Source organism: Trachypithecus francoisi, unplaced genomic scaffold (genome assembly GCF_009764315.1).
Source record: "Trachypithecus francoisi isolate TF-2019V2 unplaced genomic scaffold, Tfra_2.0 Lachesis_group16, whole genome shotgun sequence".
Classification (NCBI taxonomy): domain Eukaryota; kingdom Metazoa; phylum Chordata; class Mammalia; order Primates; family Cercopithecidae; genus Trachypithecus; species Trachypithecus francoisi.
The window spans coordinates 23,301,146-23,373,234 of NW_022681461.1; the positions used below are offsets into that span (position 1 = coordinate 23,301,146).

Genomic DNA, 72,089 nt, shown 5'->3' on the forward strand with positions numbered 1-72,089 from the left:
ATCTTCCTCCATCCCTTTATTTTGAGCCTATGTATGTCTCTGCATGTGAGATGGGTCTCCTGAATACAGCAGACTGATGGGTCTTGACTCTTTATCCAGTTTGCCAGTCTGTGTCTTTTAATTGGAGCATTTAGTCCATTAACATTTAAGGTTAATATTGTTATGTGTGAACTTGATCCTGCCATTATGATATTAACTGGTTATTTTGCTCGTTATTTGATGCAGTTTCTTCCTAGCCTCGATGGTCTTTACATTTTGGCATGTTTTTGCAATGGCTGGTACCAGTTGTTCCTTTCCATGTTTAGGGCTTCCTTCAGGGTCTCTTGTAAGGCAGGCCTGGTGGTGACAAAATCTCTAAGCATTTGCTTATCTGTAAAGGATTTTATTTCTCCTTCACTTATGAAACTTAGTTTGGCTGGATATGAAATTCTGGGTTGAAAATTCTTTTCTTTAAGAATGTTGAATATTGGCCCCACTCTCTTCTGGCTTGTAGAGTTTCTGCCGAGAGATCTGCTGTTAGTCTGATGGGCTTCCCTTTGTGGGTAACCCGACCTTTCTCTCTGGCTGCCCTTAAGATTTTTTCCTTCATTTCAACTTTGGTGAATCTGGCAATTATGTGTCTTGGAATTGCTCTTCTCGAGGAATATCTTTGTGGCGTTCTCTGTATTTCCTGAATTTGAATGTTGGCCTGCCCTACTAGGTTGGGGAAGTTCTCCTGGATGATATCCTGAAGAGTGTTTTCCAACTTGGTTCCATTTTCCCCCTCACTTTCAGGCACCCCAATCAGACGTAGATTTGGTCTTTTTACATAATCCCATACTTCTAGCAGGCTTTGTTCATTTCTTTTTCTTCTTTTGTCTTTTGGTTTCTCTTCTCGCTTCATTTCATTCATTTGATCCTCAATCGCTGATACTCTTTCTTCCAGTTGATCAAGTCAGTTACTGAAGCTTGTGGATTTGTCACGTATTTCTTGTGTCATGGTTTTCATCTCTGTCATTTCATTTATGACCTTCTCTGCATTAATTATTCTAGCTATCAATTCTTCCACTCTTTTTTCAAGATTTTTAGTTTCTTTGCGCTGGGTACGTCATTCCTCCTTTAGCTCTGAGAAGTTTGATGGACTGAAGCCTTCTTCTCTCATCTCGTCAAAGTCATTCTCTGACCAGCTTTGATCCATTGCTGGCAATGAGCTGCGCTCCTTTGCAGGGGGAGATGCGCTCTTTTTTTTTGAATTTCCAGCTTTTCTGCCCTGCTTCTTCCCCATCTTTGTGGTTTTATCTGGCTCTGGTCTTTGATGATGGTGACGTACTGATGGGGTTTTGGTATAGGTGTTCTTCCTGTTTGGTAGTTTTCCTTCTAATAGTCAGGACTCTCAGCTGTAGGTCTGTTGGAGATTACTGGAGGTCCACTCCAGACCTGTTTGCCTGGGTATCAGCAGCAGAGTTTGCAGAAGATAGAATATTGCTGAACAGTGAGTGTACCTGTCTGATTCTTACTTTGGAAGCTTCCTCTCAGGGGTGTACTCCACCCTGTGAGGTGTGGGGTGTCAGACTGCCCCTAGTGGGGGATGTCTCCCAGTTAGGCTACTCAGGGGTCAGGGACCCACTTGAGCAGGCAGTCTGTCCGTTCTCAGATCTCAACCTCCGTGTTGGGAGATCCACTGCTCTCTTCAAAGCTGTCAGACAGAATCATTCGGGTCTGCACAGGCCTCTGCTGCTTGCCCTGTTGTTTTTTAGCTGTGCCCTGTGCCCAGAGGTGGAGTCTACAGAGACAGGCAGGTTTCCTTGAGCTGCTGTGAGCTCCACCCAGTTCGAGCTTCCCAGCGGCTTTGTTTACCTATTTAAGCCTCAGCAATGGTGGGCGCCCCTCCCCCAGCCTCGCTGTTGCCATTTTGGTTAGATCGCAGACTGCTGTGCTAGCAATGAGGGAGGCTCTGTGGCCATGGGACCCTCCCGGCCAGGTGTGGGTATAATCTCCTGGTGTGCTCGTTTGCTTAAAGTGCAGTATTGGGATGGGAATTACCCGATTTTCCAGGTGTTGTGTGTCTCAGTTCACCTAGCTAGGAAAAGGGATTCCCTTCCCCCTTGCGCTTCCCAGGTGAGGCAATGCCTCGCCCTGCTTCAGCTCTCACTGATCGGGCTGCAGCAGCTGACCAGCACCGATTGTCCGGCACTCCCCAGTGAGATGACCTCAGTACCTCAGTTGAAAATGCAGAAATCACCGGTCTTCTGTGTCGCTCGCGCGGGGAGTTGGAGACTGGAGCTGTTCCTATTCGGCCATTTTGCTCCGCCCCTCCAGAACATCCTTCTTATATCATGCTGGGTTCCCACTGTCCCAGAATTTCCACTAGGGAATGGGTCAGATTGGAAGCAAAGACCTGAACTGAATGGGCAGATAGTAGCATTTTCTTCGCTTTCTATGCTAACAATTACATTAAATAAGTTGAGATTTCAGCTCTGGGTTAGGTTTGCTTATGCAGTCCTCTTTTGGCAGCAATCAATTTGTAGAATTTTCCTACTAAAAAGGTTGATCTCTCAAGAAGCAAGTCATAGTGGACTGATGTTTATCATTTGTGCCTGTTAACAAACATTTATCAGTTGTTGGCTATAATCAGGCTGTAGCTAAATTTTGGTTGACAACAAGAGTTATGAAGCCTAAAGTATTAGGGAAACTGTTGAAAAAAATCAATTAAATAATTGTCTATTTTAAAACCATTATGTTTTAAGTTGTAAACCTCTGCTCATGCTTCAGCCAATTTGTAGATATTATTTCAGTAATCAGCAGCCCAGCTTGTTAAAATAATTAAATGTCAGTATTTCCTTCCTTCTCTATTGTATTACTTTCAGTTCTAAGTTTCAAATGAGTGTTTACGTTTTCAAATGATGAACATAAAAGCCAACTACATTAGTACCCAAGGATGATGTTTTTATTTGCCATTGTTTTATTTCAACTGTAATTAAATGAAAGTAATATTTTAATATTTTACTCACAGATATTATTGGTTATACTGGGAGCACAACAGAGTAAGTATTTAAAATTTTCGTTCAAATGTTAAGTCTAGGCCTTGGAAAAGAGCTATTAAAATATTAATACTATTTTCTTTTCCTTAAATGTTAATCTCTCTGATTTCAAGGCGTATTCTCCTACACCATTTCATAAGACAAATGATGAATGAATAGATTTTAGTAAATTAAAAACTAAAAAACTGATTTAATAATCAACTTATCTCAAAAACCACAAAGTATGTGAAAACTTTCATTATTATTCACATTTAAGAGAATGCAAATACATGAAAGAAAAGACTTAGAGGGAGTATTGAGCAAGGTAAAGTCTAATAGATGTAGGTAAAAGTTGTGTTGGGTTTTCACAGAGGTTTTATTTTGGAAAGAAAAGAGAACAGAAGAAAAATAATTATCTGTTGATAAGATATTATTTTTAAAACCCACTTTCATGATTTTTTGTTTGTATATTCCCTATTGCTGGCTGCCTTAGAAATATTTTGTTCTCTGATGTCAATAGTGAAGGTTTCAAAATTACTAAAGATTTTCTTTTCATACTCCAAAAATAAAAGAAAAAACATTTTTCCTCCTTTGATCCAAAGTAACTGAGCCCAAATCCTCAACCAACAAGACCTGTTTCATTAACCTTTACATTTCAGCTGAGAACAACAGTACACTTATATGCTAGAGTGCTTGCTCCTTAATAATCTCTAAACTAAAACAGTCACTATTTAAAATTTAGTGTAGTTGGCCAGGCGTGGTGGCTCATGCCTGTAATCCCAGCACTTTGGGAGGCCGAGGCAGGCAGATCACCTGAGGTTGGGAGTTTGAGACCAGCCTGACAAACATGGAGAAATCCCAGGTCTACTAAAAATACAAAAAATTAGCCGGACGTGGTGGTGCATGCCTATAATCCCAGCTACTTCGGAGGCTGAGGCAGGAGAACTGCTTGAACCCAGGAGACGGAGGTTTCGGTGAGCCAAGATCATGCCATTGCACTAGGCAACAAGAGCAAAACTGTCTCAAAAAAAAAAAATAGTTCAGTTATAATTACAATTTTTAGTTGTTTTTGTTAGATTTAAAGTAAACTCTGGCCGTATCTAACAGGTCTATAGTTCAATCTTGGGTTCACAGGTGAAACTATTCATATGAAACTTAGCCTTCGCATAGTTTCTGTTTCGTTTGGTTTCAGTGTTTTCAAAGTACATTTGATTCTGCAGTTTTGAGCTACAGCTATTGAGCCAACTATCTCCAAAGCCATCCTAATCTCTTCCCCCATTAATACTAAAATGTGTGCTTGTTGAGGGATAAGATAATGTCTATGCCATTTTTGTTTGCCTGATGCTGGAGTAGCAAATAAGTTTCATCTCTGTGTCAACTGCAACTAGATTGCTAGTAAATGCCTGCAGTGATGTATTCAAAAGCAATCTGAGGCTGTATGATGTAAGTGGAAAAGATAACTGTGTTTGATTAGCAATGTCTGCCATGGGCATAGGAAGAAAGAATAGCTCTAAAACTACGTATTTGTTATTCCTGTACCTGGTCTTAAGCAGGTGCCTGGAAGAGATTGGTGCTTTATAAATGTTTGGTATATAGATGAATGAACTTCAGTTTTATATGGACAACCATTTTATGCAGCAAGAAAACTCAGAAGTTCCTTTTAGTCCTAACCTTGAAAGTTTCCCTGTTACTCAGTGCAAAAACTGCCCCCTAGTTTTGTCAGATAAAATCAATGGTTCCTGGACCTCACCCAGACTAAACTTCCAAAATGTCAATCTATATAATTTACTTCTCACCAAAGTTACGTATTTGTCTTTGAGTGCTACTTGCGTTTCCTATGTATTTGAGTAAATAATATATGTAATCTAGTCACTTTACTTTTGTTGTTTCTATGCTCATGCTTGACCCTGGACTAATTATGAAGTAGGCTAAGCATGTTCTCTGTGATCTGAAGCTTATCTCTACAATTTATTTTCTTCCTCTGCATGGCCCTTTCCATAATACCAAAACCTGCTTTCAGGAAAAGGTCTGCTATAATATGATGCAATGCTTTTAAGATAATATGTTAACCTTCATAGGAACATTTTGAAAATGCCTTTTCTATTTATTTACTTATTTTCTTGATACAGTGTCTCACTCTGTTGCCCAGACTGGAGTACAGTGGCACAGTCATAGCTCACTGAAGCCTTGACCTACTGGGCTCATGGTGGTAATTGCTCCTCAGCTTTCTGAGTAGCTGGGACCACAGGTGTGCACCACCATGCCCCGCTAATTTATTATTATTGTCGTTGTTATTTGTATAGATGAGGCTCCCTATGTCTCCCAGGCTAGTTTCAAACTCCTGGGGTCCAGGGATCTTCCCATCTCAGTCTCCTGAAACATTTAGATTACAGGTGTGAGCCACCGCTCCTAACTCTAATTCTTGAGTAAAAGTCTTCGTCTTCCTCCTTTACATATATTCTTTACAATTTCCTTAGACTCCATAATCTTTCATAATTAAGACAGTACTCATACATTTCTTTCAGTACAGTATCAATAAAAGATTTATAAAAAAAAGCAAACAAACAAATAGGACATCAAAAAATCTTGATCTAAATGCCTGATGATAATCTAAAAGGGATATTCTTTTTGTCGATTAATAACACCTAAACACTTAGTTCAAAATATAAATAGTCATGTTATTTATTCTTTCTAATGATTGCCCAAAATGCAAATAATAAAATCTACTTTATAAGCTGCATTAGAATGAAACACATATACATATGGTTTAGCAGAAATACAGTGCCTTGACTCTAATGGACACTCAATCAATGATAGGTGCTATTACGACTTGTGCTAACTCTTATCTGTATCTCTAACATGTTTTCCCTTCACTGCTATGCCTATGAAAATGTCTCCTATTACTCCATCAAACCTTGAATATGTGTTGTGGTAAGGGAAGCATGAACATGACTATTTGAGAGGGTCCAATAAATCAACATCTATTTTTCTCAACCAAGTGTTTTATAAGGACTGAGGACAAATAACAAGTGATTGATTTGAATTTTACACAGTTTTCCTGACTGCATGATTTTTTGTGTGTCTGTGTGTGTGTGACCATGGTATACTTTTCAAGCAGAAGATAATGTTTTAAAAAATGTGGTTGAAAGGAAAAGAGACAAAACAATAAATCTGTAAATCTAAAATGGTCCTCTAAGTAACCTGGCTGTATAAATCCACAATGATCCTCTGAATAATGAGAAATGGCTCTATAAATGCTTATAAGCATATGCCATTAATCTGTTTTGTTTCCCCATTTATTTTATAAGCTGCTTGAAAAGATGTTTATAACTTCATAGTGCCTAGTGTAATGGAATACACATCATGAAATTTAGTAACTATTTTCTGAAGAAATAGAGCAAACTCTCTACCAAATTTTGTGTTGCTTTTTCATAATATAGTTTTATCACTGGCATATGGCTACCTGCTGGGGACTACACTTCTCATCTTCCTTTGCAACTTGGTAAGGACACGTGACTACTTCTCACGATAGAATGTGAGTGGAAATGATGATGATGCTTCAGGGTAACAGTGGTAAAGAAGGGAGTGTGTTTGCTTCATGCTCTTTTTCTGAGGACTCCACTGAGGGATGTGGAGACGGTAGCACAAGTCCCTTACCACTACAAGCACTTATACTGAACTGTAATGGGGAAACAAATTCCTATGAGTTAACATGCTAAAAATTTGGGGCTTGTTACCATGGCAAGCAGTTGCCTAGTAGTAAGCTCATTTTTCATTTGTATGCCCTAGCATTCCCTAAGCTCGCAGCAAATTTGAGTTGCTTTCAACATCAAGCCTAATTCATAACTACACTGCTAACTTTGATTTTTACTTTTGTCTCAAATTTCATCCAAACTATCTAAATTCTGACATCTTAATTACCTAAAGTTTTGACATGCCACATGTGAACAAATTCAGTGGAATATTAGTTATGCTGATGGTTGAAGATCTTCCTTTTGGCAGATCAAGACAGGCTGAAGCATGACCATCACGATATTGTTATACTTATTCTTGTCAAGCCTTTCTTCAGATTGTTGCTTGGAGTCATTGTATTTTTGATATTTTGGTATACAACTACTTTGTGACCGATCATGACAGACAAAAGCCTGCTGCGTGAATTAGAAAAATTACTGCCTTCTGTTTTTCTACAGATACTCTCTGTAATAATAAAGCCACGATATTTATCAAACATGCCTGAATGAAAAACAAAACAAAACCAAACATTGAAAACAGAAGTTTTTGTTTGGATGGTGAAAAGAACTAAAAGAAATCAAAGAGTAAATGACTTCAAATTGGTATCTTTCAACTATAATTTTACTAAGTTGCTCTTTGGAGCATTTGTATGTCATATTTTTCAAACATATTTTTTCTTTATAATGATAAAATGACAGTTATTTAGCCTTTCTCAAATCTAAATTGTTCTGTGGGAAAATACAATTGTCCATCACTGGACATGTTATGAGAAAGGCCCAGAACAATAAGTTTACTTTATTTTTAAACATGCTGCACCTTTGTGATGTTGCAAATAAAAATCATCTTCCAAACCTGCTCTGACAACTTTCATAATATCTTTAAATTTTAAATTAAAAAATGTCAAATTATGCTATGTGCATAATTAAAATGTTTTAAATCTTTTCATCCTTTTATATGAAGGTATTTTTAACCATTTGCTATCCATCATATATCAATCATAAGCAGAAACTCTCTGAAAACAACATTAATTCTAGGGACTAAAATAATTATTATGATGACTGTCACTTTAATTTAGAGCATAATGATAATATACGGTGTGAGAGGGAAGAAGATCCAACTTTCTGGATTTAGGCAGACCTAGTTTGAGTACTTGCCATTAACTAGTAACATGACTTTGAGAAAGTTATCTAAACTTTTGGAATCAATTTTCTTACCAGTAAAAGAATGGATTAAAAATAATACATATAAAGAATCCTGGCATATATTAGGTGCTCAATCATAATCACAATCAGCTCTTTTAGCCTTTAATTACATCTATATGTCTTGTCATGTGAGAGAAATATAAATATGATATATATATATTTTTAGTACTTTAGAGTCAGAAACCTGTGATGTTAGAAAGAACTTTGTATCAGTCAGCTCTTTACACAATAATGCTACGTAACAAACCACCTCAAAATGCTGTGATTGGCAACAATGGAAATTTATTATCATGCTCTGAAGTCTGCAGGTCCATGGGCATATCTGATGTAGAGTAGGTTCATCTGCTTTAGATGGCAAAGTAAGTTGGGCTCAGCTCCAGGCTGTGCATTCAGTGGGTTCAAGTCTGTTAAATGTGTCTTTGATCTGGGGCCCAGTTGGAAGGACCAGCATCTACTTGGGATGAACTCTTCTTGTGCAAATCGGCAGGTGGAAGAAGGCTGCCAAACCATGCAAGCACATCTGCTAATTCTTCACTCTAAAGCAAGTGATAAGCTCAAGTGAAATGGGCAAGTATACTCATGATGGGTTTAGAGGAAAGTGGATATTTGTAGCACACTCAAAGCATCACCACTATTTCGGAGTATAGGGGGTAAAGGCAAGAATGAAAGCAGTTTAAGTCACCAGAATAGAAGAACCAAAAAGAGGGTGTTGCTAGACTTTAGTCATATTGCAGAAGAAACTGAATGAGATGAGGAATAGAAGGAAGGAGAAAGAGGAAAGAAAAGGACAAGGCAGTTCTGAGTTTTGAAATACAACAATGCTAAAGAGACAGACACTCAAAAGGGAAATGCTTTTAAAAGTAGCAGTTAGTTCTGAAAAATGGCGTGTGTATTTATCTGTCATGACAAGTAGAGACAGGCAGAGTACACTTATTCAAATGGGCCATGTGGGTTCAATATTCAGACTTATTCAGGTGTACACTAGTTATTCTTGCACTATCTCTGGAAAAGATATATTGTTCATGTAATAAAATATATAACAAATTGAAAGCCAAGAAAATGATTAGTTTACATGAAATAAACTCTTTCCACAAAATGTTAAACCCGTTTTGGCAATACTTATTAACACAAAACAGATGTGCTTATGTCTAATGACTCTATTAATTAAAACTGATATATCAGAGTACTCATTCTTTAATTAATTATGAGCCTTAGTTTCATTACTGTGAATACTGAGAAGTGTTTTCCTAAAAACATTACTTTGAAAATATTTATTAATTTAGGCTTTTTATAAGCTCGGATTGTTTCTCCTAAGGAGACTAGATTAATGTAATTTTATAACAAAAAACTACAATTAATTTTCATTTAAGTGTTCAATCAAAAATTGTCTAGTCACTGAAAATAAAAAGATGAATTTAAAATGAGAATGCCTGCCCTGAAGAAGCACAGAGAAAAAATATAATTGATAATTTTATACAACATGTTAGAAGCTGTAATTGGAGAATGTACAAAATATGCAAACCATTTGTAGTACATGGGACGTGAAAGTATCATCAGTGTGGTAGTGTTTGGGTTGAGTTGGAAGGACAGGAAGAATTTGGCTCTGTGAATCGTTAGTAGGAAGATTTCTGATGGAAGGAGCAGTGTGTGCAAGGGCAAAGAGACATACAGATGGGATAGTGATGGTGGAAAATGAATAATCCAGGAAGGCTGGTGTATCTATTTTGCAGGGAAGTGGTAGGAGACAAAGTTGGAAGCATAGTTTGGAGTCAGAATTAATAGAGGCATTCATTAGGCCGTCTGCCTTTCCTACAGCTCTTCTCTGTCAGTTCCACCAAGATGACTAACCACTTTCAGTCGCACAAAAATGTTGAAAACTGTTTCCACTGGGAGCTTGAATTGAGCACACAGATAGGGAATCTTGGGACAGCCATTTGCTGCCCTAAACCTGAAAAGTCAGCAAAGTTAATCTTCTGAGATGGCATGACACAGATATAGTGAGAAATGGGGACAAAAACCAATGTGGCGTCAGGGAAAAGGAAAAAAAAAATGAAACAAAAGCCCAAAAAACAAAATGGAGGGTATCTGTCTTGGTTATAATGCTTCTCAGACTCTTATCCTGGGAGCCTGTGAGACCAGAGGCACTTTTGGCCTTGAGCCCCTAGAGAGTCCCCTTTGGTTTAAGTTAACCCACCTTTTGCTAGATTCAATCAAAATGTCTTTTTAAGTCAATTTCAAACTTTAGCCTTTGACAGGTGAGTGGCTGGAAAAGATTTACATTTTATAATTGTAATAATAATATAATAACAACAGTGATGATAGTTCACATTTAGCGCCTACTGGGCTAACACAGTGCCATGTGAACACATTTTACAGGTATTAACTTATGGAATTCTTTGAACAATCTGGTAAATTAGATATTATTTTCAAATGTCATTTACAGATGGGTGAACTAAACTGAAATATGAAATAAGCCAATCTAACCTAAGGTTTGTGTGCCAATCATCAGCACCACCTATTAGAAAGACTAATGTATTGGTTATGAAGACTGGTGAGTCAGCTGGTAGGCTGTTGTAACCCCAAAAGTCACAGGCCAGCATGGACTGAATAGTAAAACAGGGTAATGGCAGTAGGGGTTGTAGAAAGGTAACTAATTTAAGAGCTATTTAGGACAGAGAACAACAGGACTAGGACAAAGCAGGAGGGAGAAAGGTAGTCAAGGATTTGCCCCAGATTTCTGACTAGAGTAAGACATACATAGTGGTGCTAGATCATGTCCCGAAGGAATGTGCATGTTATTGGAGGCTGGGAAGTCTCTGGGACACTGACTTTGGGATTGTGATATTTCCACATCTGAGACCGAGCTCCTAATGTCGTCCACTGGCCTGTCTCCCTCCTGACTTCCTCAGTCTTTCCTCCCTCAACTGCAGCCCCGGGCCCTGGGTATATTATAGACTATAGATCTAGATCAATCTATTGGTCTCTTCATTTTTTTTCCTTTCTTCTTTTCCTCCTCCGCTTTCTCCCTCCTTCCTTCCTTCCTTTCCATCCATCCACCCGCATGTATATTCTCTTGAACTTGCTATCTTTCCTTCCCCACAGATATATAGATATTTCAAAGTCAAAAATATGTGGAGTGATACTCCATCCTACCCACGTTCGGTTCTTCTGTTTTGTCATCCCTCATTGAGGCAGTGAATGGAGAACAGTGTTCTAACTGAAGGTGGAATGACCAACAGGAAAGAGGAACTAGTGAAAACAAGTAACATAAGGGATAATAATTATGCTCACTCACTCTGAATTATTTCAATAGCCTTCTGAGTGCTTTCCAGTCCTTCCTTAATAAAGTCAAAACTGTTTTGAACACCAGGAAGTTGGTGGGGGTTTGGAGCCTGACGGCCCCTGCATGTGTTTCTTCCTGAGCCTCATTTCCTGAGGCTTCATCACCTTCACTCATCTTTAACTCAGCTCCCCATCTCATACTCAGCTCTTGCACTATCCAGCTTGTGCCTTGAGCCAACATTGCCTTCACTCCCTGATGTACTGTCTTACCTTTCAGTCTATGTTTAACATTTGCTCTCTCTTCTTTTGTAATATATCTTATTCATGTTTCTGGCTTCTACCCTGCTGGACCCTACTCTGTAGCTAAAATATAACAAAGACTTCCGTGAAGTTATCTGTTCATTTGCACTGCCCATACCTTTCATTCCATATTTATGGTGCAGGGCAAATATTTAGTATGGCTGCAAATAGGATTTGGTTAATACAAGGTTCTGGCTCTTAGACAGTTTCAAATGATTGTCCCAGTCCTGACTCCCTGTAATCAAAAAATGATTCTTCTTTCTTTTCCCGTAGCATCCAACTAGGGTTACCAACCATCCTGATTTGCTTAGGACTGTCCTGGATTAAGCACTGAGCATCCTACACCCCTGGCTTCTCAGTCTCAGGCATACTGGGATGGCTGGTCCCCTACATCCCCACGTGATCTTACCTATCCCTCATTTTCCCTTTTCAAGATCCCAAAGCCTAATTAAGGTACTTACTTCTTACTTTTCCCCCTCACTCTGGATTTTATTTCAATAGACTTATCACTGATTTTCAGTCATTCCAAATTAAAATCTAGACTGCCTTTGAACACCGGATTGATTTTCCTACAAGCCTTTTTTGGTAATGTCACTATTTTGTTCAAATACTTCCAACGCCTCCCTTTCACCCATTGAATAAAACTTAAATGCCTTAGGCTGATATTTCATGCCCCGCCCCCGCATAACCTTTCACCAGCTGACCTTTCTCCCTTTGCTTTGGTAACTCAGGAGTCACTTAGTATCTTTTAGAACTTTGTAGGCCTTATAATAAACAACTGTACTGTTTTTGTTAACTGTGACTTGGATTACTGAAGTGACTCAGTACAGATTTTTAGATAATAAAATCTGTATAAAACAATATTTTTTGTATATCAATTCACATTTCTCTCCTTCCTATTGCTTGGCTGAATTAGAGTAGCTCTTAAAAACAAATTAATTTCTTTATATGACAAGTTCAACTTAGCACAAATGTTAAGGCACATCCACTAGGAAAAGAAACCGTAAAATAATCTGGAATTTAACAATTTTTAAAATAAGCCATAATTATTTTTCTAGTTATTTTCACTGACAAAAACTAATCCTGCTTTAAAAATTATTATATTGTTATTTTAAAGAGGGTTCAATTACTAATTACAACTTCTCTAATTTTGTGTTATTGTTCCTTTGATAGCGAAAAAAAGACTCGCTTTATTTATGTGGCTTCATAGACATTTTTTAATGTCCTAAAGAAAATATCAGCAGACCATGAAAACAATGTCCTCTACACCTCCCTTTTCTATGACTGAAAGGAAGTCTGTTGATGACTTTCTTCATGAGGAAGAATAACTTAGAGTTTTCTTCATTTATTCTAGGTTTCTGTTTTTTTCTTCCCCTGGGATTTTCAGACTGTTTCTTCTCCTCATCTTTAGTTTTATTGATGGGTGTACTTTTGCCTGCTGAGGGGCCTGGGGCATCTCTATTTATAACCCTCCTAGCCCAGTCTGAACCCTGAGGGTTCTGCTTGCTCCTGCACGGCTGCTCTCCTCCTTGTCAAGATTTTGGTGTAAGTCCAGTATTGTCCTTCAAAGCAGGCAAGTGGCTATTAATGATGTTCTGTGCTTGCTAATATACATATGGCCATCCATCATCTCTTCGTCCTTTCGTTACTCAGATGCCAACAATCCAAGGCCAGTCTCTGCTGTGGATTTCCCTCTATTTTAAATGCATTTATCATTAAGAACAAAAATTATGTACACATTTTTTGCTTTAGTATGAATTCACTGTTTTAAAATATTCTTAGGTTGGCATTGTGGTTCAAGTGAAAATGTCTTTGAGTTATATATTATTTCACTTTTAAACTCTGCTTTGTTAGAGTAAAAGTGTGTGTCAACTACCCACTCTTTCTTACTTCCTCCACTGATAACAATCTATGAAGTCCTAGGACTAAACATCACACGCTGACCTGTAATAAGGGCTTTGGAGTCTGTGATGATATTACAACATGACCACAAACATTTTGATTCCACTTATGCTATCAAGACATAAGTTCTAGGTCTTCTCTCCTTGAATCTAGGTAGGCTTGTGAATTTTGGCAAATAAAGAATGGCAAAAACGACATTATGCAACTGTAAAGGCTAGGTCATAAAAGATTAGATGGCTTTTGTCTTATTTGCTGGAATACTTACTCTTGGAGTCCTTAGCTACTATGCTGTAAGTCTGACTATCCTGAGGAAGCCATGATTTGAGGAAGCTCAAGCTATGTGAAAAGGCTACATGTGGTCATTCCAATTGTCAGTCCCTGCTCCGTATCAGATACCAAGCATGTGAATGAATAAGTCTCTAGATTATTCTAGCTTTAGACATTTAAGTATTTCTAGCTGAATTACTAGGCATGTTGATGCAGAGATAAGCCATCCCTCTAAAGCCTATTCAATTTTCTGACCTATAGATTCATGTTACTCCACTAAGTTTTAGGGCATTTTTCTTTTTTTAACTGCAGTGTGTCTCAGAGTCAGATGTAATGAGATTATTTAATTTCCAATTTTCAGTTTCCTCACCTGTAAACAGAGAATAGTAATGATAATTCTGTATTGGCCTTTTTTTTTTTTTTTTGAGAATTCAATGAGAGAATGCATGTAATTGAGCCTGAGGAATTCAGTTCATGGTAACTATCATTACCATTACAGGCAATAATAATAAAAAACATTTTCTGCCTTTAGTGAACCTAATAATTGCTTTTTAAAAAATTGTGGTAAAGTACACACAATATAAAATTTATCATCTGTATTATTTTTGTGTGTGGTTCAATAGTATTAAGTATATTCACATTGTTGTGCAACCAATCTCCAGAACTGTTTTCATTTTGCAAAACTGGAACTTTATAGACATTAAACAACAACTGCCATTATCCCTTCCCTCTGACCCCTGGCAATAACACTTCTATTTTCTGTCTCTATACATTTGACTACTGTAAGTATCTCATATAAGTGGAATGATACAATTTTTATCTTTTGGTGACTGGTTTCACTTAGCATGATGTCCTCAGGGTTTATCCACATTGTAGCATGTGTCAGAATTTCCTTCCTTTTTAAGGCTGGATAACATTTCATTGTATTTATATGCCATATTTTGTTTACCGATTCATCCTTTAATGAATGCGTGTGTTGCTTGTACCTTTTGGTGTTGTGAATAATGCTGCTATGAACATGGGTATATAAACATCTCTTTGACAACCTGATTTCCAATTCTTTGGGTATATATTAAGAAATGGAATTGCTGGATCATATGGTGATTCTGTTTTTTTTTTTTTGAGACAGAGTCTCGCTCTGTCGCCCGGACTGGAGTGCAGTGGCCAGATCTCAGCTCACTGCAAGCTCCGCCTCCCGGGTTTACGCCATTCCCCTGCCTCAGCCTCCCGAGTAGCTGGGACTACAGGCGCCCGCCACCTCGCCCGGCTAGTTTTTGTATTTTTAGTAGAGACGGGGTTTCACCGTGTTAGCCAGGATGGTCTCGATCTCCTGACCTCGTGATCCGCCCGTCTCAGCCTCCCAAAGTGCTGGGATTACAGGCTTGAGCCACCGCGCCCGGCCGGTGATTATGTTTTTAAGTTTTTGAGGAATCAACATATTTTTTCTATAGTGGCTGTAATATTTTTCTTTCCCACCAACAGTACGTAAGGTTCTAGGTTTGCCACATCTTTACTAACATTTGCCACTTCCTGTGTTTTCTTTTTAACAGTAGCCATCCTAATGGGTATGAAGTGTATCTTGTGGTTTTGACTTGCAAGTCTCTAGTGCTTAGTGATGTTCCGCATGTTTTCATGTGCTTGTTGTCCATTTGTTTATCTTCTTTGGAGAAATGTCTATTCAAGTTCTTTGCCCATTTTAAAATCTGATTGTTTTGTGTTAAATTGTAGACATTCTTTATATATTCTGGATATGACCTCCTTATAAGATATATAATTTGCAAATACTTTATCCCATTCTTTGGGCTGCCTTTTTACTCTGTTGATTGTGCAATGGTTGCTTTTAAGCAAATATCCTGATATATTATTAATTCAGCCTAAATCAAGATTTGAAACTGTATCATCAAAAATGTAAAAATATGACAGTGGAATTAACCTTGAATCAAGAATGATTCTCACTTTAAATCAGGCTTCATTTCAAGATTAGCAGGATGGATAGTTTTGATGAGAAAATCAGGTAAGCAAAGTAAAATTCCTTACTAATATAATTTATATTTTCAGGAGCAAAGAAATATTCTTCAGATTTTGGGATTTTGCTAGTCAGTGCCAGCTCCTAGTGAAAATGTTCAGTGTCTATCAAATGCTGTGCTGGTATCCTTATTGTAACTCACAGAGGCCATTGCACTGACTTCTACCCATCATGCCTTTCAACTTGTTGATGGAAAACCTCTGTAGTCTCTGTTGTAGCCCTTAAGCTATATGCAGTAACTTAGTGTAGTAGTGATTGATCTTATTTTGGTTTCAGGTGCTGATATATAGCTGAGAGATCAGTTTTTTCAAGGAATTCAGTTTACTTTTCCTTGGTGTTGCCTTGTACTTGTATACCTCAATGTATATTTTAATTGGTCACTTGAAGTTTTCTTCATCCAGGTATCTGTAAATCTCCATCAGTTGCTTGAAATAAAGATTTATGTTCATTTCAGATGCACCAGTTAGGAAATGACTTCCTTAGTTAGGTAGAAGTTAGGCAATTCTATGTAGGATTTTTAAAAAATAACAGAAAATTTCAAAAGAGGTTTAAAACTCAGTAGTCTGTGGGCAACGTCTTGACCTTCTGACACATGAGATACAGTGAATTAAGCTTAATATACACATATTGGGGCACCAGTCAACAAAAATTATTACCATAAACTTAAAATTTCACCCATACCTCAACCCTTTAACAGCAAAGTGATGTCTACTCTCTTGAGCTTTTGAACATTGGATAGATGAGGATGATTTGTTAGATTTTGAATTAAATCCTTACTTGTATGCAGCTAATTCTTAAGAGGTTCAATTTAATTTCTTTCAGATTTTAAGTCTCTGAATCCATAAAATACTGAAAGGTGCATTAAATGTATGTTTACCTTGAGAAACTACTAGAAGGATATTAGAAACAAATATTTGTAGGTCGGAAAGAGGCTACAGGAGCCAAGAAACCTGGATTCTAGGTCTGCTTCTGTTAGTAATTATCTCTGTGACCATGGGAATGTCACTCATACTTTCAAGCTGTCATTTTCCTAATTCATCTAAGCTCGTGTAAGGCTCTAACATTTAATTTTCCTATATGTCTATAAAAATTACAGAAGAAGGTAGGTAGATGCTTTTCCACTTACACACAAACACATACACGTGTGTGCACACAATCCTCATTTTATCTTACCTTACTCATGTCAATTGTTAGCTCTGTCAACTCATTTTAAATAAGAGTATACAAATAGTGCTTACTTGCTTAATTATTTATATATTACACTCAGAGAGTACATTATGATGAATCCGTTATGGATACAGAATGAACAGCATGAAAATAATAGAGTTTCTGTCCCTGACAGTCATAATTTTTGAGGCATATTTGCATTACTCTGGCAGGGCATCAAGTAATAGCCAAATGTATCAAAATAATAAAAAATGGATATTAATATAAAAAAGGGGAAGTGATGACTTTTCAATATAGTTTAATATGGATATTAATTTCATCATGACAAAGAGGATGGTGGCAATTCTTTTTTGTTATTAATGTCTAGATAATATCCAGAGGAAAGTGATCAGAAAGGAGAAAAGGTGAGAATCACTGGCATGAGTGGAAAGGTTAAAATAATTAGGATGTTTCGCCTGGATTGGAGAAGACTTGGGGGAATTGATGACTATCTGTTAGTAATTAAAGCAATGCCATTTAGATCTGGGAGGTAAATCCAAGACCAGAAGGTGGACATTTGGTAAATTCAATTTACGTTTCATGGAAATAGAGTTTTATTCAGTACAAGGAAAAACTTTCTAGCAATTGTTTGGCTGCCTTTTAAGACACACCATTTTCCATAATGAGAATTGTTTGAACAGACATCGGCTCAGTGCACAAAACTCAAATGGCTTGCCAGGCAGGTAAGCTAAAGAGGCAAGATGGGTCAGTTGAGGCAAACGAGCAGTGTATGCTCCATTGAAAGTTTGCCAGATCTGACTTTTCTAAAGAAACAAGAAATCAGAATTTTTATGTTAGTCTTTTGATATATGCATGTTGGCTTATTTATTTTTTACAAACTCTGTGGGCTGACTAAACAAGATCCATCTGGTTTGAGCATAGACAAATCATCTAGTCTGATCTTTGAACTCTATTTCTGATACTTAGTAGACATGCAGTCTGTAGGCCAATCGCAGAACTGGGTGTATGGGAGGGGGAAACACTAAAAGGTTGGAGGATTAGGTCAAACTTAAGGAATGAGCAGGATTTACAATTAATTTATGCTGCAAAGCCACCTGGTACACTAACCTTTGCATATGCATAACCACATAGGAAGAAGAATGGCCTGTCCCAACAACATCTGTAAAGAGAAATAATACAAGACTTTGGATGTTACCCCAGTCAAAGCTTGCAAGTAAACTAGGTAAAGATAGAATGGGAAGGAAAAAGTTCAAATAGATTCTCTAGACCTGCATAGTGCTTCAGGAATGAAGGCTGAGGATTCAAGGGCAACCAATTTGGATTAGTACAACTCAAGGATCAGCTGCCCATATTTTCCTGATTTCTTCATTCTTGTGGGGTCCTTTAGTACTTACAATTCTTTACTGTCTAAATAAAATGGTACTATTTCCCTTTCCACTGGGAATACAGTGCCTTCTCCTGAATCCCCACCAAACCTCAGGGCTTATTTCCTCAATACCTTCTTTTGCTTTGTGACTCAGGTCTTGTATGCAGTGGCTGTTGCTAATCTTAGCCCTGTGTCAATCCACATAGGGATGGAACAGTGGGAACTATCAGGACAGGTGCCATTTAAAGGTAGGATAGGGTTGGTTTAGTTGCTACCAAGTGCTAGTCAGTTGTTGCCATGTGATAATGCAGAACTTTTCTTTTTCCATTGCATCATAAGCGAGGCAGTTGCATCAAATTTTTTCATGAGCCTTGGAAGAAATACAGGGAGGTTATATCTCAGAAGAACCAGTAGCTTAATATTGAATATTAGACCTCCCTCTACCAAAAAGGTCCCCAGTCCCCCAGTGGGCTGCTCTGTCGTCTAGATTTCTAAGATCTTCTCCTCTCATTTTCTCCTCTTGCTTCTTACCTATTCATAGCTCTTCTTCCTCAATCTCCATGTTTAAGTTTTCATGCTTCTTCATGAAGTTCAACTCCTTCTTCCCCTTCCTTACATTTCACCCAGTTCTATGTTTGCTCATCACATTACTTGACTAAACAAAGGTTCTACACTTCAAATGTAGGTGTTTTAATCACATGTAACACTTGCCCGATCTTTGTAATGACCATCTCTTTTCTTTCATGAGATCCTATTCTTAGGTATGACCTCCTCCTACACCACCTATGTAAGTGAAAAGTGGCCGTAGTAGCTTTGTCTTGCTCCATTTAAATGTTCCTCCTGGAAAGTTGGAATATTAAAAAGTCAGCTGTTTTTGCTGTAAATTGTATTTTTTTCTTCATGTACACATAGCACATGTAAATTTATTTTACAAATACTTTGAAGCAAATAGGGACCTCTGCTGCCTAAAGTCTGCTGAAAGTGGTTAGACCATAGTAGGCCTTGATAAGACTGCATACTGGGAAGGTGTTTGAGGTGTAGGAGAAGATACAAAGGGGAAGCCTGAGAAGCAGATGTCACGGGGAGAGGGAACTGTGGAAAGGGAATATAGACTTTCAGGTCCAAGAAAATAACAGCGACCAAAATTGTTGAAATATTGAAGAAACCTTCCTCTTTTTCTTCTCACGTTTCAACTTTAGCCAAAAGAAGGTAGACTCTTTCATGCTTTTTCTCTTCTAACTTCCTTTCCTCTCTGACTCACTTGTATTTCATGCATAATCCAAATTACTTTTAGATTTTGGAGGGAAGACAAAATGTAACCTCTACCTGTTTTAGAGGTTTTAGCAGGGGCTTTTTAACAAAAACATTAACAAGAGTAAAAGAGTTTATTAATGCACGTAGAAGATATCACACACGATAATGCTCGGGGAAAAGTGACTCAGAGTGGTGGCTCAGAGCTCTGGCTTTTGTCGCAAGTACAGTAAAGAGCAATACATTTGTAGAAAAATGACAAAGCAAAGGAAAATGGTTTTTAGGTTTCCAAGAGTGGGAAGCTGTGGGAAAGTAAATATATAGGAGGAAAGTGTAGAGGAAAGTTTGTTTTGGAACTCCTCTGGTGCTGTTTCTGGGTTAAGAGTCCAGTGTCATTTCCACTAAAGGAGAAGTTATATCCCTCCTTTAGGCAGAAAACAGGGTAGGCAGAGAGAGGTTTTCTTGAATTTTTTGCTTCTTAATTGCTTCAACCCAAAGTAATTTTCGTGTCATAGAGGCATGTTTTGGGGTAATGTATCCTGGTTTCCCTCAGTGTCCCCAAATCATAGCAAGTTCCTTTCTGACTTGATCCTAACTTGTTTTTGGAACTTTCTGCACTCAAATACAGTGAGCTTTTTTCTTTGCTCCCTGTAAGTACACTGTAAACCACACAGCTCATTACCTCTCAAAGTGGGGTTCTTAGAAGCGACAGCTGCATCACTTGGGAGCTTTTTACAAATGCCAATGCTTGGGCCCTACCCTAGAGGGATGAATCAGACACTGTGTGGGCAGGGCCCAGAAATCTGTGTTTTAATAAATCCTTCAGGAGATTCTAATGTGTGCTCAAGTTTAAGAGATCAAGCCTAGCCTTCAGTTAGTCCTGCTATGCCTTTGATTAAGCTGTTCAGTTTGAGATTTGCTCTATGAACTTGGCCAGCCTCCATTCATGGGGAAGCTAGAATTCAACCCCAGATCTGTGCCTGGTTTTTCAATCCAGTTTATCAGAGAGTTCTGCACTTTGAGCAATAAAATAAATACTGTGCTTCATCTTTCTCAGCTTTTTATGTATAGTCTCAGAATTTTGACGCGAAAGAGTGTTAAGATTTGGGTATCAACTTCCACCCCAAACCTCCTCCAACCTGGTATGTTGGCTAATAATTTTAATTCCTTAGAAGAGATTTGGCTGTGAAATGGGAATAGGGAATAAAGGACATAAAGATAAGAATAAGGTTAAAAGATAATAAGAATAAGGAAAAAAGGTAACAAGTTGATATTTTTAACTTAAAGCAGTGGAGGATGTTCAGTCCTAGAAGATCAATCTTGATTTACTCAGCAGCTGCTGGTGCAAGAAATCATGGGTAGGACCTAGCACTACAAAATGTAATGCCAGGTAATTGTATAGACACTTTTGTGTTGGAGCATTTAATTCATGTCTTTGGTTTTATACACACCATTTTTATACACAATTACATACCTTGTAATTGTAGTGTGTTTGCGAGGGGTATCTCTGGTTAGGATGTTGGACACAGAAATTTATTTTGAAGCTCTTTGATGCCAACACTGTGACTAAGAATATTATGAGAACCACAGAAGATGCTGGTACACAAGACCACTTTAAGTTCACATTTCTCTCACCTCCCTCCAGTAGAGAAAAGGAGTAAGATTGAGGATGACATTACATTTATATGGTTTCAGTGGGAGCCACTGTGTTAATACAATACAACCTTTTTACTTGAACATTGATTGATCTTGGGTTGAGCACATGACCCATTTGGGGAAAATTGTGCTCTTGTTCAAAGGGTCAGGTCTAATTCCACAATATCACATGGCATGAATTCGGTGGTTCTCAAATTTTAACAAACATCAGAATCACACAGAGTGCTTGGTAAAGCAGATTTCCGAGCTCCACTCCCAGAGTTTCTGATTTGAGTTGGTGTGGAGTCACGTCCATGTATCTGCAATTCTGACAAATTCCCTGCTAGTGCTAATGCTTCTGGTCTAGGAATCACACTTGAGGAATCAGAATCATTGGTTTAAGGAACAGGCTTTATAAAAAAAAGAAAATTACAAGGACAGGATTAGCTGAGAAGGTCTAGTCTTTTTCCTCTCTTTTTCCCACAGAGAGACTTCCCAGGGCCAGGATACCATACTGGACAGGCCATGTGGAGTTACCTGTGTTCTATTAGGGGGACTTCATGCTCCTGCGGGTGTTCCTCTTATAGAGAAATTATGAGGGCAACCATCAGTGAAGGATAACCAGTGTACTTTGGTGCTAGACAATGTGGATTTGAGCACCAGCCCTTCACATCAGGTATTTAGTAATCCCAGCTGTCTAACACTTGAGAACTTGAGAGATAATGGGAGTTATCACCTACAGAGAGAAGGGAGTGCAGCAGCCCCTACTGAGAAAAGAAAGGGGGGGATCATCCTTTCACCTTTCCCCCCACTGTCCTGCCCTCCTCCAACTCTAGTCCTAGCTGGTTCATTGTTCAGGCAATTATAAAGGAGCTCTCAGGATCACTTTTGGTAATTTTGCTCACCACATGACACATGCTATCTACTCCATACCCAAGCCTCTGATTCTACTAATTTTACTAGGTGTAGGTACCTGATCCAAATTGGGCTAACCAATGTCTTTCCATGAAAGTTGATTTCAGAAAACAAAACAAAACAAAACAAAACTATTTTACCAGTCTCTTGAAACTCACGGAATATAAACCCAGCAACCTTGTGTGAAGAGGGAGAGAAGAAGTAAGCCCACTTTTAGAGCAGTGGAAAGAAGATGTAGGGTGGGAAAAAGACTGGAAAGTATTTGAGTTTCTGCTTCCTGTAGTTTCTGAGGCCCAGAAACTTTGATTTCAATCCTGAGGATTCAAGAAAAAGCCACTGTCCTCTTTTGGCCTAACTTGTTGTGTGATGGATTCCTGTCCTTTGTAAGAGTGAATACTGACAAAGACATTCTGCTTCATTTAGAAGTTGTCATTTCCAAGCAAAAAGGTAAATTGAGTCACAAGAGATTTCACTTAAAATAAGTCTAGTAAAGGCCTTCAGAGTTTGTGTTCGATTTTAATTTAAACTTTTCTTTGTAGAGGCTTCATTGTGTGTTGGGAGGCGGGGGAGCTGGTCACTTAGAATCACTTGGATCTTGAGTTCCATCACAGTTCTGTTATCTGCAGGGCTTGGAAGCTAAAAATGTCATGTAAATTTTCTATGGCTCAATTTTCTCATCTTTATTGAAGGACTATATCATTTATCATACAGTGTTGTTTAAGAATTGACATGAAAAATAAAAGTACGTAGCACAGTCTGTCTGATTTTAATGTGTTTAAATTTCAAAACACATTTTCTAATTTTGAAAGACATCCCCCAAACAAGATGTATTTACAATAAGATATATATAACAAGCGTAAAAACAAACAAAAAATTAAGATTTTGCAAAAGAAGGAAAAGAAATTGTCAGGACCAGTATAATTGCTGAGTCTATTAGTCAGGGTTCTCCAGAGAAACAGAACCAATAGTAGATATTTGTATTTATATATATCTGCTATATATATATATTTATATATCTGCTATATAGATATATTTGTACATATATGTGCTCTCTTTATACATATATAAACATATATATGTATATTTCTTAATATACATATCTGCAGGGTAGGTGGGAGGCTGGGGACCCAGACTAACAGTTCAGATTCAAATGCAGCCTGCTGGCAGACTTCTCTTTTCCTTGAAAAAGATCAGTCTTGTTCTATGAAGAGCTTTAGCTGATTGGATGAAGCCCACCCACGTTGTGGAGAATAATTTGTTTCATTTGTTTTAGTTATTCAAAGTTTACTGCTTTAAATGTTCATTGCCACGAAACAAAATCTTCACAGAAACATCTAGAATAATGTTTGATCCAATATCTGGCTACCATGGCCTAATCAAGTTGACACATATAATTAGCCATCTCATTAAGACTGATTTTATTATCTATTTATTTATGTAGAGACAGGGTCTTGCTCTGTCGCCTGGGCAGAATGTGCAGTGGCACAATCATAGCTTATTGCAATCTTGACCCACTGGGCTCATGATACTCCTACCTGAGTCTTCTGAATAGCCCGGACTACAGGTGCATACCACCAGGCCCAGCTAATTTTTAAATTTTTTATAGAGACAGGGTCTCACTACATTGCTAGGGCTAGTCTCAAACTCCTGGGCTCAAACGATCCTCCTGCCTTGGCCTGCCAAATTGCTGGGATTATGGGCGGGAGCCACAACACATGACGCTAAGACTGATTTTAAATTTAATTTTGAGCTTCCTAGTAAGCTTAGGAAAAAAAGAAAGATATATCTTTTATGCAGTCTTTTATTAAGTAAGACTATTTACTTAGTAGAGACCATTTTTCCATACATTAAATTCCAAAATATGGTATGGTTTCTCATACACAATTTTGTATTTTGGACCTTGACCTATATCATAGGCAAAGCTTTTAAGAATTATTGTTTTATAATTAATGGAGAAGCAATTTTGGTATGGCTGTTTCTGGGAAAGGTTCTCTGTAAAATCAGTGAAGGTTATTCTTCCTAGGATCCTTAATTGGTGATTTGCTTTTGGGTACATTTCTAACTCCCACACCCCTCTCATGAGTTGGAGCAAATTTATAAATATGTAGCTGCTTTACTTCTTCAGGGCTTGACTAAATCAACTTTTTAGATATCTTTGAATTTGGAAAAATGCCATCTCCTGCATCCAATCTGTCACCAAATTCTGTCATTTCTGACTCCAATATTCTTTAAAAACTGTACATTCCACTCCCTCCTGTTGCCAATGTCTTAGTTTAATCTGTTATTGTTTCTCACATGAACTTAGGCAATAGTTTCCAAACTTATCTCTGCTCCTTTGGTCACTTCAAATGCTGTCTTTACACAGGCACCAGACGGCCCCTTTTTGGGACACAGTTATCATGCTACTTTTCTGTTTAACAATTATCTTTGTTGTCCCAATAAATAAAAAACAGAGTTTCAGTATCACATGTACCTTAACCTTTGACCATATCAAATTATTTAGAATACTTAGACAATGCCATCACTTAGAGAGTTCTGCCTCTGCAGACTCCTGTTTCCTCTGCTTGGAGTACTCTATCCTCCCAACTAGTCTAGACAAATCCCAGTCATTCTTTAAGACTCAACCTAAAGGCCATCCCCTTTGTCAGACCTTCCCTGACACATATAAGCAAGAAGTCACTCCTTCCTCCTTCTCCCAGATCAATTTTAACATTTGAGTTACATCTCCTTGGGTGTCAGGGTCTGAAATTAAGATATAGAGTGGAAATCACAAATAGTTCTATCACCCTGGAAAATACCTTAAATAGCCCAGCAAATAGAATACATTAAGTCTACATTCATATCACATTGAGACTGACATACTATTGCTCTGTGAATCCTACATAGAGCATGCTTCCTTCAGATATTTATTATGTATAATAAAGACACATAGTGTCTTTAAAACTAGACACGTTCAGTGCTCCACACTGAGAGGTACATGCATGCGGAGCTAAGGCTGAGAGCCATTGACCGCCATCTTCTGCCACATGCATGCGGTAGGGTATATGCTCACTGAAAGGAACAGTGTGGGGAATTAGCTGCACATTTAAACTGTTTCTTTCTGTTTTTTTTCTCTCTCCCTCTCTCTTGTGCCATACTCAGGAGTTTAGTACAAACAGATTAAATGATTATACTCTATGGTCCATAACTTAATTCTAGTCTATTAACCTAGGTAGGGCACTCACATTGTGATACAAATTTTCATTTGATGCTCAGGAATCCCCAGGCCATCAGAGTAGAAAGCTCCATGAATACAGACCTATATTTTTTATATCTATTTCCTTTCCTCATACATTATTAGGACTTTAGTGGTCATTTCGTGAATCAGTTAATAGAAAGCAAAGGACAAGGCATTGAAATTTCCTTCCACTTTCACTAGGAACTTTCAGTATGATGAGAGGGAAGTTTAACATGTCTGGTCATTTGTGACAAGGTTCTGCATAGGAAGAAAAATAGTCTATTTGATAGGCTTGTGAAAGATAATACAGGATAGATAAAATACCGCATAAATGCTAAATAATAAAGTGACAAGCACAATATGTCAGGGGACGCATAGTAATGCAACTATGTCTGTAAAACATTTACTGTATTTTGTCTCTGAAATGTACAACAACAACAACCCACCAAATGGCGGCATCTGTGCTTATTTCCTCCCTGGTCCTCGATATTTGGAATCCTTTCAATGTTCAATGCCCAAAAATGCAATAAATATTTTTACTTTGGTACATCTATATTTTAACACTGGAGTTGGTACCAGCCAGGATTGTGGGGTTACTCACATCATGTGACTCTCCTCCCACCATTCAATGTGTTTACAAGTGAAAACTGATAAAATGAGCATCGAAGGCAGCCTGGGAGGGAGAATAAATGGGAGAAGGCATTACAGAATGCATACTGAGGGCTAAGTGTGCAAGGCCCAAGAAGGGGGTGGGTACTGTTTATAGGCAATCTTATTAGAAGTGGTGGGAGGAGCAGGAAGTGAGAGTAGGTATGTACCAGCTCTGATCTCTTTGAGCACCAGGTGGCACTACTGCTTTCTCTCTTGGCTGCTGCCTACCTGTGTCAGGGGAATTCCAGAAACCTAGATTTTGTAGGAAAGGCTAGAAGATTAAGAACCTATATGGGTCAAGAGAGAAATGGGTAGACAATACAGAGATCAGAATGTTTCTTATTGATCAAATCCCAGGAATGACTGTACTCACGGCACTCTGCCAATTTTTAGCATTTCGCAAGCCATCAAGGGACATGACTTGATATTGTTAAACTCAAATTTATGAACAAGAGACATTGTTTAGATTAGGGTATTACTAGTTTGTAAATTTATTAGTAAGCTGCCAAGTTCCTAAAGGCAGAGAAATGTGTAGAAAACCAACCAACCAAACTAAACCAAAACAAAATCAATCACTACAAGTTACTTAACACATATATAATAGTCAATTGGAGGGTATGTATCTGCTTGTTGTATCAAGAAGATTGCTTCTCTTTGGCAGTAGGTGGTGTTTTGAGGGGTCAGTTTCTGTGAATGGGATAACTGATCTAACTCCCCTTTTCTTACTTTTTATAAGTAAATATGGGAGCCATTTGTAGTCAGTATAACATTTTGCAAGATTGTAAACACATTTTAGCCACATCCCCGGGCTTTATCTTTCATCTTGCTTCTACATCTCACATAATATTTTACATTATATTTCACTTTTGCTTTTAATTTGTTAAATTGTATATGTTTGTATGTTCTGGAAAGAGCATATCCTAAGTTTATACGCTTATAACCTAAGTTTATATGCTCCGGAAAGCTCCTCTAAATACTTTCTGAAATAAGGAAAGGAAGATATATAATTAATTATGTAATTATAACAAATTTCCATTGGGTGTACATTGCTAAACACCAAGAATCAATAGAATTGCTCCTTCCCTCAAGAAGTTTACAACAAAATAATGGACTTACTATAAAATGTGCACTAAATAAAAATTCTTTTCTTAAAAAATATAAGTTTTTGGAGTAGAGATATCTAAGAGTAAACACAAGGGAAAAAGGGATACTTGATTCCATGCTTAACTTTGTATTTCTACCATTGGCTTTGCATGGCCTCAGGCAAGATGTATAACTGTCTCCAGCATCAATTTTTCAATAGTAAAAGGCAGATTCACCTTGGGACAAACACTTGGATAGGCTACAGTGATGAAAGGCATGGTGTGCTGTAATATTTGACTATTGTTATGTAACATTTGATTATAATCTCACTCTCAGCAAAACTAGTAGGAGAAAAGATCAATTTAAGTCACACACTAAAAGGAAAAAAAAATGTGTTTTGACTGAAATTCAGCACATGTTCTATAGGAAAGTGCCACACTATAGAGGCTATGGGTATAGTAAATGCTGATTTATTTTTAAACTTCTATTTACAACAGTTTGAGACAAATATTCAAAATTGTGTTCTTCATGTAAGAAAGTAAATGTTTTTGGAAAAAAATACAACATAAGCTTTTTTTTGAGGATTTTAGGCTGGAAGAGAAGGAAGCTAAAGAGAGTAAAATTGGGAATATTCTCCACAGGCTACTTTTCAGTAAATTTTAGAGCAACCAATAACAAAACAATTTGCTATTGCATTAAAATTAATATTTCCTTTTTTATTAATTTTTTATTCTTTTAAAACAGACATATAACTGATATGCCAGGGTGCATTACTTTGTAGAAATGGTAGTGAGATTATTTTGGGATAAAAGAAGAAGAAAAGAGGTAGAAACTACAGAAGAAGGACTGGAGCTTGATTCTTACCTTTAGTTAGGCTCATTGACTTCATGGAAAACCATGGGTCAGACACAGTGGAACCTAATAGGCTTTGGTATCAGATAGGGCTGAGTGGAACCCAGCTTAGTCTGTGACACTGGGCAAGTTCCTTCACTTGATTCCTGGATTCTTTGCAAAAAGTGGGCATAATAATATCAGCCTCATTGAAAGAACAGGAAACATCCATGACATTTCTAGTTCAGAGCCAGACAAGACTTATTGCAGATGCTCACTAGATGGCAACAAATAAGGTAGGACAATTCATTAAAAAAAATCTCCTTTTATTTCTATTTAGGAGAGAACAGGAAATGGTAGCTTTGCATCATGACTTTACTTCATAGTGGATGGCAGACTTTAGATAAAGTATGGTAGTGGCCCGTAAACTGCTGCGCGAGGCCTGTCTCCTACTAGTCTTTCTCCAGTTTTGAAAAGTCACTCCTTCTAAGCTTTCATTTGCCTTTGAAATCCATGTTGATCAATAGCTAGCTTCCATGAGGTCTAGCCTTATCTGCCTTCCTTATTCATATTCAGAGGGCAGGGGCCATGTTTTATAAAATTTCATAGTAGGCAGCACACAATCATGTATTTTACTTTTTCCTAATGACATAATTTATTTTAATGCAAGCTTGTCAGCCAGGGCATTGAAAAATCAGCCTGATATCTTAGTTCCTTTTTACTTTTATTCATTGACCTGCTTCCTAAGTGACTAGTGAGAAAGTCAGCACATTTTGAACACATTACTCTGTGTAAAGCATCCTGTTCAGCATAATTACACATGAAGGGGGAACACCCCAGGTGTTCATCAGGTGGGTAATACATAAAACTTTCTTAAGTTTTCAGGAATTAAAATTTCTCTCTACTTTGAATCCCCTATAGCTCACTGAGTTATACCTATGAAGAAATAAAAATAAAATTCTAAGCCCCCAACTAACTGAATGGATCATTTCTTGGCCAAGGGGACACCAAAGAAAACTTGGAAGCTGAGCCCCTGGCCATGACAGGATGTGAGGATGGGTATGTCCCATTATATCCCTTCCCTTGCTAACCACTCTTAGGTTTTCTTCCCTAAGGGTTAAACAGAAACAAGCCCTTTGGAGAAATTTTACTGCTGATTTAACCCAACTGCCTGACTACTGCCCCTCCCTTTTGCAGTTTCTGCACAACCAATCAGCATTCCTTCCCGATAAGAAACCACTGACCATGAAGTGGTTCTGGCCAGTCTTCGAAGAACGAGCAGCGAGGGTTTTTGTGTCTTCTGTTACAGAAGGCTGAAAACTTCACTCTCAGATCATGCTAATGCCGCCATTTTTGAACACGGGGTCCCATCGAGAGGCATGAATTCAATTACACCTGCGCATGTTTCTCGTTTCATAAATATTCATGACTCCTCCTATAGCTTATTGAATATGTATATTCGGCCACCTAATTCCGCATACATCTCTGTCTTATTCTTCCCACCCTTGAAATGTCTGTTTCTGGAGTCTGGAAGGAGGCTATGTTTCCCAGCCTGTCAGAATGGCCACCCTGCAGGCTGCAATCCTTTATGAGAAATAAAGCTCCACTTGACAAATGTATGAACCTTTTCATTCATCAGTTGACACCACTTAATCAAATTGAGTCTCTCTTTTTTTTTTTTTTTAATTTCATGCTTTGCATTTTCATTCAGGAGTCTTAGAAAGTGCTAGGATTTGGACCTAATTTCTGGTAACTTCATCTGTCAGTGCTGATGTCCAATGAAATACTATTATACAGGTCTGATTCTGAGAGTTTGGTCCAGGCAGCTCACCACCTAGACTGCCTTCATTACTCCCTGCAAAACCTCTCAGTCTGAGTCCAAGTTCCTGACACTTCCAGGCTCTCAGGACATATTCAGCTGTTCCTTTACAACTCCAGAGACAGAGCTCTGCTTCCATGTGCTTCTCAGCTTTTTAGGCTCTTTCCTTTACTGCCATTCAATCCTCCCAAACCTGGAAGCAAAGGGTTAATTAAATCCTTTTGCAAGGAAACTGAGACTCAGAGAAGTTCAGGAACTTGTCCACTGTCATATATTTCACAAGTGGAGGAGTACACTTTCAGAGCAAAGTCCAACTAAATTCATGATTCTAGTTTCCCCCATCATGCTGGACTGCCTCAATGATTTCAGTTAAAGTCTCAGGTCTTTTTAATTCCATGCTAAAACCTATTGTTTAGTACTAACTTTTAATAGTTTCACTCTTATTTTTAGTTAAATGTCACCTTGGAAAGTAAAAACTGGAGCTTTAAAGGCATGTTTCTCAAAATACGGTGGTCTACATCAGAATTACCTGGACTAATTGTTAAAATATTTATTCTTAGGCCCAATTATAGCCCTACAGAATCATTATTACTATTGGGCAATGAAGTAAGTATTATTAATAAACTCACCTAATAATTACTATTCATGTCAAATTTAGTAGATTATTTCTTTAATATATATAGACAAGTTTATTTTGATCTTAGTAAGGAGAGTGAGAAATAGTTGAAATACAAGGCTTTGAATTGATTCATCGCGCTATCTAACTACTGAAAATTTTGGATATGGAGGAATGACCTTAATATTGGGAAAAAAGAAGAAAACAGAAGAATAACTGATGAATTCCTGAGACCTGAGACAAATTTCCTCTCCTTCGTGATTTTGCCTGCAGGCAGTTCCATGTGAGAGTGGATGAACTGGTGAGAAAATGTATTTGAAATTTAAACCTACAGTAACTTTTGGGTTAAGAACTATATTCCCAAATGAAATAACTTCGTTATTATTTTTAACTCCCTCTGCCCAAATACCCTAAGGACTTAAGCTGCTTGATATAGCAGTCTAGGTGCTCACTTTCAGAACCAAGATAGCTTTTCTATTTTATTCTTCACATCACAGTAAAACTGTTAGATGGGCTGAATGCCTGGGTTCAAAATTTCAGAAATTTGCACCTAAATTGCACCTGTAAAATATGTCCTCACACATGTAAGTGAGTCATTTTACTTGCAAATTATTGTTTTGCATATACAATTACTTGCTTGCATCTGGCTATACATTTTGTGGAACAATTAAGTGTTTACGTTAGAAAATTAGATCACTAATTTTATGTTCATTTTTGTAAGACTTAGAACTTAAACTACCAGAATGTTTTTAGACAGAAAGATCAGTATTGCATATGGTCTAAATTGTGAGGGAGGAGTACATTCTTTCATCCATTCATTTGTTAATTTGACAAATATATTCTGAATGCCTACTGTGGGTCAGCTGCTGCACTGGATGCTAAAGTTACAACGATAAACAAATAGTCCTGCCTCAGGACATGGAGATTAACACTATGTTTAGTTGCATTTAGAGACCAGAAATTTGTTAGTCTTGCTTGATAACTTCAAAATATGCAGTTTTCGCTTAACTCTCAGGTTATTTCTAATATGTGCCATATCAAGTTGCAAATAGACAGTTGTCATTTCTCACTACTTTCACTGATGGAATGAAAAATAAAATGGGGGGATCTTTTTTTTTTTTTTTGATTTTGCTTTCCTCCTAATTCACAAATTAGTATGGTAAGTTTGTATGTCTTTTGTGCAGTTGTTGGGCTCTAGATCAGATAGTCTGTGGATGATTAATAGAAGCATAATTTGTGAAAATTAAAGGCTGATGATGGTCTTTGAATGAATGCCCTTCCTATGGGAAGATGTTCAGGGCTTTTGCAACACTTGACCCTTGTATACTTTTCTCTGGGTAAAAACTGTATTTTAGAGTGCTTAGTTTGTTGGGATAATGACTTCAAGATTAGAGAGGCATTGCATTACACACCTATACATTTCTTCATAAACAAAAATACATCAATACACCTGCACACATATGTATCTTGTGTCTATAAAGTCTGTGTAAAACACTGGTCTTTTAAATCTATCAATTTATCATTCAGGACCCAATCATAATAATACATTTATAGATATTTGAGGTTGAAAGAAACTTGAAAGTATTTTTTATTTAGTTCCCTTACTTTACAAATGAGTAAACTGAGGCCTGGGGAGGTTAAAAGAATTTTAAGGATTACACAGATGCTAAGGCAGAGTAAAGACTAAAATCTGGTATATAGGCATTCATTATTTTTTGAAAAATATCTTTTGTGAAGAAATGTAATGGAAACCAACTAACGTTACCCCTGCAGATCCTATGGTGATGTTGAATGTGGCTCTTCTTTAAATAAATGTGGGAGGAAGAGAAAAATTATACAAAATCAGAGAAGAGTCAGAAAAGCAGAAGTTTGTCTTCTCTGTTAGATACTGCTTTTTCTAGTAACCACAAAACTTGACATACATTAAGGACAAATAAAGATGAGAGATGCAGTGATGGTAAAGGGGAGGAATAGGGAGAGAGATATCTGGAAATTTTATGTACTTACACAATGTTTTGTTTTGTTGCAATCAGGGTCTCAACAGAAAACAGATGTCAAGCATAAATTAAGAATATTCCAAGAAAATTTATTTGCATAAGGACCAACTACAGAAGTGTGGACTTGATAGAAACCACAAGAAATAGTACAGTAACACTGGATTAATAACCATGGAGCTGGTACTACCTCTAGGCCCAGTGGAATGAGGAGAGAGGGAGGGGATTACTAGGACCCAGAAGGGAAAATTTTCTTGAGAAGGCTGTCTTGAGAGGAGTAGTGACCTTCATTGGAGAGACACAGCCAGGTTGAGACAGGGAATCCCAGCAGAAAAAATATCCTGTAATGTTGTTTTCTACTCATCTCTGATTTCTTGCTGATATCCCCATTGTTAATTCTAACTAGAAGCCAGAAAGCAAGGAAGAGCCCATTAATGTCATCTGCCAATGGGGAAGAAGGCAGGTGGAAAGGTGTAGGTAAGGATTTGGAGTTGCAAACAAATGGCACAAGGTACATTCTTCCAAAAAGAAGCCAAGCACTCTTACAAGAATATATAGAATGTCAGAAAATGACATAAATTAAAATACTATGAAAGAAAAAAAGAAAATAAATAAAAAGAACTGACGCCATTGAAGCTAAAAGACTGATTTATACAATTGCTCACACTAGATGGAAAATTATTTATCTCTAATGTAATCGTTCAGAGATAGGTGGGTAGTCTAAGGGCAGCTCTGCTCCATGAGGGCATTGTTCTTTCTTTTTGCTTTGATCAGCACCACACCATATTTAAATTTGAGTCTGTAGGAAAATCAAATTACCGTGTGGGGAGCAAGCAGCTTCCCCTTAAGGAAGTGGCTGAGACATGATATGCCTCTCTTCTGTTCCTCCTCGGAGTGCCTGGGTTTTGGACCCTACTGTGACCTCCAGCTATTTGATTCACTTTTCCTGTCTGTAAGTTCTGGCAGTTGGACACCTAGGGGAGATTCAGCCTTTTGCCCTCAGAAAGCTCTCTACTTGGCCTTTACTGATCAGCCAGGCTTCATACCTAAATTGTTTGGCTGTTTCATCCTATCTGAACTTACGTGAATGCCAGAGCGCATGGTGTTGGGGCTCTGAGTGCCTGCCAATAGGTCAAATACAATCTAGGTGTGCAGGTAATTCTCCATGGGGTGACTTGGACCAAAATAGAAGAATGGAGGAAGCCCAGTTTCTTTCTTCTTTATCATATGTACCCTTTCATAGTCCTTATCAAATTCTTTGAAGCACAGTGTCTCTTGGTAGTCTATCTGGAGAAGTTCTATGCATGAAACACATGCAACTGCCAAACAATCAGCTTTGTGTTGTTGAAACATCATTTTACATCTTGCATAGCTCAGTTGCCTTTGTCCTCATTCTGGATCCTCTGAATTTATGCCTTGCCAAAAAGCATCTTCCTTTCATCCTTGATTCAGGCTTTGTGTTCTAGGGAAGCTGATATAGAACATATCTATTCACATTTAGTTGATCAGTCCTGGTCCGTGATAAAACTTGAAGTAGTCAAGTGTTTTGCTGAATAAGACAAATGAGAAAATCATGGAATTTTGGGAATAGTGAGACATTTTTGCCAAAGAAGAAGAAAATAAAGTCAGGAATGAGGCCAAAAGAACCAAAACAAAATAATGTGTAACATAGTTCTTTACACCAAGTAGATAAAAAACTCAATTTAACTTTTACAGAAGCCACCACAAAAAAGAAAATATTGTTTATTTTTGTGTTCATGATACAATGAGAAGAAAAAAAACCTAGAAACCCAAATCTTTAGGAAAAATCCAAATTCTTTGTATACATTTCAGTTAAATTTTCTTTCTGAATCCTGTATCACTTATGAATACTACCAGAAATAAATAACACAATGTACGACCAACAGTGACTTCGTAATGAAGATATTTAATTATCTCACTCAATAGGAAGCGTAGAGGTAAGCATCCAGAGGTTTATTTCCCTTCAGGATCACTAAGGATCCACGTGATTTTCATCTTTTGCTCTCCCATCTTCAGCACATTGTTTTTGATCCTTTAGTTTGTCTTCTCTTGGTGGTGAGATGTCTGCCGGTGTTCCAATTATCAAAGGAAGTGGGAAAGGAAGTAGAGGGCAGGAGAGAATTTTTGCTCTAATGTCTTTCACGGGATGGGGGAAGGTCTTTCCCGGAATTCCCCTACTTCAACTTCTGTTTATGTCACACTGGCCAGAACTGGGTCATCATGACAATTCAAACCTGCAAGAGAGGCTGGGAGTTTAAGCACTGGCCTTTTTGAGTGTAAGAAACTCACAAGGAGAAGAGGGTTGAGAAAAGGCAGATGGAGACACAACTGCATTTTCTAGTGGTTTTTTTTCTCATAGTTCTCATAATGAGAATTACCAGTGATATACTAATATCCTAGGTAACATGTTACAGTAGATATGTGACATATCCTATAGCTATACGTAAGTGCTTTCCATACATGCTGATGACATTATACCACCATATGATGCAGTAGAAATAATTCCCCATAGTGGGAATAGGTAGAGTAGAAATGGTTGCACTCTAGCTGTGTAGGCAACTGACCTAACTTGCATATTTTAGAACATGGGACAGTTTGGTCTGTGTGTTCTAAAATCCTGTCCCTGAATCCAGATTTGTAAGGCTAATGTACATGTTACATAGCTCCAGATTACACTTCATGGTGATGCTTGAGTATGACTCTTTGATTTTGTCATTTCTATATAGATCCAGAATTACTAGGAGATAAGTAAGAAATAAAGTTGCCTGATTTTGGGGAGATAACAAAGAAATCTAGTATGAATGCATGCATGCTATCTCTGCTTGGATGTAATCATGCCAGGGGCCAGAATTCTGTTCAGAAGATTGCTTCAAATTGGCTTCAGTGCCTGTACAAATGGGCAATAAAGGCCTCCAAGATATACTCCATATTATATCACAGAAATAATTATACCTGAAGAATTTAAGGCAAGTAAAATCACACGCTTGCCTGGACAAAAGCAAAATGCTAAACTTTCAGGAGTGCTATTTTCTGGTGTACCCTCCAAAATAAACTGTGAATGAATATGCACCAAAATAACTAAACAAGGTAATTTATCGTATGTGGTTGTTATTTATATACCAATTAAAAATAACAGAATGGTTTCCAAAAATAACTACTTTAGTTTTAGAATAATTCCTCTGCACTCCCTTTTGGCAATAATCAGCAAATAGAATTGATGATTCAGGCCACTAGTAGTATGACATAATATAACTATGCTGTCTTTATATAACAAAATATTTGCCTTTTTTTGTGCCAGTTTTGCCTTTTTCTCTTAAAAGTAAAATAAGTTAATATTTATTAAGCCCCGTACTTACTTAAATCTCTTGATACCAATGACATAGACACTATTTTCAAAATGTTAAGTGACTCAGAAAACTTAAGGGGTTTGTCCAAGTTATGCAGTTGTAAGTGGTAGATCTGGGATAATGAGGAGGCCTGAATTTTGTGAATCTAAAAGTGGATTAGAATTATTGGGAAACAAGAAAGAGAACTGCCCAGAATTTCTGCTTAACACAGACTCGGGATCTCTGAGTTCAAGGTCATATGTGAAGGAGGTACAAAGTATCTGTTTACCTTTTTCTCAGGCTGTGTTTATTTCATGAGACAAAGCCTATCAATGTCTTAAGGTGAAGACTTCACAAAATTTTTTCATAATCCATCTCCACCTGCTTCATGGTAATTGAAAATCCCACTCATATTCTAGCATTGGGCTACTGGTGGTATTGTTAGCTTTCACCCTCATCTCTGTTTTCATCTGTGCCCCAATGATAACTCGGATAGAGAGTATGTCACGTATTACTAATTAGAGGCAATTTTAAATGGAAAGTCTTGTTTCATGGAATTTTAAAGTGTATTCATATGTGATTATTTACTTTTTCTCATATTTCTCAATTCTTATTCTTTTAAGGCTGAAATTCTAGTTTTATGCATTATAACTTTCATTATAACTGCTCTTCCCTCACCCATACACATTCCACATATAGTACAAGCCCAGAATACACACACACACATACACACACACACACACTCATACACCATGCATACCACACCATCACACACATTCACATATACCTGCTTTCTTTTTTTTATACCTTACAGTAGTCACACACAACTGAGCAGGCAAGAGGGCACAAAACATGGCACTCTGTACTCCTGGAGCTGCAGCCTTCTGACGTTGAATAACATAATTAAAAGAGAAACATGGAAAGCCATCATAACAATGACTATAGATATCTAAAGTTTGTCAAGTCATTCATCAATTCAGAGTATCAGAGACACAGGCCTATCTGTGTCAATATATGCTCTCTCTTGGGCACATTATGGGCAATGTAGTTCAAGGGACAGTTGTGTTTCATGGTTAGGTTTTCCTGGTTTTTAGTATTTTGCCCATAACATCCTAGAAGTGTCTTGTATCTAACCTAGACTAACCAAACAAAGACTCATTCATTTCTACCCATATCAGATTTGTTTTTTTCCCAAATAGGTTATAAGCATCAACATTTACAATTTAGGAACTTTTGCGAAAGTACATCCTGAATTTTAGATGACAAGAATGGAAGACGTCAATACTATATGTGGGGAAAAAAAGAATTAAAGAACAATAGAACCCAGGATAGAATGGATTAGAAAAGATTCAAGTTAAAAAGGCAAAGAATATCTCAGACATTTAGATATCTCAGATATGTGTATCTATATATTCCATCATATATTCTCTCTGTATATATATGTGTGTATGTATATGTGTATGTGTATCTGTTTACCTTCGGATTATGTCTCATGTATTTGAACTGAAGCTGTGTTTTCTCCTTAACTTGAAAGATTTACCTTTATATTCCCCAGAATTTACTGAATGAGTTTTCAGTTTGTTGATGAAAGTTGTACTTCCAAGAATTTAGCAGACAGTGGTGATTGTCTTAAAGCTAAATTATAGCAGCATAATTATTTCTATCCAATATAGAATACTACATGATACTTTGTATATGGTATAAGTTTGATTTTGAAAACTGTCACTAAAAATGAGAATAACAACATTTTTCTCAATTATTTTCTATTTTAAATTATTTTATTTGGATTTTCAGAGCAGTTTGTTGATAGAGTGCTAAAATAGTACAAAGTCAGTGCAAAAGTGTTGCAATAGCTAAAAAATTAAGTACATTATTCATTGTTTTGGTTTCTTGACAAAGGTATCAAAAAACATATCATCCCTTCTCATAAGGGGACACATAGATAACCATAATGACAGATAGAAGTTCTCTAATCTCTGGCTTAAAATGGCAGGTATGGGCACAGAGACGAAATAGGATTTAGTTCTGCCTAGAAGAAAGAGTGGCAGAAGGAGCTTTGTGGAGGAGATTAAATTTGAACTGGACCTTAGAAGATGGTTAGAATTAGGATTTCCATCTAATGATGGTGAACTAAGTAATTTGAACCAAACTTTCTCATAAGGACAACTTTAAAAACTGCTTAAATCTTTAAAAAGTATTTTATGTATTTATTAGAAATCATAGTTTTTAATTTATTATATGTGATTATGTTTATATTTAGACCCAATTATTTAGATAGATTAAGAAATGGCCAAGGATATTTATTTCATCTCAGGAAATTTTAATCTGACTAACTGCAAAATCTTATTTTGTCTTATATACTCAAACAAATGTGTCTATGTATGTGTGTGATGTATATGTGTATTTATGTGTTTTTTTATCCAACTTTTATTTTAGTTTCAAGGAGTACATGTGCAGGCTTGTTACATGGGAAAATTGCATGTTGCAGGGGTTTGGTGTACAGATAATTTTGTCACTCGGGTAATCAGCACAATACTTGATAGGTAGTTTTTAAATCCTCAGTGTCCTCACACTCTCCACCCTTAAGTAGACCTGGTGTCTATTATTCCCTTCCTTGTATCCACGTGTATTCAACATTTAGCTCCCACGTGTAAGTGTGAACATGCAGTATTTGGTTTTCTGTTCCTGCATTAATTTGCTTAGAAAAATGCCCTCCAGCTTTATTCATGTTGCTGCAAAGGACATGATCTCATTCTTTTTTATGGCTGTGTAGTATTCCATAGCATATATGTACCACTTTTTTTTATGTGTTCATGTGTCTTTATGGTAGAACAATTTATATTCTTCTGGGTGTACATCCAGTAATGGGATTACTGGGTTGAATGGTAATACTGTGTTAAGTTCTTTGAGAAATTTCTGACTGTGTTTCACAGTGGCTGAACTAATTTACATTCCTACCAGCAGTGTATAAGTGTTCCCTATTATCTGCAACCTTGCCAGTATCTGTTATTTTTTGACTTGCTAATAATAGCCACTCTGACTGGTATGAGATGGTTTCTCATTGTGGTTTCGATTTACATTCCCCTAAGGATTAGTGATATTGAGTGTTTTTTTCGTACACTTGTTGGTCATGTGCTAAAAAAAAGTATTTTTAAAGGAATTAAAGTATAACAAAACTATGAAGACTTATCAAGTAGAAGCGAGGGGAAGATAAAGATCCAAAGAAGTAGCCATGGCATTTGGGTTTGTATTCCCCTTGGAAAAGCAAGTTGAAGTAGGTACTTGTCAATTCCAGAAGGTGTGGTTGAGAGGATGAGGGGCTGAACAGCACTAAATGGGCAATTATTGAAGCCCAGAACCAATAGGCAGAAAAACTCATCTTAGCCTAGTAACCCAAATGGGCTGTATCATAGGAGTAAAGACAAACTATTATGCTGCCAGTGAACTTGTGCAAAGATTTTCCCAGAGAGTTAATGCCCATTAGTACTTGGCAAAAGCAAAGATAAATCCTCTCTGGAGAAAGATAACGTTCCAACTCTCAAACTATTTTTACGAATGATTTATAAATGAAATATTTGGTACAAAATTAAAATAATCAGGCATTTAAGAAGACAAATCCACGTGAAGAAAAGCCAGAATATACAGCAGATGAAATAAATAACTCATGAAATCAAATTAAGGTAAAGTCTAAATAATTCCTAAGAGTTATTTATACATAAACACTAAAATAACAGGGATTATTAAGTTAAAAAGTAAAGATTCAACATTTTGGCAGAGAATCAAATTATTGAATGGAAAAAATGATCAAAATTTAGACCCCAATGAATAGATTTAATAGCAAATTATACATGGTTGAACAGAAGAATTAGTAATCTAAACAACAGGTGAGAAAAAAATCCCAGTGGAAGCAAGGAGATCACCAAGAATTAAGATACAAAATAAAAGGTGATATAAAGAGAAGGTATAACATTTATTACTTGGAGTAAAAGAATAAGACAGAAAAAAATGAGCCAGATGCATTTTTGGAAGAGTTAATGACCAAGACTTTTTTTCAGGACTAATCACAGATATCTAGACATAGATTCCAGAAATTATATGAAACTGAGGTGGATACAGAAGTTCATGATTAGGCTTGTTATAATAATAAAATTGCTAAAAATCAAAGGTAAAGAAGAAAAAACCTTAAAAACAACCAGAAACAGAGAGACAGACTTTAAAGGAGCAATTCTTAGACAGTAGCTGACTTTTCCACAGAAGAAAATTAAATGATGCTGTTATAAAACAAAAAGAAAATAATTTCCAATAGAGAATTCTACATTCACTAAAAATATTCTTCAAAATGAAGGTGAAATAACCATTGTGGAAGACAGTGTGGCAGTTCCTCAAAGACCTTGAACAAGGAATACCATTTGATCCAGCAATTCCATTACTGGGTATATGTCCAAAGGAATAGAAATCATTCTACCATAAAGATACATGCACATGTATGTTCATTACAGCACTATTCACAATAGCCAAGACATGAAATCAACCCAAATGCCCATCAGTGATAGACTGGATAAAGGAAATGTGGTATGTATATAGCATGGAATACTATACTGTCATAAAAAGGAATGAGATCATATTCTTTGCAGAGACATGGATGGAACTGAAAGTCATTTCTCAGCAAGCTAACACAGGAACAGAAAACCAAATATTGCACCTTCTCATTTATAAGTTGGAACTGAACCATCTGAACACATAGACACAGGGAGAAGAACAACACACACTGGGGCCTGTAGGAGGTGGGAAGGGGGAGGGAGAGCATCAGGAAAAATAGCCAATGCATGCTGGTCTCATTCATAAGCAATGGGTTGATAGGTGCAGCAAACCATCATGGCACATGTTTACCTATGTAACAAAGCTGTACATCCTGCACATATACCCTGGAACTTAAAATAAAATAAAATAAACAATGAAGGTGAAATAAGGGCATTTTAAATATTATATTTGTTGGAGTAGATTGAAGTAGATTTATCACCTGCAGTCCTCCACTGAAAAAAAAATACTACAGGGTATTTTTAGGTAGGAGAAAAATTATTCCAGAAGGAAATAAAGTGATGTTGGTAGAAATGCAGGGCAAGGCAAAATGTACATCCATGGGTTAATCTAAATGAACATAGCCTATATAAATAATAATATTAATGTCATATTTATTGTATCATATATATATAAGTAAAATGTAAATACACACAAACAAATACATTTCATTCTGCGAAGGAATTACAGAAGACAGAAGTGCTTGCACTGCCCACATAGAGGGTCACATAACTGCCTGTTAGACTTGATTAAGTCTAGAATACAACAAACTGTAAATAGATGAGGTGCTCCAATTGTAGAATCAGTTTTTTTTTTTTTTTAATTCAACTCTGTGCAGTTTAAAGAAGACACATCTAATACAGAAGGAGTCAGATAGCTTGAAAGGACAACGTTGGGCAAAAGGTTTCCTAATGATTTCACAGACAAGCCAGGGTGGTAAGTAGTATATTTATAGCATTGTCCAAAGACCGCAGTTCACGTGAGTGACAGTAAAGGAAGAGCCCTTTGTTAGTAACATTGTCTTTAGTGGACATGGTTTATAGGATGAAGGAAGATTGAGAACATTAATATATTAAGAAATCTTGTTCCTGGTACATTTATGATTGAGACAAAAAAAAAAAAAGGGAAGATCTTTTAGTCCCTTTCAAGTGACTTGGTTGATAGGATTATAAAATATTCTACAGGACCAGTAAGGATCTGTCTATCAGTGACACTGGTATCTTTCACCGTTTGTATACTAGAGGAAACACAAATTTATACTCACATAAGGAAATCACTATATTTCTCTGAAAATAAGTAAAGGCAAATGTTTGCTATTATATTCAGCATGGCTGTTGTAATTATAACCCATTTGGTCAAAATTCACTTAATTGAGTGCAAATAATAAATAGTAGCTCAAGAGGGTGATTCATTTATATCTAATTAAATAGACACACAAAAGTTGTCATGCACAATGATTAACAGACTTCACCCTTTGTTGATGTAAACAATGATTTTTAAAAAACTTTATTACCCACCTACTTCTCCACCCACAGGCTTGAGCTATTTCACTAATATAAAATTAAATCTGTTTTATGTAGTACTTTTATGAACTGTTTTTAACCACAAGGGCTATAATAGCGTGCTATATTCTTTTACTTTTTACACATTTCTTTTTTATTTTAATTTTTCTCCATTTGGTCAAAATTTTAATTTACCCAGTATTGCATGCTTTTCTTATATGGCGAAGTTCATATCCACGAAGCATTTTATTTAGTTCCTGGAGTGAGTAGTATTAGTTGATACAGTATATTTAGTTAATGAGACAATGATACAGTTAATTATCGGTAAGAAAACTCAGGACCAATATGAGCATGACCCTCCATTTATAAGTGAAGCCACTGCATAAATATTTATATTAGTCTCTGCAGTGTGACTAACATTGGAAATTCATTATACTTCTGAAGAAAAACCACTTGGAGACCTTCAAGTAGGATTTGCTTTCCTAATCAATTGTTGATGAGTTTTTAATCCTTGATAGTAGGAAGTAGTAAGTACAGGAGGGAAGCAGAGGAGATGGGGAACAATTTGCTATCATAGAGAGGTTGGGAATCAAGGGCTGGGATGGGGAGAAGCAAGCCGAAAAAATAAACACTCAATATAGAATTAGAAAATAATAGATGAGAATGTGGAACTCATTGTTTAAATAGAAGATAATTTGTTTTTGGTTAAATTTATTTAGAAGGATAAAGTAAATTTAAGCCATGCTCAATGCATTTGGGAGAAAATATACGAGGAAGATATTTTTCAGTGGGTAGGAGCAAAGTAGCAAACTGAAAAACTTGTCTTGCTTCAGAGGTACTACCATAATCTGTAAGGAGCTAGTTGTTGTGACAGTATTTACAAATTACTGAGGGGCCTTGAGATCCTAGAAATTACCTAAAGGAGAATGGTGGCCTCCAGGCAGAGTTACTGAGCTTCCTACATTGTGTCAATCAAAAATCTACGAAAATATGGCCTCTCAAAGTCCCGAGTGATAGGGCAGAAGCCTTGGAAGAGCAGTTTTATCTTCCACAGCCATCAAATTTTACAGGGCAAAGTGAAAATGAAACCAAGTTGTGGACATGCTGATTTGACATCTGTGCTGGACAGCACCCCCAGCTCACTCTAGGCTAATGCTCTTAATCTGGGGATTGTTGGAGAAAAGACCAGCTCTTCAAATCACTTTGAAGTTTGAAGTGGAGAACTTGTTTATGAAGGAAAAGAGGCTAATTATTTAGGCAAATTCAACCAGGAACTCACTAGTGATTTTGGGAAAGAAGCTTATATATTTATTCAAATGCCATTTGACCCATCCAGGGTGTCATTGTCTTATACTTAATGATCATATTAAGAATTTGAATAAATGGTTATTGCCATATTATGTGGGTGTAAAGTTAAGAATGAGGAAAACGGAAAACATATTTTTAAGGTCAAGGCTTGATAAATTTTCTTTCGCCTTTAATCTACCAACTCATGACCTAAAATTCTTTTTTGTTTGTGAGGTGTTTCATGTTACAGATCGTTCCTGCCTTCCAGAGCTTTTACTCCTAGAAATATTACTAGCTTGTATGTGATAGATACTTTCATTTATAATTTTAATTACTTCTGCAAATATAAATAGGTGACTCAGTCTCTTCAAAAGAAATATTTGGGAGTCCTGTGGAACACAAGCCACCTGTATATCATCTCTTACTTCAGCATCCTTTGTGGAGGAACAGTTAGGAAGAGAAGTAAATCTTATGTGATTGTTTGCCCAACAGATAAACGTAACTGGAGTAGTATAAGACATTTGACTGTATCCATGGAAACCTTATAGACTACCATTCTTAGATTTTGCTTAGGCTAAAGCAGGTGACAGGGTTCACACGTTTTAAAAATGCTTTTGAGGGGGCATGGGAAGCTAATACTCAGTGATGACAGAAATCTAATAGTTAAGGCAAGTTCTAGCCCTTAACAACCAGGAAGCAACATATAAATCCTAGGTGTGAGTCAAATGTGACTCAGGTAATGATAAGGGCAAGTCACTCTCTTACTTCACTAGAGAAATGGCATAATTTCAAGACCTGCCTATGCTACACTAATCAGTATCATCATCACCACCATTTTACAGTCAAAAAGCGCTATTAACTCTACAAAGCAGTTTTATACTAATGATATCTTTGATTCTCACAGATAAGCAGATAGATATTACTATGGTTCATTTTAAAGATGAGGAAATCAAGGCACCTAGCCATTAAATAATTTGCTTAAAGTCATATAGCTAATTAGTATCAGATCGGAGCCTCTTCACCATCAGAACTGGGCTCCTTAATAGCAAAAATTTTAAAATAAGAAATCAGCATCCTAATTTATAACCTATGCAAAGGCAGTGAAAAATATTAATGACTTCAGCAGAGAGTGCAGTAAGAGCTGGATTATATAAATGTTTAAGAATAAGCTTATCCTTCCTGATTAAGATCTTACGTAAAAAATTTTGAAAACAATATAGAATTTTTGTTTTACTGTTTTGAAAACAATATATAATTCATATGTTCTAAATATAAGGTAAAATGCATCAATGTAGTGGCATAAGCTTTCAGAACTGCAGAATGGTGAACTCAGGCTAAAAAGATATTGATCTACTAAAATTGAACGATAGGCACTTCACTGTTTCATTTTTGTTTTAAAAAACAGCTTTGAAGGGTCTAAGTCTCTATCAGAGTGAGTCTTTTCTGTTCTGGGTGAGAAAGCAGAAAATACTTTTGATAGGGAAGACAAGGTTCAGTCTAACTTGTGTTGGTCAAGCCACACATAAGTAATTGCCAATACATGTGTTTTGATCATTAAGAACATGTCTTCTTGCTAAATAACTTAAATTATATTTGAATTACTTGCTCCAGACTATTAATGATCTCAATTGTGTGAGTCAAGGAAACAACTTAACTTTTGTAGGTGTCTCGGTTTCCTTGTATAAATCAGGCGTTGTCCCAGTTTATTTCCAAATTCAAATCCTAGCACTCAACTTGACTAAGGGCTAAAGAATGGGCCCATTTGCTTTTCCTGTAAAACCTAATTTTATTTTCATTATCTCTTACAGGTGAAGAGAGGGCATGAGGGAACCTGTCACAAAACTACTTACCGAATAGTAATTTTTCCGGTTTTTGTTTTTGTTTTTTGTTTTTTTTTTTTTGAGACAGAGTCTTGGTCTGTCACCCATGATGGAGTGCAGTTCTTACCTAATCAATTGTCACAAAAGGATAATTGTATTAGTTTTTGTTTTGTTTTTCTTTTTTTCTTTTTTGAGACAGTCTTGCTTCGTCACTCAGGCTGGAGTGCAGTGGTGCGATCTTGGCTCCCTGCAAACTCTGCCCTCTGAGTTCAAGCGATTCTCCTGCCTCAGCCTCCCAAATAACTGGGATTACTGCCCGCACGCCCGGCTAATTTTTGTGTTTTTAGTAGAGACGGGGTTTCACCATGTTGGCCAGGCTGGTCTCGATCTCCTGACCTCAGGTGATCCACCTACCTCAGTCTCCCAAAGTGCTGGGATTACAGGATTGAGCCACTGCCCCCGGCTGAATTGTAATCTTTCATTTCCTCACTGTCATATTACAAAATAATACCTTTAAGAATTTTATTGTTCTTTCCATTTGACCCCAGGCTGCTTTCCTATCCTCACTCTCATCCTAAGTGCAATCATTGCAATGGCTTTGCTGCTGTATTGGTTCTAGATGAGGTAAAACATTGCCAAGAAGTCTTCAGAGAGAGAGAGACCTTAAACTTCTAGGCCTGACAATTTGATTTTATCCTTACTTTATCCTTTTGGTGCATTTTAGGAAAGAGAGCGAGGGAAAGAGAAAAAAAGGGTTTTTCCGAATATGTGACCCTTAATGAGACTATTCCATTTTTCCTCACATCACATTAATTGTTTTTAATTTTTCTAGCTATCTTGACATTCATGTCATATGGAAAACTGAAGGAGCAGAGGGAGGTATTTATTTCCAGAAGAGGTCAGAGAGCATAATCAGGGGACAGAAACTAGTAAGTAATCAAGCATGCAGTACACACTTTCATTAAGGCCCATGTGTTACAAAACCACAATATTTTAATATTCTGGTTCCTGCTGTTTATGCTGAAGAGGTTGTGTTAAGGTTTATTTTAGTTAAATTTTACAAAGGATAAAGTGTAACATTTTCAATCTTAGTAGTGGTGCAATGTGTTATTCTAAGCTTCATCTTCATTTACACGGAAGGAAAAAACTTCTCTTGATTAAATAATAAAGAAGTCTGATTGTTTACAAAGCCAAGTAGCAAGACTCGATTGTATGCCATGAACCAATCTCTCCTTAAATCTAGAAATTCTTATCCAACTTAATGATGGCATCTGCTGGGAGGGGAAAATTTCCATAGCACATCTTTGCAACAACCCCAAATCTCATGGAAACAAGCCAGGAGACAAATTTAAATGAGTGTAATCCTCTAGGAAGATACACTTAGAATTTTTCTCTTAATGGGAACTTTGTTTGCAGACACTGAACAGTCTACCCAGATAACGCCAACAACATCTGCTGCTGTTGGTAAGAACTGACCTCTTAATCATGAGCTATTCACATCAAAATGACTGCAGGCTGTTGGAACAACACGAGTTTTCTTCGAGAAGCCCCTTTCAACAGTATCACACAGACTGAATGCCAAAATTATCTTTTACCTCTTTGTTTTAAATGCAGTTTGCTAAGACAAGGTAAAAGGAACGGATGGAACAGGGAAGAGGATCAGATCAATCAAGCGAGATGAAGGCGATCTGATTTGTTTGGCGTCCGCTCTGGAAGAGTAATGCTCTGGCATGCCTTTATTTCAGCTTAGATTTGTCAATTTGAGGGAATCATCTCTTTCCTCTCTCCACTAAGTCCATCTTTACTGTGACTGTACCAGCTGTTTGTTTTGAGTATAGGATGGTAGACATCAGCTCCCTGACCACAATGTCTGTGGGAAGAAGGACATAGAGGCAGGGAATAGCCATCCTTTACAGGCCAAAGGTCCTTCCCTTTAAATCTCTGTCTCAGGATATTGAGCTGATAGAATATGACTTATATGTCACATAGTTGGAGACTTTATGCTATTCTGTTTGCTGTGATCCACAATGGTTCGCTTTATTCTCAGTCTGTTGCCATTTAAGGTAAAGCAACAACATAAAAATACCTTTCTGTTGATACTCATGGCTAACTTGGGAACTATATCTCTTGATCCAATATTTCAGGTTATTTTATGTTATCGAAATCTAGTGTAGAATCAAAGAATTTGAAGGGACCTTAGAGTATCGAGTCCATCCTAGTCTCCTTTTTATAATATTCTTGAAAGAAAATCGCCATTCTTGCTTGTATATTTCTAGGCATTGTGTATAAGCTTTTCTGTAGTGACAGTAGTGAAAAGCAAAAATTTGCCTCTAGTTACTTTCTACAGTAATTTTTTTTTTGTGAATCTCTGTTCTGCAGAACATCTCTTCAGATACATGGAGAAAACAAAACAAAACAAGAAAAAACATTTAACTATTGCATCCTTCCCACACCGAGTCACCTTTCAGGACTATAAAGTACAGATTTCTTCTTTGATAAGGTTTCCAGATCCCTCTCTGTCCTGGCTTTCTTTCTGCGCACACAACCTAGGACATCTATGTGTATTTTAATGTGTATTACAAGGAGAGCAGAACATAGCAGAGCTGATAGATACAAAGGACTTTAGAAATGAAAGGAACGGCCGGGCGCGGTGGCTCAAGCCTGTAATCCTAGCACTTTGGGAGGCCGAGACGGGCGGATCACGAGGTCAGGAGATCGAGACCATCCTGACTAACACGGTGAAACCCCGTCTCTACTAAAAACTACAAAAAACTAGCCGGGCGAGGTGGCGGCGCCTGTAGTCCCAGCTACTCGGGAGGCTGAGGCAGGAGAATGGCGTGAACCCGGGAGGCGGAGCTTGCAGTGAGCTGAGATCCGGCCACAGCACTCCAGCCTGGGTGACAGCGCGAGACTCCGTCTCAAAAAAAAAAAAAAAATGAAAGGAACATCCACATTTTACAAAATAGAAACGAGGTCCAGAGAAGCAATGCAAACTGTTCCTTGTCACACAAATAGTATCGTCTCTCCCAGAACAATGAGCTTTTCACTTTTTTCTAGACTGAATTGCTTATTAACTAGATAAAATGCTTCAGATGTTATCTGATCAGCCCAGAGCTGGGGATCAAATGCATTTTGCTCTATTAACAACCATACTATTTGGCTGTTTGTTTTATATTATTTATATAAACTGTAGTTAATCTGGTCTTATATTTTCTCTTCTGTTTTATGTTGTGTAGTTTAGCCAGGGTACAAACTTCTCAGGATATTTTTGAGTCCTAATTCTTTCATTTCATCAATACATTGTCTATTGCTCTTTGACTCATGCAACTGTTAATTATCAGAATGCTTTCTATGTCCTTGTTCAGATTATTGTAGAAGTATTCAACAGGACAGGACCAAAACCAAAATGAAGCCAAAAACCAGAGAATAAACCTGTTGCATTCTATTGGATCTCCTTCTAGATTAAAAATTAATTAACCAAGATATGTTGGAACTGCTGTCGAATCATGCATGTTTATGCTTGATTGTGTGTTCACACATATTATGCTTTCCTCCTTGCCCAGAAACATTTTATGAAGGCCCTTTTGCAGATGCCTTACTGGAATTAAGACATGGTTTAAAATCTGGTAACTCCATAGAAAAGGAAAAGGAGACTATTGTGAAATGATGTATCCTTAGTAAATTCCTTAGTAAAGGAAATAAATATTTCCTATGAACTCACTAATCTTTTGCTTAGTAACTTAGTCTAGAATTTTGCCTGGAATTGATAACAATTCATAAATCATTGATAATTTTTCTTTTTGAATGTTTTTGAAAATCAGGACATTTCCTGGACCTCACCTGTTCACGAATTCTCAAATATTGTAGTATTTTGGAGATGATATGTGCAAATGCTTAGTAGCTTGGCATATGAATGTAATGGACTTAATTCTGAATGTATTTAAAGTTGTTTGTGCTCTGTTACAAACTAATTCTTGATTTCCTTTTATTGATGGATGCCCTGACATTTACAGAATTTTTTAAAAATTAAATACTAAGTAAATAAAAAAGAACCCTTATAAAATATGTATTAGTTATAGAGACAATCACATAGAAATATCCATGTACATAAGTGCACTTTGAGCATGAGAACATTTCCATTGACCGTGAAGTCCTTTGGGTACCCTTGCCAATTTCACCTCCTTCCCTGCCCCTTAGAAAAATACCGCCATACTGACTCCCCCTTCCTTGAAGATATTATTCTGTTTATTCTACAGCTTCTCAGTTAAGGTGTGTCCCCTCGTTACCCAGCATCAAGATATGCAATTTTCTATATACTCCCTTATTGAATGCAGTGCCAGCGGTCGTACTTTTTATTTACAATTATGCTAAGGGCTTTGAGCTTCGGGAAATTCGAATGTAAGTGTATGTCTGTTTCCTATTTGACTTCCACCTTTACATACCTTTTCTCTATTCCTTGGGGACTGTGAAAAGTTCATCAGAGTTCAGCAAATCCCCTCATTTTAGTCAGCAAGTGGACTTCTGTGGGCTTTGCTCATCTCTCTGGATTTCTGTTTGCTCTTTTTTTCTTTTTTTGAGACGGAGTCTCGCTCTGTGCCCCAGGCTGGAGTGCAGTGGCGCAATCTCGGCTCACTGCAAGCTCCGCCTCCCGAGTTCACGCCATTCTCCTGCCTCAGCCTCCCGAGTAGCTGGGACTACAGGCGCCTGCCACCGCTCCCGGCTAATTTTTTGTATTTTTAGTAGAGACGGGGTTTCACCGTGTTAGCCAGGATGGTCTCGATCTCCTGACCTCGTGATCCGCCCGTCTCGGCCTGCCAAAGTGCTGGGATTACAGGCGTGAGCCACCGCGCCCGGCCTTGCTCTTAGTTTTTAACACAGATGTGTGTGTGTGTGTGTGTGTGTGTGTGTGTGTGTGTGTTTCTATGTCTTATTCAACAAACGTCATTTTCAGCAGAAGCATTGGCCAAGAAATGAAATGTGCTCTGCACTTTTCAGTTTGAAGGTAATTCTTGATGGGGAAGGCAGAATAAAAACAGGAGTTCAGTAATTCTATTATTCAATTAATATCACGTCTTTGTGGTCCTACCTTCTGCTTTCATCATAGCTGTTGCCTTAGAATCTTTTCTCAGGCCTTTGTTGATCTTCACATTCTACTCTTGCTCTTATATTTAGTTCAGATCTGTATTGATATTTATTGTTTTAAACCTCATATTATAATTTCTCTTTTAGAAACGTTTATCCTTTAAACTCTTTAGAAATGAGGTCATAATTATCTTTATAATGATACAACAGAATCTCAGAATCAGAAACAAAATTTCTAAGAACTTGCGTAAAGTTAGTGTTTTTATGGACCTTTTTATGGACCTTCCTTATCTTACCACCATCCTCCTTTATGAGAACATCTCGGTACCGTATATTATGGGAGTCATAAAGCCTTCTCTGGCTCATTATATAGCTATACAGAACATAAGCTTTGTCCTCTGAAGCCAGTGATTGCTCATTGTCCTGGAATACTTCTCAATTGAAATGGGATATCAACAGGTTTAATGGGATTTTAGGACAATACAGTTAACCAAGCTGACTCAGCTTTTTAATGCACAATTGGATTTCATTGAAATACTTAGAAATAGACTTAGGTTCATTTAATCATGCTCTTTCCTATAAAAATAAAGGGTAGGTAATTCTTATTCTTAGTATCCTCCAAAGACAGGGTGAGATCAGGGAGCATATAGTAAGTGTTTGAATACCTCTTCGATAAGATGAAAATGATTTTTGGTGTATTCTGCCAGATTCAGATTCTCAATATCACTGGAACTCCTATGAGGAGTGAGAGAATGTGAAGACATAGAAACAATCTGGTATTCATCATACAGGAATCTGTTATAATCACCTCGAGTATGTAGGGTGTTGATTGTGAGAAAAATATTATGCTTTGGCTATAATTGATATGAACATGAGAATATGGTATTTAGACTGATCTAACACTTCAGCAAGTATCCCTGGTCCAAAAACATTTATGATATATTATCCAATCAAGTGATACTACATAAGACTTAAAGAAAAACTGATTTATTGTTATTTGTAAATTCTCTTCACAAACTAAATTAGAAGCAAAATGTGATTAACTTTAGCATCTATAAAGCTAGATGTAGTTAGAAAAACATTTGATATGAATATATTTTATATCTGTGAATACATGACTTTTATGGGCTATTCAGATTAAACTATCCTTTCTTACTCTTTGTATTTGGAAATTTATATTTATTTTAATCTGAAATTTTGTTGGTTAGTTTTGCAAATCTTATTGTGACTTGAAATTTTACAAGTAAACTTGCATCTGGATTTTCCAGCGTGTATTATTTATAGATTAAAAATAATCTTGACTTCCTGTAAAATAATCTTGACTTCTTGAACTTTGTTTAAATATCATTGGCAGGATAAGCTTGTTCACAGATTCCTATTTCTCATATACCCTTTTAGAGGAGGTTATATACCTTAGGAGTATGAAAATCCCTAAGATACTGTTTCCAAGCTTAAAGAATCTTAGAGTTTCTTTACAGGGGAAATAGAAATGCTTGCAGATGATGTAGTGAAGAAAAAGAAGGCTCAGATAAGAACAAAGAGACCTGTTTATTGTCAAAGCCCCAGGTTGGAGCAATTGCATTGTGGATTGTATTGCTTTACAGTCCCAGTCTTAATTTCAATATGGCACTTTTTCTTCATAGACTTGTTCAAGAGAGTAAGCCAGTGGACAAACCATGGTAAATTATATTTCAGTGATATAAGTGATTTCAACCTATTTGTTGTCTGAAGGATAGAGGAGAAGAAAAGAAAGAAGTAACACTTGAAATCTGGTCTCTGTATGTTCAGCAGAACATAAAACATCCTTCAGAGGTTAAATGCTGAAGGAGACATTCCTTCTTACTCCTTCAGTCCTTAACTGTGTTTGTACTTGTGGTTTTCATGAATAAAGACAAAATCCAGATTAGTATGGCTACCCTAGTTTGAATGGTAATTTTTCATACTTGCTAACTTTCAATAATGATGGGAATCCTAAATTAAAAGAAATAGACAACCATAAAATATCTTGCAATATTTTATTTTCACTGGAGTCAAATTTTAATCTTTGCAAGTAGTAGAGAATAGGAATTTGAAAGATTTGTGTCTAGTGGCAAAGTGACTTTCAAAGAGAAGAGAAAAGTTTTCCTTATTGCAAGCTAAGAAGACTTTAAATACTTAGTTTTTTGATACTTGCACAACAATAGGTATTACATTTAAAATCTCTGGTAACCTTATAAGAGGATAGATTATGTTGTGTATTATTTAATTTCCTAAATTACTAATGAAATACATCTATTGACCATTTGCTTTTTTTTGAGAAAAAATAAATCTATTGCTTATTCATCTACTTGACTTCTTGTCTTTTTGAGACAGTCATCTTTTTATTGTTGATTGGTAGAAAAAAGACATCAGTTTCTGGCCATGGTAGAATAACAGGGTATTGATATACTCCCCCTATAAACAACTAGAAAATTGGACAAAGTATATGAAACAACTATTTTCAGATATCAAATAGTTGTGATCATTAGGAGAAGAGAAACAAGTGAGGTAAGCCTATGATCACCCCTTCTTTCAGTCTAGTGACACATTCTGTATCTTTTCTCCTAAAGAAGAGTCACTCAACAGAGCATGGCAGGCTTGCTGAAGTTTAGAAGCAGAGTTTGTAACTAAGGATGACTGGGACATTCGAAGTTGTTTTGGAAGGAAGGAAGAAGCTACTGAGAAAAGCTTTCATAGAGTGGCGAAATGATTAATCTCCAGTCACCCAGAGTAGAGAGTCCTCATTCTATACCAAGAGAATTAAGTAGTGACCCTGGTAGAGTGACACATTAGTAGTAGGGCTGAGTTATCCCTAGAATAAAGGCTACTTCAGAGCATGCTAACAAAGCTTAAAAATAAGGCTTGAAAAGAGTGAACTGAACCGTAAGTGATTTATCTGCCTTCCAAAATGAATTTCAACAACATTTACAGAAAGACAACAAAATCCAAACCCACAACAGCATATGACTGCAAATTTCAGCATCTGAGCAGAAATATGAGATATGCAAACATATGTCTACTAGATAGTAGAAAAATCAGTCAATAGAAAGAGGCCTATAAATGAGAAAAATGGTGGAATTAGTAAAGACCCTAAAACACTTATTAAAAATATGCTTATATGTTTAAGCATTTAAAGGAAAACATGAATATAATGGATACATCAAAAAGAACTCAATGAAACCTGTGGAAATTACAAAAAAAATTTGAAGTGACGATTTTACCATATGAGAATGACAGGTTAGAAACTGCAGAACAAATATCAACATATTTGGGAAAATAGCAATAGACTCTATGCTAACTAAAGTGCATACAGAAAATGATTAAAAATACTTGACAGCTAATGAGTATTGGCAAATACTCAGTAACCTGCTGGACAATATGTGGAAGACACAGTTGCAAATGTAGACCTAGGGAAAAGAGAGAAAGGTAGAAAACAATGCCTGAGTAAATAATGGCTTAAAAACATTTCAAATTTGATACAAACAATAAATCTAAGAACCCTACAAATCCCAGGCATGATAAATAAAAAGACAAACACACACTAAGGCACATCAAAATCAAATTGCCAAGAGCCAGTGATGAAAAGAAAATCATCCAGGAAAAAATAAAAACGAAAACGTTGTGTACAGAGGAACAAACAAAAGATTGACTGCATTTTTTTTTTCAGAAACTCTGAATTCCAGAATATAAAATGACAATTTTAAAGTTGTTAAAGAAAAACTTGTCAAGCTAGAATTCTATATCCAGGGAAATTATTATTAAAAACGATGGCAATAAAATGACTTTTCAGAAAAATGAGAGCTGGGCAGATTTATTGCTAGTAGCCAAGCTAGATTAAATGTTAAATGACACCAGATTGAAATTTGAGTCTGTATAACGTAATGAAGAATATCATACATAGAAATAAATGGGCAAACATAAAACAAAGATTTTTATTCTCATTTTAAAATATTTTTAAGGTTATTTACAGATTAATACATTATAACTAGGTAGGGTTTGTTCCAGGAACGTAGGATTGCTTTAACATTCAAGAAAAAATTTAATTCATCATATTATAATAATTAAAAAGGGGTAAAAACCACGTATTTACTCCAAGAGATGAAAGAAAAGCATTTGGCAAAACTTAACACCCAATAATGATAAAAACTCTCTGCAAACCAATATTAGAAGTGAAGGTCCTCAACTTTATTAAGGGCATCTATAAAAACAGTTAACATTGTACTTAAGGGTGAGATATTGAATACTTTCTCCCCAAGACTGGGAACAAGATGAGAACACCCACTCTTTTCGAAAACTTTCTACCAAAAATTAATTCTAACCTAATTCTAAGTTCTAAAATTTATGTGTAAAGGCAAAGGATCCAGAAGAGCCCAATGATTCTAAGAAATCTTCCAAAAGTTACCGAAACTAGTAAGTGAATGTGCAGATTCATGGACACAGGATCAATGTGGGCCGGGCGCGGGGGCTCACGCCTGTAATCCCAGCACTTTCGGGAGGCCGAGGTGGGTGGATCACCTGAGCTCGGGAGTTGGAGACCAGCCTGAACAACATGGAGAAACCCCGTCTCTACTAAAAATGCGAAATTAGCAGGGCGTGGTGACGTATGCCTGTAATCCCAGCTACTCGGGAGGCTGCGGCAGGAGAATCGCTTGAACCCGGCGGCGGAGGTTGTGAAGAGCTGAGATCGCGCCATTGCTCTCCAGCCGGGACAGCAAGAGCGAAACTCCGTCTCAAAAAAATAAATAAAATAAAATAAAATAAAATAAGTTGCATAATATCAACAAACAAGTGGAAAATCAAATTCAAAAAATGTAATTTATGATGTAAAACATAAAATTCCTGAGAATAAATTTAACAGAGTATGTTCAATATCTATACAGTGAAAACTACAAATCATTACTGAGTAAAATTAAGGAAGGCTTAAGTAAATAGAGTGATATGTTTTGCTAATGGATCAGAAAGCTCCATACTGTTAAATGCTGATATGCCGTAATTGATCTATAGAGTCAATCAGTCTTAAATAAAATCTCAGCCGGCTTTTAAAACAAATGTAAAATGAACACCTAATTGTAAAATCTATGTATAAAAGCAAAGGATCTAGAAGAGCCCAATGAATTTTGAAAAATAGCAAATTTGGCTTTCAAGACTTAACGTAAAGCTACAGTATCAATACAGTGTGGTAATGGCAAATAGTCATATATATCAATGGAACCGAATATAGTCCTCAAATAGACCCATACATATACGGTTAAGTGATATTCAACGAAATGCCAAGATAGTTCAATGGAGGAATGAAGAGTCTTTCAAAATTTATGCTGGAAAAACTGGTTATCCATGTGGCGGGAAAAAAGAATGGAGACCTTACCTTATGTCACCCACAAACAAGAACTCAAAATGGATCATAGATCTAAACTTAAAAGCCCAAACTATAAAAGTTTTAGAGAATAACATAAGAGAGAACACGTTGCAACCCAGTGGTAGGTAAACTTTTATGGTACACAAATATCTTATGAGAACGCTAAAATTTAAAACAAAAGTTGATTGAAATTCATCACAATTAAAAACTTCTGGGCCGGGTGCAGTGACTCACGCCTGTAATCGCATAACTTTGGGAGCCTGAGGCGGGCAGATCACCTGAGGTCAGGAGTTTGAGACCACCCTGGCCAACATGGTGAAACCCCGTTTCTACTAAAAATACAAAAATTAGCCGGGCATGGTGGCAGGTGCCTGTAATCGCAGCAACTTGGGAGGCTAAGGCAGGATAATTGCTTAAACCTGGGAGGTGGAGGTTGCGGTGAGCCCAGATCACACTACTGTACTCTAGCCTGGATGACAGAGCAAGACTTCATCTCAAAAAAACAAAACAAAACAAAACAAAAAAAATCTTCTGCCCTTTGAAAGACATCTTTAAGAAAATGAAAATGCAAGCCCTAGATGGTGACAGCATATTCATTATACATGTACTGACAAAGGTGTTATATCCAGACTGTGTAAAGAACTCTTGCCACTCAATAACAAGAAGAGAAATCACTCAATAGAAAAATTATCAAACATCTTAAAACAGGCACTTCACAAAAGAAATATACTAATGGACAATAAGTACATGAAGTTATGTTCAACATTATTAGCTACCAAAATGATGCAAAATAAAATGACAAGACAATGAGATATTAGTACATATACATTAACCTGACTAAAATTAGAAAGACTAGCAATACCAAGTTTTGGCTAGTTTGTATAATAACTAGAACTCTCATATATTGGTGATGAAAATGTCCAGTTGTACAATAACTTAAACAGTTTAGCTATTTCTCATAAAATTGATCATATTCCTAATATATGACCTAGCCATTCTTCTCCCCAGATATTTACCTAAAATAAATAAAAATATATGTCCACACAAAGACTTATACAGGAATGTTTCTAAGTTTTACTTACAATTTCTGAAAACTTCAGACAACCCTAATGTCCATCATTAGGTAAATGGATAAACAAAATATGATATAGTGGTAAAATATTATCTGCAGTAAAAAGAAATTACTGATAAATGTAACATGGATGAATCTCAAAATTTCAGAAACCAGGCATAAGAGAGTATATACTATGTGATTCCATATATGAACATCTAAAAAGATTCATCTGATTTATGGTATCAAAAAGCAGATTAGTAGTTGCTTGGGACCAGGGTCGAGGAATGACACCAGGATGGGGAGATGATTAACTGGTAATGGGCATAAGGGAACAATTTGGAGGATGGAACTAAGTCTAGAATATAATTGTGGTTGCAATATTCAGAGCTTGACAAAACCCACTGGACTACACACACTTAAAATTGGAGCATTTGAAAGTATGTAGCTTATACCTCACTAAAGCTGATTTTTTTTTTTTTAAAAAAGGATAATCCTTTCCTTTAATCATTTGTTTGTAGTAATTTTGACATACAGAAATTCAAATTTCTACACAGTCAAAATATATCAATCTTTCATTCACAGCTTTCGAGTTTTGTGTCATATCTAGAAAAGCTTTCCCTGCACGTTTCATACAAAGGCCATTTAAGGGAGTGTTTTATAATGCATCTTCTGGCATCAGAGGCCATCAAGAGACTGTTTACACTTGAGCAAGTTACTTAATCTATCTCTTCTGTAATTTCTTCGTGTTTAAATCTGTGCATGATTACAGCTTCTACCTTAATGACAGAAAGTGACAAAATGCAGGCAAAGTAATTAGAGTGCTAATGGATGCACTGGAAAACTTAACACAAAATTTTTTATTATCACATTTTCTTAGAGTATTTTTTATTTGAACTATTACACATGTTAAGAGAAGTCTAGAAATTATAATGAAGACCTGTGTAGCCACTACTCTATTTGGTCAAATCTTAATTTAATGTTCTACCAAATTTGTTTAGGATGTCTTAACTTTAAGAACTATGGTTAGAATTGAATCCCTCTTGGCACTTTTTGATGCTCGTCTTTTATTACACATAGGTTGATGCTCCCCAACCTAACATCACCTCACGGAAATTTGTGTGTATTTTTCTTGTCCATGTAGTAAAGTGGTACTATATATTTTAAGTATTTTAAATTTATGTAAATGGAACACCATATGTATTGTTATACAACTAGCAGTTCTTAGTGACTATAATAATATGTTTGAAATTTATCTATGTTTGTATATTTTTAAGTAATTTTACACTGTTATTTTTCATATTTATGAAAAATAGGTCCAGATAGGTCTCTAACCTATCTGGATTTTAGTTTACTATACAGTATGATGTAGGAATGTAATTTACTGTACTGTTTAAAATAGCTGGTTGTTCAAAAATCATGTGTATAATACAATCTTCATTTTTCTTATAGTTTTGAAGTTGTGCCATTTTATATTCTACTATACTTAAGCATATACATATATGTTTAATTATATTTCAAATATGTTTAAAATATTGGGCATGTTTCTTGACTTTCACTTCTGTTCCATTGATCTATATCTTGAGTTCCATTACATTGCCACATTGTTTCAATTATTTTAGCTTTTATATAATTATAGATTTATTATATTTATGTTTAAGTGTACATATACATTTGAAAAACTCATATAGTCATAATATTATAAATTGTCAGTTTTTAATTTTAAGATTTGTAATATACAAAATAGAAAGATAATTATTGTTATAGGAGAGAGTATAAACATGAATCTTGACAACTTAAAAATAATATTATAAGTAACAGTTTTGGAGACAAGGAAGACTGGTGGAAGAAGTTTAATGGTGTTACACAATACTTATTTTTCTAAGTAAGGGGTCAGTAGATTTTTCCTAAACTTATTTAATCAAGTAATGGAAGTCTAAATGTATTACTTTAAGATATAAACAAACAATTACAATTACAAACAAACAATTGAGGATTAGAGGAAGAAGTGGAGGAGTGATGTAGATATACTAAGTGTTTTATCTTTTAAAGGACTGTCAACTTGCACACGCATGTTTCATGTTTATAGCAGCACAATTCGCAATTGCAGATATATGGAGCCAGCCCAAATGCCCATCAATCAACAAGTGGATGAATAAATTGTGATATATGTACATATATATGATGGAATATATATATATGATGGTACATATATAGTGTATATATATGATGGAACATATATATGTGTGTATATATATGATGGAACATATATGTGTGTGTGTATATATATGATGGAATACTACTCAGCCATAAAAAGAAATGGATTAATGGCATACACAGCAACCTGAATGGAACTGGAGACTATTATTCTAAGTGAAGTAACTCAGGAATGGAAAACCAAACATCGTATGTTCTCACTCATAAGTGGTAGCTATGCTATGAGGATGCAAAGGCCTAAGAATGATACAATGGTCTTTGGGGACTGGAGGGAAAGACTGGGAGGGGGTTGAGGGATAAAAGACTGGGAGGAGGGTGAGGGACAAATTGAGTTCGGTGTATACTGCTCAGGTGAGGGTGCACCAAAATCTCAGAAATCACCACTAAAGAACTTACTCATGTAACCAAATAGCACATGTTCCCCAAAAACCTAAGGAAATAAAAAAAAATAAAATAAAGGACTGTAAATTCATACTATTCAAAGTGGCTATGTCAAGATGTAGTTACATTGGTAACTATCAGAATGTTTAGAAATAGAATTTGTTAATAGTAATTATCTCTAGAGAATGAACTAGAGGTTCAAGAAGAGATTTATCTACTAAGTTTTTGTTTTTAAAGGGGCTAGTCTCAATTTTAAATTGTTTTATTTTTTGCTTAGAATATTCGGCTTTCTTAGAAGACTGGGTTTTTATTAAAGAGGTGGTTCTCCTTTCAAATCAGTCTTATGTCTCCCAAAAAAGACATCATGGGAATGTCAAGATTGATCCAGTAGTGTCTTTTGTCTGTCATCTAAGTGCCACTCTTAGGATGACTAGAGTGTCAGAAGGGTGAGTTGTTGAGCTTCAAGGCCACATTGATAATTCTCTTGATATTATGCCAATTTCCTCTTGTTTGATCCTCTATCAGTTATTACTGAAAATAAATTACTTCCTTAGAACCACTGTTGCCCGATTGAGAAGTCTGGCTGTACACACACCTATTTTAAAAAGTAATTTATTCTTTGGCCCTTTACTCATTGAAACATAAGACCACAAAGTGACATTATCTCCCAAATCGTGATCTAGGCATTTGTTGACTCCTCTTTTCCTAAAAATCCTTGAGAATTACACCTTTTCTCACTTATAGTTCCACTGCTAATGCCTTGGTTTAGGAAGGCTTAAGAAGTTCAGGTAAACTCATCTTCTATTAGGACGAACTTGTTGGTTAAGTTATATTTTGGCCCATTTGACCTGGAATATTGGGGTACACCACACAATGGGAAAGAACAGCCCCAAGTCATGAGGCAGTAAGAGCTATGGAAGCATATTTTTAAATCTGATAGAATCCTTAGATCACGCTCCACAGTGACCAAGTATTATTTTAGAAAAATGGCTCATCAGGATCAAAGAAAAAAAGTTCTTTTGCGTATTTTTAGGGATTTTAGAATCTATGCTTGTAAACAAATATAAGATTTTTGTTTTCAAGGTTTTGGACTTTCTGTTTCTGGCCATTGGGGTGTAAAAGGTTACATGTAGGAATAAGAAGGTATTTTGATGTATTGGCCAAACTTGCTTTTTAAGTTTTAGGGGGAACTGCTGTCAAGCTGCCCAACTAAAATGATAAGAGTTATTTTATTCTGATTTTTATATAATTTCCTGGCAAGGAGAAAATGATCTGTCTTAACACTTATATTCTTCCTGCCAACACGTATGCAGTATGTTTGGACATATGGTCTCATTTTTATGATCTTTTAACCTTTATTTATTTTACATACCCTGTGGCAGAGCTAATCTCTCATGGGACTTGAATGCCAGGGAAGGGTCCCATCTGGAGTCTCTGAAAAAAAAAAAAAAAGAGGATTGCATCTATGAGGGGAAACTTTTAAAGACGGATACATTCATGTAAGTGAAACAATTTTAGTTCTACTCTTGATTATCTTAACCCAGTGGCTTAATATTTAGGAAAAAATCTATGGGACAAATTTACTATCTCTTCTGTGGGGTTTAGTATTATAAAAAACAAACAAACAAACAAAAAAAAACATGTAATAAGCAATTTGTGCTCGAACCAACCTTGGTTAGAGAACATTCTTTTAAAGCTTTGGTCCTAGAAGTTCAGAACTGTATTTTCACAAACAGGTGATGCATCAGCTAGGAAAATGAGTTGCCACAAATGTGATAGGAAACCCCAAGTACCAATGGCTTTAAATGAGGTAGACATTTAATGTTTCTTATGGAAAACAAGTCCCGAGTTGTGCAGCTCAGGGGCCTCAGTGTGTTGGCTCTGCTATTGTTACAGTGTGGCCTTTGCCTAAAATAGCTTCCAGAGCTCCAGCCATTATGTCTGAATCTCAGATAGTAGAACGCAGGTTAAGGACCTTCTGTAGTAAAACGTTGATGAAAAGCAGTAATGGAGGCTGTCCTTGCCTCTTTCCTAATCTTGGGGAATATTTTAATATTCCTTTATGTGTAACGTTTACATTAGACATAAAACTTTTAAAATAAATAAGAATCTCCTTTTTATTTTTACTCCACTAAGTTTTAAATTATGAATGGGTATTGATTTTGTCTCATATTGTTTTTTGCATTTATTGTGATATCCAAAATTCATTTTGCGTATTGATTTATGAAATACATTGGTTTCTTCTTCCTCTTCTTCTTCTTCTTCTTCTTCTTCTTCTTCTTCTTCTTCTTCTTCTTCTCTTCTTCTTCTTCTTCTTCTTCTTTTTTTGTGACAGAGTTTCACACTTATTGCCCAGGCTGGAGTGCAATGGTGCTATCTTGGCTCACTGCAACCTCCACCTACCGGGTTCAAGTGATTCTCCCGCCTCAGCCTCCCCAGTAGCTGGGATTACAGGCGCCCGCCACCACGCCTGGCTAATTTTGTGTTTTTAGTAGAGACGGGGTTTCTCCAAGTTGATCAGGCTGGTCTTGAGCTCCCCACCTCAGGTGATCCGCCCGCCTCGGTCTCCCAAACTGCTGGGATTACTGGCGTGAGCCACCGCGCCCGGCTAGTTCCTTCTTACAGATTAAACCAACTTTGCATTTATGGAATAAATACAGCTTAGTCATTCTTTCAATACATCATTGGATTCAGCTAGCTGATATATTGTTTACTACTTCTGAACTTTTATTCATTTATTTATTTTTGAGACGGAGTCTCACTCTGTCACCCAGGCTGGAGTATAGTGGTGTGATCTCAGCTCACTGCAACCTCCGCCTCCCGGGTTCAAGCGATTCTCCTGTCTCAGCCTCCCCAGGAGCTGGGATTACAGGCGCCCACCACCACTTCCGGCTAATTTTTGTATTTTTAGTAGAGACGGGTTTCACCATATTGGTCAGGCTGGTCTGGTACTCCTGAGCTCAGGTGATCCACCTGCCTTGGCCTCCCAAAGTGCTGGAATTACAGGTGTGAGCCACTGGGCCCAGCCATTTGTATTTATTTTTAAAGAGTGCCTATAATTATCTATTGTTACTATGTCCTTATCAGGTTTTATTTTATTTATTTATTTATTATTATTATTTTTTAAAGATGAGTTTCATAGAATGAGTAGACTGAGCTGGGAAGTGACCACTATTTTTTTCTTTGCTAGAAGAATTCTATAAGATTGAAAGTTTTTTCCATTTTCTCTATTTAGAAGAATTTATTGCTGCAAATATCTGTAGGTCATTCATTTATGATATCGGTAACTTTTGCCTTTTTTCTTACCAGTCTGCTAGAGATTTATCAATTTTGTTAGTCTTTTTAGAGAGCTAATTTTTGGCTTCATTGATTTTTCTTAATTACAATTCATTTTCTATTTCATTAATTTTTACTCTTATCATTAATGTATTCCTTCAACTTTATTTGGGTTTAATTTAGTTATTTTCCTAGTGTTGGAGACTGCTATTTATATAATTTATTTTTAGTTTTTCTATATATGGATTTAACACTATAAACTCCCTTCTGGGACTTTCTTTTGCTGTATTCAACAGATTTTTATATGTTATACTTTTCATTTTCATTCAGTTAAAAATGTTTTCTAACTTTTGTTGCAAGTTTATCTTTGACCTATAGATTATTTAGAAGTGTATTGCTTTATTTTTAAATATGTGGGTTTTCTCGTCATCTTTTTATTTATTTCAAGCTTAATTTCAATGTGGTCAGAGAATATAATATACATGATTTGAATCTTTTGTAATTTGATTAGACTTGTTTTATGGCTCAACATGTTGTTCAATTTGGTTCATGAAAAGAAATCTGCAGTTGTGTGAAGTGCTTCATATGTGTCCACAGATGTCAATTAGCTGAGTTTATATACTGACTGATTTCATGTCAACTTGGTTTATCGGTTATCAAAAAAGATGAATTGAAGCTTTTTGCTATGACTCTGTTTGTCTATTTCTCCTTTTAGTTCTGTCAGTTTTTTGCTTTATGTTTGTGGCTATATTTTTCATGCATATAAATTTAGTATTTTAAAATTTATTTCATTGTATATATTTACACTGTAGAACATGATGTTTTGCTATACACATATACACAGTAAAACAATTACTATAGTCAAACAAATTTATAAATCCAACACTTTCTTTGGTTGGCTTTTATGTGTGTATGTGCATGTGTGTTAAGAGCATTTAAAATTTCTCTTATCAAATTTTCAGTGTACATTATTATTAATTATATTCCTCAAGAAAATTAGCATTTTTAAATCTTCTTCAAAGTTGACCTTTTTATTATGAAAAAAATTTCTCTTTCTCCAGTAATGATTCTTGCATTAAAGTCAACTTTAACCTGTGTTAGTACAGTTATACCAGCTTTCCCTTGTGAAGTGTTTACGTGGCATATTTTTCCAGTGCTTTAATTTTTCTGTGGTCATATATTTAAGGTTTGTCTATTTTAAACTGCAAATAATTAAGTTTTGATTTCTACCTCTGTCTTACAACCTAAATCTTCTAATTGGAGTGTCTAATTTATAAGAATAATTATACGAATACAATTTAGATATGATTATATCAAATATCTTACTATTTGCTTCCTTGTTATACATCACACAATTTTTTTAACTCACTTCACATCCAAATGGTATTTTTGCAGAGTGTAGAACTCTAGGCTTGCAGTTATTTTCTCTCAACATTTGAAGTGTACCATTCACTTATGTTGTTTCCACTGTTTTTGTTGAGAGGTCAGCTGTCACTTTTATTACTGTTTTTTTCTTTGATGTAATGTGTCTTTTTACTTTGGCAACATTTTTTCTTATCTTTAGGAGTTTTATTATGTCATTCAGAGTTGTGATTTTCCTTTCCTTTATCCTGCTTAGAATTTTGTTTTCAAATCTGTGCTCTAATTCTCCTATAAATTCTGACAATTCATGTTCATTATTTCTTCAAGTATTGCTTCTGCCTCTTATTTTCTCTCCTCATATTCTGTATTTGCAATTAAATGTATCTTAGACCATTTCATCCTATTCCATATGTAATTTATATTCTTTTTACATATTTTCTATATCTTTTGTTCTCTATGCTTTACCTGGATTATTTTCTATTATTCCATCTTCTGTATTAAAAACATTGTTTCCTGATGTATCCCTTCTGTATTAATCCCACTGTTTATTTGTTAAATTCAGTCACTGGGTTTATCTTTGATTGCTTTGTATAGTTTATAGTTGTTTCTAATTTTTGCATTGTATATGGGTCTGTTTCTATTGTCTAGTTTTTCTCTTTGGCCTTTGTTGTGACATGTCTAGTAGCTTTTAATTTATTACTAGATATCTTAAATAAAATTATAGAAGTTCTAGATGATGCTTTTTCTACTGCAGAGCATTCACCCTGTCCTATCATAGAGAGCTTGAATGAGGCCACATCAACTTACTTCATTCAGAAACTGAGCTGAGTAGAGACCAAGTTATAGTCCTTATACGCTTTGATCTACCTCTGCATTGTCTCTCCTTCTGCATTGTCTCTTCTTCTTGAATTCTAAACTTTGGGACTGGCATGTTTAATATTGTTTCTATTTTCAACTCTAGTTTTCTTTTTCTCATCACGATGAGACTGCTGAAAAGTATCTGCTTTTCAGAGCGTTTCCATTTGGCTTCTTAGCTTCTTTCCTTATGCAGTTAAAAAGTTCAAGAAATACTCAAGTGAAACAGTATTGAATGCTAGGCTCAATTCACTGCACCACCCTCTTTTAAAAAAATTTTTGCTCCTTACATCCTAGCTGCCTGAAAGACCTGAACTTTATCTCCTCAGCCCATGAGAATTTCAAAAGCTCTTCTGGCTTTTCTGCCTCGTAGCAATGTCTTCCTTCCCAGATTTTCAGCCTCTCATCTGCACCAAAAATACAAAAATGCCTTGAGCAGAAAAGTAGCTCATAAGACATATCAGCTCACCTCTCTGTTATTTCCTTCTCTTTGAAATGTCTGCCCCTTCAGTACTGGCATCCTGGACAGCTATCTGATGCTTAAAAACAGGTTTTGTTTTTATTTTTAGGATAGATTTAAAAAATATTTTTAATGTACTTATTGGTTTGCCAAAAGCTACTGTATTTCATCTGGGGATAAAGTCCCTCTCCCTACTTCAAAATTAATATCATATTAAATCTTTGGCTTCAAGACTCAATTAATGAAGAAAGTCACTAGAAGTTAAAAATGGTAATATTTTACTGATGGGAAATTAACGTAAAATAAAATATTTATAGAGTGCTTTTAATGAATAAAGAGTGAACTATGCTTTAGATACAGTAATTATAATAATTACTTATAATACTGATAATAAAAGGCAAAATACAGTCTTTTATTTGATAAAGCTTACAATTTTAAGAAAACAAAAACCAACGTACTTAATTATTAGAGAACAGATATACACAAAAAAGTAAGTTTACATTCTAGATCAAGAGTTGGTAAACTGTAGCTGGATTGGTAAATCTGGTCCACATTCTATTTTAGTGAATAAAATTTTTTTTTTTTTTTTTTACTGGAACATGACCATAATTATTCCTGTATATATTGCTATAAAAACAAAGTTGTTGCAACAGAGATTGTATGGCCTGCAAAGCCAAATTTGTATTTATTGAAGTATATATCAGGAATTACTTGAAAACACCTTTTCTAGTTTTAGCATTGTTTTGGGCCATCATTTTATTTTATTTTATTGTTTTGGTTGATGGTTAATTTCAAAAGATCCGTAAGACTTAAACCACTTCTTACTTTTGTTGCTCTTTAAAAACTGTTTGTCCTCGCTGGGATTGTTATAGGTAGTTATGCATGAGCGGGGCAGGAGAGGGGTCTTCCCCCTACTCACTAGAAATGTTCAGTGATGATTTGGCAGTGATCACATTTGCCTCTCTAAAAGTGATAAATTGGCAGCTGTTGCCAGGGAGAGGCCATTTCCTGATGGTCCACATCAAAACGTTAATTGAATGTAGGCCCCAGGGAGAAGCAACTTCCTGGGCATGCACGTTAAGAGACAAAAATGGTGAAGTATGATCTTCCAGAAAAGAAAAGAGGCTCAGATGGGCGTGTGTATAACTCCATAAACACTGCCTGTGCTCAGTTTCCCAGGGTAAGGAGGGCACCGTGCTTGAGGAAATCCCACCCTAAGGAAAGAATCATGGGAAAGAGGTGAGCCTATAAAGTCCAAGGTAAGAAGACTTCTTTTTCTCTCTTTGACATTCAGGTGCCGACTTGGGTCTCTTCCAAGAGATCTTTCCTTTCTTTCCTGTTCTAAGGCCTTTATAATGAACTTCCATTCCTGCTCTGGAACTTGCCTGGGTCTCTTTTTCCGCTTTACGCCCCTCAGTCAAATTCTTTCTTCTGAATAGGCAAGGGCTGAAGTTGCTGCAGTCGTGTACAGATTCGCAGCCTATAATTCAGGGTAACTCGGATCTCTTCCACTGCTAACAGGTTCAGGTCTGATGACTTCATTTCTGTGATTGCCATCTTCAGTTACTCTTGCTTTAAGCTGAACCTACAGCCTTAATGTTTTGTTTGCAACTGACATGGCCTTCTAACTCCTATGCAAAGTTTTTGTGTCATTTGTTGTGTCTTTTCTTATCTGGACAAAATTTATCTAGCTAAGATTATGACTGTGTAAAAAAGCATTTTGAACTGTTGCCAATTTTGGAGCCAGAAGGCTCAATGGGGAAGAACAATCACTTTCATGCCTGGAGACATCCCTTGAGGCATTTTACTTCTCAAGGACCAACCCTTAGGGAGTATTGGGCCAAGTGAAGTATTCCCAAGAGAAATGGAGGGCTCAAAGCAGCCAACTGTAATCTTCATGTATTTGTCAGCTTAGCTTTCTCAATGAAGACTGCTTTTTGAAATCTTACTCTTTCCTTTCTGGTTGCATCTTCTTTCCCTCCCCTCTGGTTTTTATGGGGCGCCTTCAGTCTGTGTAGCACTTCCTGCCCCTGCCATATTAAGAGACTTTTAGAGTCCCTCTGTCTCTGATTTGAATTACACACAAGTGTTTTGTAGTAAACGGGTGCTTATTTTGGCTCTTTATGTAAGTAATTGAATATCCATTAACAGAAGATAATTGGTCGACAGTTTCATTATTCTTGGAATAAATGGAAAGTCTGTGGACTGAGATTGAAGAGGCAAAAAATAGTCTTGGAAATGCAGAGGGTAGATTTATAGAATATATTTCTGTATTTAAGTGTTCATGCCACACTTAAACAGATGCAGCACAAATTCCTTTCATGTTTCAATCCGTGTTTTTTACCTTACCTAAAGTTATTCAAATGACATAAAAATACATGAATGGATGGAGCACTAGAAACCAAAGATAAAAAATTCATTTTTAAAGTAGAAGTTCTTGTCAGGTGAGTGAGATAACACATCTGAGGTAACTGGATAAAAATAAAAGTTATTTGTCTATGATTTGTTTCATCAGCATAGCATCAAACTAGAGTGTGATAGATCCCCCCACTCTTTAGCCAGGTTGATTGCTTAAATTATAATGCGCTGCTGAAATGATTTTGTCGATTCCATGTGAATCTTCCACATATATAGGGGGTTATGGGTAAATCTCCTGATTTGTGTGTGTGTGTGTGTGTGGGTGAACTCACCAGGTAGCATTACTGAAAAACTAGAAAACCTCAGGTATCGTTCACCAGCTGAAATTTTAATTGATGATATTGCCCTGGTATTTGTAGTAAGTTTTCCAAAACGGCAGGTTTAGGGTAACTGAAAGAGTTTATTGATGATCACAATTTACTAAATTTGATAATGATATTTCACACCTATCCCAAGTAAAGAGGTGAACACTTATGTAATGAAGATCACACTGTTAGTCCAGTGTATCCTAGCCACAACCCAATGTCTACATCAATAGAAGTATTAGATATGACCCATCAGAGTTAGTAGAAGTCATGGAATTCATGCAAATGATAATTCCTTCTTAACCACTCAATACATTATTGTCCTATTAGATGTGAAAGATATAGGATTTGGGCTCAAACTTGTACACTTGGCTATCTCAAGAACCATTTTGCCACGCTTACATTCTAATTTCACTTTCCCTTCAACTTCAGTGATTCAAATAGAGAGCAGTGTTTTGTTTGAAACAGCCATCGATGGGTTTTTAGAGGAAAGGTGTCTAATTACTGACCATAAAATCCCTCTAGCTCTTCTCTATTTTTTTTTTTTTGAGACAGAGTCTTGCTCTGTTGCCCAGGCTAGAGCTCAGTGCCACACTCTTGGCTCACTGCAGTCTCCACCTCCCAGATTCAAGCAATTCTCCTGCTTCAGCCTCCCGAGTAGCTAGGATTACAGGTGTGCACCACCATGTCTGGCTAATTTTTGTACTTTTAGTAGAGATCAGGTTTTGCAATGTTGACCAGGCTGATCTCGAACTCCTGACCTCAGGTAACCTGCTCACCTCGGCCTCCCTCCCGTAGTGCTGAGATTACAGGCATGAGCCACAACACCGGGTGCTCTATTCTTGAAAGATAAGTGAGGAGACTGTAGATGTTTAACGAAGTTCAATTATGTTTCCTTTTAGTTCTTGCTATTGAGGTTGATTTATATGTAACCACAGTGAATTATTTATATCCACAATCAGAGTTTTCTTCTTGTAAGTGTGAGAGATCACAGGTGGCATTTATACCTGCTAACCATAGGCTTTCATTAAGATGATTGATTGCTTACATTGATTTATTTGATATGTGGGCATTCCTGTGGTGTGAATTTTCACTTTAAAATGTACACAGTTCATCATTAGGACTCTTCTCTTAAATTGCCATTAATGGGATTTTAAACATGCATTCTTCCAAAATCCTTCCCTTGATTAGGTAAACATTTATTATCCTTGAAGGAATAAGATAGGAATCATTGAATATTTTTCCGGATTTTATGGGGGTACTTAATAAGCATTATTATTCTTAACATTTAGATGTTTCTTCTACTTGATATCAGTGATTGCCAGTTTCTTCAGACCCCTATAACGAGAGTTGGAAGCAGATTTATAATCAAAGGGATGTTCAACTTTAAACACTAAAAGGAGTAGAAACAACTCACACTAGTTCTTCCTAAGCACTGGATGACATTTTAAAACTCCTTTTCAACTATGATTCTGTGGAGACACTGTACTGAGTGAATTGCTGCTTATTAGAAAATCTGACTCAGGAAACAAGTATGCATCCACACATATGAATATATACATGTTATATACTATATATGTTTTATATTAAAATATATTTTAAATATATACATATATTTTATGTATTTTATATAAAATATATACATATGTATACGTATATATGTATATAATATAGTTTGTATATGTATATATTTTGTATATATGTATATAATATATTTTGTATATGTATATAAGTATATTTTGTATATAAATAATATGTATATATTATATATAATATATGTATATATTTATATATAAATTTATAAATTTGTATATATAATATATGTAAATTTGTATATATAATATATGTATATATTTATATATAAATTTATACATTTGTGTATATTTATATATAAATTTATAAATTTATATATGTATATATATAAATTTATAAATTTGTATATATAATATAGGTATATATTATATATAATATATATTTTTTATATATAACACATACATATATAATATATGTGTGTGTATATATATATATATAATATGGGTGATTTGGTACAGAGAGAGAGAGGAATATAGTCAGCCAGATACACTTACTGAAAGTTCTAGAGAAAAAGTTTGGCAAATAAGATTCTCACTGCCTAGTACAAATTTCTAGAATCCGTAATTTTGAAACAAATGACACTTACACACTTACAGTAGCTTGTATTGTATCCCTCAAAAGATATGTCCATGTCTTATTTAAGTACCTGTGACTATGACTTTATTTGGGACATAGGGCTGTTGCAGATATAATTAAATTAAGGATCCAGAGTTAATTTCATTCTGGCTTTAGGAATGGACCTGAATCCAATGGTTGTTTTCCTTATAAGAGAGGAGACAGAGATTTGACACACACCAGGACAAAGGCAATGTGTAGTTGGAGGCAGAGATTGAGTTACACTGCCACAGCCAGGAAGCTTGGAGTGAGGAGCCAAAATGCCCGCTACCAGAAGCTGGAAGAGGCAAGGAAGAATTTTTCCCTAGAGCCTTCCCAGGAAGCATTCCTCTACTTACACCTTGATTTTGGACTTCTGACTTCTGTAACTGAGAAAGAATAAATTTCTGTGTGATAAGCCACCACATTTTTGGTAATTTGTTTTAGCAGCCTTGGGAAATTAATACAATGTACATACTGTCGTCCACATGAAAGGCTCCCCCTAGATTTGTGCCACATGACACCTGCATGATCAGATAGCCCAGATCTTCATGTTTAGAACACATCCAGTTGTCCATTGCAAAATTTACTCCCCAGTGTTGATATTCATGACATCTAATTCATGAAATTTCTGTACTGTACTTTGAATTACTTGTTTTTTAATCTTAGTCAAGAAATTATGTGTTCCTGTTAAGCTTTCCTAGACAAATTTCAATCAAGAAACTCTTGTGGACTTGGACACTTTACCTAGATTATTTAATAAGCACTCTTTATATTCTCTATGGTTATCCCTCTGGCTTTTGTGAAATGCTTACAAATTTAGCACTTTATATGATTTTTTTTATTGTTCTGCACACAAAATGTTTATGCAGTAATAAAATTGGAAAATAAACAGGTTAAGTCTCCTGCCCTTAGACTAAAAATGACAGGGACTCAGAAAGGGAACTCTCCTTTCTCAGAACTGTTATTGTATTTATTGTCAGTATACTCAGGTAAGCACTTGGCTATACAAAGATGGGCTTCATCTCAAATCATTTCTTAGGCATAAATCTTATCTCCTCAACTATTGGCACCAGCTTTCTGAAAGCAGCAATTGCCTTAAACCCTTCACATGACCATCTCCTCTCCAGGGATGTCTCTGATATAGTTGCTTGATAAATGCTAATCTGACTAAATTGATGTGTGGGCTTCCGAGTCACACTTCAGCATTTTAGATCACTTCCAGAAATTTCTACAGGATGTGAAAATGTATGATGATGAAAAAATCATCAAACCCCTCCCTCTGACATCTATTACTTAATTGGCTGTCAAGTTTAGAATAAAAGAACTTTAATATTATACAGAGAAAAGATTTTATAAACTGTAATCAATTGTTTAGGAGTGTACTAACCTCAAAAAGAAATACACATAACATATTCCTAGAGGAAGGTAACTTTGGAAGCTAAATTTGTGACAAAGTTTTTTTGGGGAAGATAGGAAAGAAATTAGATGTATGGTTACAAATAGTTCTGTAGATTGAAAATTAGGCAGCTCTTTCAATTGGCAGGAGTGAAGGGGATGGGTAACTTTAGTCCAGTGCAGAAGAAAAAAAAAGCATGGACTGGTCACTCTGTATTGAACTTGAGTATTTCTTATTTTAATTGACAACATTCACGTCTCTGAGCTTCTCATTTAGACTTTGATAAAATCAACTTGCAGAGGCAGATGGCAGGCTGTTATTTTTAATTCACAAGCCATGTTAAATGTATGCCATATGTTATAGAACTTTTCAGGCTCAGCCTTTTGAGTGCTACCACAATAAACTCACCAACTTACAGAAAAGGAAATCTGACAGGAAGAATTATGCACTTGCGGGTTACATTTTTGAAACCGAAGTCAGTTACTTGTCTCTTTGCCTGATTTAAGGAGGGGGTGGGTGAGGAAGAAAAACCTCTCAGCAAAATGAGAAGCCACACATTGAAATGGTAATATCTGTGTAAAAGAGAAGTGGGATTAGAGTGTCTGATTGTTGCTTTGTACTGAGAAGTGATATGTCATATCAACAGTAAGACACCTCTGAAGAATATATAAGGCAGCCCAATATAATCCATAAGAGACTCAGACATGAGTTCTAATTTGTATACTGCCAATGACCTTCAGCAGAGGACTCATCTCTCTGGCCTTCAGTAGTACATATGTCAAATAAAAAAGAAGTTGAATTAGGTAATCCCTAAAACCTCTTCCCAAATTTACATAGAATTTACATTTGTACTTTACATACTACAAATCACAACCCAGACTCCTGGCTGCTTATGGTTAATTACTGACATTTTTTTTTTTTTTTTGAGACGGA

The 72,089-nt window shown here is 36.2% G+C and overlaps 1 long non-coding RNA gene across 1 annotated transcript; it reads right to left on the reverse strand.

Moving 5' to 3' along the window:
- Positions 1 to 22,544: 22,544 nt before the first annotated feature.
- LOC117099315 lies at positions 22,545 to 34,410 on the reverse strand. The gene is made up of 3 exons (XR_004443760.1): positions 34,196 to 34,410; positions 33,489 to 33,804; positions 22,545 to 22,664 (listed from the first exon to the last, which is right to left on the reverse strand). It is a non-coding gene; the product is annotated as an uncharacterized LOC117099315 (long non-coding RNA).
- Positions 34,411 to 72,089: the final 37,679 nt, after the last annotated feature.